The sequence below is a fragment of the Lucilia cuprina genome, chromosome 4, assembly GCF_022045245.1.
Source record: "Lucilia cuprina isolate Lc7/37 chromosome 4, ASM2204524v1, whole genome shotgun sequence".
Taxonomy (NCBI): Eukaryota; Metazoa; Arthropoda; class Insecta; order Diptera; family Calliphoridae; genus Lucilia; species Lucilia cuprina.
This window is the reverse complement of record NC_060952.1, coordinates 34,000,763-34,071,365: the sequence shown is the minus strand read 5'-3', so window position 1 is coordinate 34,071,365 and position 70,603 is coordinate 34,000,763. Positions and strand designations below refer to the sequence as shown.

General features: G+C 28.4%; 2 protein-coding genes and 1 long non-coding RNA gene across 3 annotated transcripts in view; 1 reads left to right on the top strand and 2 right to left on the bottom strand.

The window, feature by feature from the left end:
- Positions 1 to 11,804: 11,804 nt before the first annotated feature.
- Positions 11,805 to 44,647, bottom strand: LOC124419600. Its single transcript, XR_006940721.1, has 2 exons — positions 43,518 to 44,647; positions 11,805 to 12,158 (listed from the first exon to the last, which is right to left on the bottom strand). It is a non-coding gene; the product is annotated as an uncharacterized LOC124419600 (long non-coding RNA).
- Positions 29,796 to 35,254, top strand: LOC111677175 (mitochondrial pyruvate carrier 1). Its single transcript, XM_023438264.2, has 5 exons — positions 29,796 to 30,050; positions 30,134 to 30,267; positions 30,358 to 30,483; positions 30,557 to 30,657; positions 34,664 to 35,254. Exons 3-5 carry the CDS (start codon positions 30,401 to 30,403, stop codon positions 34,834 to 34,836), a joined length of 357 nt encoding a protein of 118 aa, XP_023294032.1. The 5' UTR covers positions 29,796 to 30,050; positions 30,134 to 30,267; positions 30,358 to 30,400; the 3' UTR covers positions 34,837 to 35,254.
- A 23,207-nt stretch (positions 44,648 to 67,854) lies between the features above and the next one.
- LOC111677161 (heterogeneous nuclear ribonucleoprotein Q) overlaps positions 67,855 to 70,603 on the bottom strand; it is a 43,028-nt gene continuing 40,279 nt past the window's right edge. Inside the window, exon 10 of the mRNA XM_046950564.1 lies at positions 67,855 to 68,255. Within this exon, the coding sequence (XP_046806520.1) occupies positions 68,077 to 68,255 (179 nt within the window). The 3' untranslated portion in view covers positions 67,855 to 68,076. The remainder of the gene's footprint in view (positions 68,256 to 70,603) is intronic.

The window sequence follows — 70,603 nt, the reverse complement described above, 5'->3', positions numbered from 1 at the left end:
ACTGAACTAGAACTGAACTAGAACTGAACTAGAACTGAACTAGAACTGAACTAGAACTGAACTAGAACTGAACTTGAACTGAACTGAACTAGAACTGAACTAGAACTGTACTGAAACTGAAATAGATCTAAGTATTTAATCTTAGTGAAAAGTTATGATTCGGATTTGGATCACTTTGAAAGCTTTAAGTTAAATTCTTTGACTAGAACCACTCCTAACACCATTTTAGCTCAATATTTTATTCGCCCAGTATGCCTAATCTTGTTTCAACTCTTTAAAAAAAAAAAACTCATTGTAGCCGTAGTTTGCTGTTGGCTTTTTTTTTTGCTTCAACACAGCTTTACTCTGCACTTGTAGGTAACCTCTTAAGTGGGTCCTTGTTATGAATACAAAAAACTAAAGATGAGAAAAAAAAACGAACGAAAAAACATATACACATTTTTAAAACACTACAATAAAATAAACAACAGTACTGTGTTTATTTGTGGAAACATTAAATGTTGCGTGCAAAACATTTTATTGCAGTTTTTTATTGAATTTTTTTTGTTCATCTTTAACTTTTTTTCTTACCTCAACTTTTTTGTGTTTGTTAATAATTCATATATTTCATGTGAGTTTGTGTGTTTAATGGCATTTATTTGCTGTTGTGTTGTTCTATTTATTGTTATTGTTGCATGCAACCGACATCAGCATATTTGAAATTAAGAAAAAAAAAAGAAATATTAAACATTGCTTAAAGACACTGACATTGCTTTTGTGTTTATTTTTGAAATATTTTTAATCATTCACAGTGCGTGGATGCACTCACTAGACCCTTATATCTATAAATATTTTTTATTGAAATGATTTGAGAAGGTGCTATGAAGTTTAGATTTGTTCGACCAATTTCTCAGATTTATGTTTTGAATTTTATTTATTTACCTAGCAAAATCTTTACTTACCCGGTAAGTAAGCAAGTGAAATTGTAAAAAAGTGTAAATAGTTACTTTTTGGGTGAATAACTACTTATTTTTGTTTGACGATGACCAAAAAATAACTGGTAACAAAATTTCATTACCCGACTTTTCCAGATTTAGAACTGGTTTTATTGGTATTTTTTATGTTTGCTAGTCTAATCACTTACTCATTGCCCCATTAAAAAGTAATTTTATCATTCTACCAGGAATGGTTTCTACACAAATACAAATATCAACATTTCTTGAAAAAAACTTCCAAAATCGACTACGGTTAAAAACACTATATAATTCCTTATTGGGTATACGCTATAGACAGTTGACTATAAATTCTATTCAAAAAGAAAAAAATATGTTATGGATAACGACAACTCATTACCAAGTAATGTATGAAATAACTACATTACCTACAATACTCGTTACCAAAATTTGAAAATATTTTACTGGGTGTTGACCGTTTCTTTAGATAAAGATTGTAAGCTCCTAGTCAGGACAAAGTTGAATTAAAATCAAATAGAGGATTTACAGATTCAGGGGGGTTATTCTGTAACTACATTAAAGTATACCAAGCGGCTCAGAATCACTTTCTGAGTCGATTTAGTTTTGTCCGTCCATCTGTCTCTCTGTCCGTTCATCTGGCTGTCCATCGTCTCTCTGTCCGTCCATCTGCCTGTCTGTCTGTCTGTCTGTCTGTCTGTCGGTCTGTCTCTCTATCTGTCGTCCGTCTGTGTGTCAATGTAAAGCGCACGCTTTAGATCGCAATTTTTAAAATAATTTGATGACTTTTCTTTTGACCCAAGAACAAAAGCTTTTGAAAATAGTTGAAATCGGTACATTAATTCGCCGAGCCCCTATACAACAGTAACCGCTGAATAGGGCTTTTTACTTCATAACTATTATACCCTACATGACTATAGTGAGGAGAGCTATTATGCATTTGTGCTGATGCTCAGAATCACTTTCTTAGCTATGTCCGTCTATTTGTGTGTCAATGTAAAGCTTGCGCGATAATTTGATGAAACTTGAATTTGGCTCAAGGATAAACGCTATTGAAACTGGTTAAAATCGGTCCATTATTTCACCTATTCCCCCCATACAACAGTAAACCCCGGATAGGACTCTTGGGCTCATAATTATGTTAAATGTTATATTTTGGCAAAAAAAAAATCGGTAAAATTTAGTTCTATGGAACTTTAAACGATATATGATCGTTCATGCTCGACTATACTTTCTTACTTGTTATTTAATAGTTTTTTTTTTTACAAGCACATAATCCAACACCAAAAGTTTTCCCTTTTAAAAAACCAATTCAAATCAGTACAATACACAACTTTTGAAATTTCTCATTTTAAAGTTTTTCTAGATTTTGTTTTTATTTTACCTAAATATCTGCTATATATTGATTTAATTTTTTTTCCTCTATCTCTTTCTATAAGTGTGTAAATATTTGTGTATTTCACACTTTTAAAATAAATTTCTTCTAACAAAATGTTCTTGGCCAAAAACAAAAAGAAGGCAAAAAAAAGCGAAAAAAACTTTATACTTTAAGAAAATTATTCAAAATTTTGTTTACAAAACAACTTTGGAATAATGAAAACTCAGGCATGACGAAGAATGTGTTACTAAGATTGTTGGCAACCAATTTAGGATGGCTGGTTGTAACCCAACTCTTTTCTTTGTTACTTAAGTCGTTTTTGTCATTGCTATTTTAACCCCTTTTTTCTAGTTTGATTTAATTTTTGGCGAATGTTGCAGAATTATTATATTTTCTTCTTTTACTATAAACTAAATGAAATAATAAACAATAGAAGAACGGAAGAATATTTTTTCCAGTTAGTCCTTGAATGTTAAAATGAATGTGTTCATTCTTGTAATGAAAAAAATTATTTACAATAAAAAACTAAAACAGTTTAGAAAATAAATTTTCTTTTTTTCTTTTTGGATTTGTGTTTATTATTGCACTGATATTTTGTTAAAAAAAAATCACAAAAAATTAAAAAATAAAGAAAATTATCAGTCACGTCAAATCTAACAAAAGTTACAAATTAATAAATTTTTACTCTTAAATATAAGCAATTTTATCAAATACTAATAACTTTTTAATTGCTGCTCAACATGTTATCTTTTTTTACAAGTTTTATCTTAATTGAGCAAATAACCAAGATTTATTTTCTCCGCTGCAATTGCTCCAAATGTCTTCTTGGTCTTCATTAAAAATTTTTTGCAAAAATTTGCAAAACAACAAAATATACAATAATAATTTATAATTTTCATTAAAATTTTAATAAAAAGTTTCAACAACTTTAAGTTTGTATTCGTAAAGAGTTTGTGCAGTATCTGTTTGTTTCTAACTAAATACTTTGGGTTTTAGTTTATACTTTTTATTTTATATAAATTAAAAAACAAATCAAAATTTTATGTAGAGAAAATGATGTCGAAAAGTTTTTAATTTGTGTCATTTTTTATTGTTTTTTCTGTTTTCTCGTTATTTTGCCAACCACTGATGACTGACAATGAAAAATTTTAAAGGATTCTTAGAAAATTCTAATTTCAAAATTTTCTCTTTTTTGGATTTTTGCATAAATACTTAATTTGCACAGAAGTGTTTTTTTGTTTTTTAGAATGTAATTATTTCTAAAAGATGACGATTGATGTTTTAAGATGAATTGCTTTTGTTGTTGAAGTGAAACAATTAAACAAAACTTTTTTTATTTTTTGTGGGGGAGTGTTGCTTAAATGTTCAATTGTAGTTAAGAAAACAAAATTACAAAATATGAAGGTGAAATAGAACTAAACTAGAACCGAATTAGAACTAGAACTGAACTAGAACTGAACTAGAACTGAACTAGAACTGAACTAGAACTGAACTAGAACTGAACTAGAACTGAACTAGAACTGAACTAGAACTGAACTAGAACTGAACTAGAACTGAACTAGAACTGAACTAGAACTGAACTAGAACTGAACTAGAACTGAACTAGAACTGAACTAGAACTGAACTAGAACTGAACTAGAACTGAACTAGAACTGAACTAGAACTGAACTAGAACTGAACTAGAACTGAACTAGAACTGAACTAGAACTGAACTAGAACTGAACTAGAACTGAACTAGAACTGAACTAGAACTGAACTAGAACTGAACTAGAACTGAACTAGAACTGAACTAGAACTAACTAGAACTGAACTAGAACTGAACTAGAACTGAACTAGAACTGAACTAGAACTGAACTAGAACTGAACTAGAACTGAACTAGAACTGAACTAGAATTGAATTAGAATGGAACTACAACTGAACTGGAACTGAATAACATAGATACTTAGATAATCCTGTAAGTTTTGTCTATGTCAGAGTTAAAGCTACCAGATCAGCAAATCATCTAGGTCTTCAAAGATCTCAGATATTTAGAAGCGCATACTCTTATGATACTTAAGCATTTATATTAGATTTAATTTTACAGTTTTACTATTCAGGGACGTATTTTTCATGAAACGTTTACTTTCATCTTCTTGACGTTTTTAACATACCTTTTCAATTCCCCTTCTTCATGTCAACTCTGTGTTCCGTAACTATCTTTCTTCATACAGACTTTTACCAAGTGAGTTATGTGTAACCTAAGTCGTTCTAGCTTTGTCAAACTGTCTGTATACCAAAGACATTTTCCAAAATATTTTTGTTAATCTAAAAATTCAGTACGAGATCTTTTATGCTCTTCTTGCTTTATCGCTGGAGACTAATTTTTTAGTGACAAAAAAAATAAAATATTTAACGAATTTTTTATGAATGACTTGGCTTATGGATAAATACATGGTTTTATTATTTCCATAAAAACAGCAACAATAACAAAACAAAACTGATTGCCAACCTAAACTCATTTTTATTTTTGTGATTTTCTTCAAACAGGCTTATTACAATTATTTTTTTATTTTATTTCTTGGCTTTTTTCTAGTTAAATATCTTTTATGTTTTTGCTAGTTTGTGTGTAGGCTTTTAGAACACACAGATAGGCACTCACATGCTCACAATTTGACTTCCTTTTAAAGCCCATTATGGAAACCAAAATGCTCTATAAATCCTTTTTGCATACAGTTTTTTTGTTATTCTTTTTTTCCTTATTATTATTGTTGTTGTCGTTGTTTTGGTTCTTGAGTTTGTTAAGTTGACAGTGTGTTTGTGTTTTTTCTCTTTTTTTTCTGTTTTTTAGTGCTGCATGTGTTTGTGTTAGGCTGATGGCACATTGGATTTTGTGTTGCTTTAGAGTGGTTTGGTTTGTGGTGGTAGTTATTATTGTTGTTGTTGTTTTGCCTTAGGAAATTTTAAATTTTAATCACGATAATGTGCGGTAGATAATACTACAATGAAACTATACTCTACAAATATACATTCAGACAAACATATAATAATATTTGTGCTTTCGACTTTTTAAGCTTATGCTTACAATCACAAATTTTAACCAACTAACTTGGTTTTCACACTTCGACAAGAGTAGCAACCAGCATTAGTTTGTAGTTGTGTGTTAGAAGATGAATTCTTTTGTCTTATGAACCGTTTATAATTTTTTCTAATAATAAGCAATATGCAACAAAAACAAAATCCACATTCATTTACCTAATAGGATTCCCCAGAAAAAAATTAACAATGTATTCGAATAAAATTATGTTGTTATTTCTTAAAATGAAAACAATAATTCTATATGTACAGGCAGATAAAAAACATGATTGTGGTAACCATGTTCTAAGAGCAACATATTATGGTTAAAATTATGATTGTAGTCTAAATACATTATGGTTATTGTAATAATTTTAAAATGTCATATTGTGATTAAATACAGTTCCAATATTTTATCATAAAATTTTTTTATTTAGGAAACTAACTAACTAACCAACTAACTAACTAACTAACTAACTATCTCTGTAAACAACTCCTACTAAGATGAAGATAGGCTCCTCGTAAGATACAATTTTTTGCTGATTTCAAGTAATCCCATGAAGTATGTTTTAGCAGAAGATAAGATACCTTAATTAATAAAAATCGTCAATATTTACATTAATCACTTGCGCAAATCATTTGCTGGAAATAGAATTACTGCCTTATTCGTAAACATTTATCAAAGGTTTATGGAACAAATTTTGTATGAAATTTACATATATAAACCTTTGATAAAAGTTTATGAATACGACTATTAGTCTTCTATTCCATCGCTCTGTTTATTCTTATTCAATTAATTAATTAAATACAACTCTCTTATATAGGCCAAAATACAAAAAAAATGTTGAAGGTGACTATTGATTTACTCTAGCTTCGTCGTAAAGTATTCCGTGTTTTTCTTTTTACTCAAAAGCTGACGAACACCACTAGATTTATCCCCTGTTCCACAAGTTATTTTTCTAGTTTCAACACAATCCACAGAATAGACGTCAACCCACGAAAAAAGGAAACTTTCAGAAAGAAATGGGATCTAGAGTCGGTCTACCATGCGCCCCTGAATTCCTCTATGAATAACTCAGGTATCAATTTTTGTACATGAATGTCCGGTCCATGTATAAGCACTTTGTTGAAATACTCGAGCTATCTAATCTCAGGCCGGATAGGATTAAAACTCCAATGCATGCCCCGACAAGGAAAAAACAATCACTGGTCTAAAGTCAATAGAAGGGGGTGACGAGTCCAAACATCAGGTGAAATCAATCTTCCGGCAATGCGGAAGTGACTATCCTTATGATGTCATAAAAGAATAGAAAATGCAATCTCCATCATCTAATGGTCCATTCCAGTGCATTCCTTAAACTCTTAAAGCCTGCGCAACCACACTAATGAGCTGGCTCTGTTGTTTTAGCAACAGCACCTAGAGACATATTTGGTAGTCCGAAACATCCAACCAAATTGATCAGGATCCCCCTTTTATGAACCGGTCAATGTAACAAAGGAAATAGGAATTTCCAAAGTCAAATAATTCAATAATTGCACCGACAAATAGTCGTGCAACATGTATAAATATATCCTGTTGAGATGGCAACAGCACCGAAAAACTTCCCCAAAGCGTTAAAAGGCATACTAAATCAGTACTAATCTCCAATATATGAAGACTTTCCCGATCTTTCACCAATTTTAGTTGATGCCTTTCACATGCTCATAAAGATCGATCTACGGGATGACAGGCAACCATTGAATACTGACCTGACAATTCCCCACTACACGAACGGTAAGAGATACCGATCGGGTTTAAGAATCCAGCATATGCTGTTCGAAGAGAGAATTATTCAACCCATTAGGTAAAGGATATATCAATCTTTAAACCAACATTCTCTCCACGCGATTTTGGGTATTAACCAAAGCCACTACGTGGATCCCGAAGGAACCTCAATCAACTGACCAACCAGGACGTAGTCCAGCGGGCAACTGGAAACCCGTAGGGCCAGACTATATGGTGCTCTTGTTAGACCTCATGCCAAATCATTCCGAGGCGAAGCCAAGGATACATTTGACATCACCAGTTTATAGTCCCGGCAGACTAGAGGTATTGGTAGCATCTCTTTACCCCGGGATTGCAATACATGAAGATGGAGATTTCATCATGGAAACATACCCCCGGGGGGACCAAACACTAATATGAAAACGTTAACGAGCAACATAAAAAATAGGAACCATGCTAACCGAAGGCTATAAAAAAAATTATTTTTTGCCCGACTATCTCGCCAGACATTCAAAGCTTAAAGTAATATGAAACAATTTGGAAAGAAATCGGTGGGAAATTGTATCTCTTAACATTATAGTCCAATCAGTCAGCTACAGTCGACAATAATCTAATTCAAAACAAGATCGAGCTTATTTTCTAATTTGTTTATAATAAATCATAATGAAGTAACTGGTTGTATGTTGAAGACACATAAGCTTAATCATGCTCGACATCTAAGTTGAGCTGTGTCTTTAAAGTCCCTTAAAAAATATATTTTATGAATGATATGGATTTTACATTAAAATACAAAGATATTTGAAAATATACCACAATTGTATATTATTGAAAACCAATATCTTTTTCATTGACATTAAAAAAGAGTCCTCGAAACATAAACAATTTTAAACAACACAACACATACTAATAGTTCTTCTCTAATGGCCCTAGAATTCAAAAATCCATCACATTGAAAAAAAAAAACAAAGAAAAGAAAATCAAGAAAAATATTATTGGAAATAGGAAAAATCAGGATAACATGTGCTTTTTGAGAGAGCCAAGGCAACGAGTCCTGACAGAAAAGGATGAATGAATGAATTAAAAACAAAAAAAAATCTCTTTTTTGTTCAACTACAAATGATGATTACAAAAGAAAAGCACAAAATTGAAGAGAAAATGCAAAAGAAAAATATACAAAGAAAAGAGTGTAGAAACACGAAAATAAATACAACAACAAAACAAAAATAAACAGGACAACGAACGAGCATAAACAACAAACATAACAACAAGCAGGATTTATAGGGAGACAATACACCAAGAGAGTTACATTTTTAATACAGTGACAATGTTTTGAAAAGAGAGTGTTGGTGATAATAATATTATGCTGAAATACATTGCTGTTGTTGTTATTGTTGCTGTAGTTGAGTTGATAATAAATCTAATGAGAATTCTAAGTGCTTAAACACTAAAAGCTGTAAATAAGACGCTGCTGATGTTAGCAGCAACATTGAGATGCTACTGCTGCTGCTGATGTTTTTGTAGAAAATGCTGTTTGGAACAGAGCCAAACATGAAAAGGTTATAAAAGGAAGAAGTTGGGTGTAGAAAAGAAAATTTAAATGTATATAGAAATAAACAACAAATTTATGTTTTGTTTGTATAGTGTTTTTATCATTTTTTTTCTTTCATCTTACATTTTCTTATACATCGAAAATCGACCATTATCTTTGAGTTACATTCTATTTTTTTGCAAAAAATATTGTAAAACAGCTGAATTTATTAGTTTTTTTTTTTTTTTTTGAAAAAAACAAAATAAATACGAAAAAAATAAAAAAAAAGCGTATTAAAAGGCGTTTGTTGTAAATAAGGTCCTTTCTAAAGTTTGAATGAAAACGAAAAAAAATCAAACAAAAAGAAAATAAACATAAAATAACAGAAAAGAAATTGAACAACACAAACATTAATTCATAAAAAACAACAACAACTCAAATTCATATTCTGGAATAACAAAAACAAAATAGAATAGAGAATAAAACAACACACGCCCTTTTTGTTTAAGATTATTTCGAATAATATTGTGATTATTTTGAAAGTACACAAATTGGCTGTGATATAATATTAAAATTATTGAGTGAAGGTATAAGTGATTTATTGAGAAAATTAAGTATATATTTGAATAAATTTCAAACATGTTTTTCGGTATTGTAGATTCGCAGTTAAATGTACAGTGTACACATAGGTTAAATGACGTTTTGAAAAAAAATGTACTTGTACGATATTGAATTGGCAATAATTATACCCTATAACACTTTAGTGGGGAGAGTATATTGGGTTTGTGCTGATGTTAGTAACATACACAAATATTGGTCCTATAACCCACCTTAAAGTGTACCAATCGACTTAGAATCATTTACTGAGTCGATTAAGCAATGTCCGTCCGCCCGTCCGCCCGTCTGTCTGGCTGGCTGTCCGTGTAAACCTTGTGTGCTAGGTATAGACCGCAATATTCAAGATAATTGGATGAAATTTGACAATTGAAAATTTGAAAATGGTTAAAATCGGTCTATTATTTCGACTAAGCCCCATACAACCGTACCCTTATAATTAATTTAAAAGATCTATTATGTCAACAAAGGTCGACAAAACTTAGTTTTATAGAACTTTTAATGACACTACCGTTTTGTGTAATGATCTGGCTTCATTTGACACAAATACAAACTCTTCTTCAGAAAATGACTTAAAGGTCAAAATTCACTTACAAACACTAATAACACTTTTAAATTCTACACAAATAACTTTGAAGTAGAATTAACTTCGCCTACCAACATTTATAAGGATAGGGCCATACTTTCCCCTACTCCCCTTTGAGCCCTCTTGTAAAAAATCTCTTTTTTTCCAAAAAAAAAAAAGAAAAATATTCCGAATAAAGTTATATAATTCCCATTTTTAACATACTGACTGTTGTAGGGTATCATATCGTCGGTTACGCCAGACTATACATTCATATTTGTTTTTTAATAACGTACGTTGGCAAAGTATGTAGAAGTAGTTGTTAAAACAAAAATGTAAAAAAATGAAGGACTTCCAAAAGAATAACACTTATCACAACTTCAAATGTAGCACTAAGTGATTTTTTTACCTTCTGTGGATGTGATGTTTATTGACTTCCAAAGAAGCGAAAAGAATCCATATTTTTTTCTTTTCAAAAAAAAACAACATAAAAATTACATCCTGAGATTGACTTTAGATGTAGTGAATTTGTAATCAAATAAAATGTACCTTCAGGCATTTTCCTGTACTTCCATGAAGTAAATTCTACTTCTTTCGAAGAGCTTTATTGCTAGGAATGTTGTCAATGTTGACAAACAGAAATAACAACGATGCATTGTCGAAATGAAAACGATGCGTTGTCAAAATTACAACAAATGTTGTTGGTAAGCTCACTGTATCGATATCGGTAATATAGTAACTAACTAACTAACTAACTAACTAACTAACTAACTAACTAACTAACTAACTAACTAACTAACTAACTAACTAACTAACTAACTAACTAACTAACTAACTAACTAACTAACTAACTAACTAACTATCTAACTAACTAACTAACTAACTAACTAACTACCTAAATAACTAACTAACTAACTAATTAACTAACTAACTAACTACATAACTAACTAACTAACTAATTAACTAACTAACTAACTAACTAACTAACTAACTAACTAACTAACTATCTAACTATCTAACTATCTAACTAACTAACTAACTAACTAACTAACTAACTAACTATCTAACTAACTAACTAACTAACTAACTAACTAACTAACTAACTAACTAACTAACTAACTAACTACCTAAATAACTAACTAACTAACTATCTAACTAACTAACTAACTAACTAACTAACTAACTACCTAAATAACTAACTAACTAATTAACTAACTAACTAAATAACTTACAAACTAACTAAATAAATAACTAACTAACTAACTAACTACCTAACTAACTAACTAACTAACTAACTAACTAACTAACTAACTAACTAACTAACTAACTAACTAACTAACTAACTAACTGCCTAACTAAATAATTAACAAATTTACTTACTTAATAACTAACTAACTATCGAACTAACATACTAACTGTCTGACTAACTTACAATGTATCTTTTCCACAAAAGGCAACTCCAATCAACCTAAACAACTTCAGTCATTTTTAGTCAACTCTACATCAGTCTTAGAGACTATAGTTTACTGTAGCTTAATTAAGAGCAATATGTCAATGTATTTTTTCAATCAAAATTTTACTATTTTGGCTTCTAATAATCTCCATATGTCTCTTTTAAACTCTATAGTCTATTTCATTATTACCGATTCAAATCTATCGTAAACGCTTACTAGTAAGCTATAGCCAATATTGTCGACTATAGTCCTCTCTATTATAGTAAACTTTAAACAACCATAGTTGATTCTAACTTAATTTCTTCTAACTACTGTAAAATTCAGTACATTTATTGTGAATATCATTAGAAATTGTTAATGGTACAGCGAAGATTAAAGCTTAAAATAAAATCGCTATTTTAAAAATGTATAAAAAATAAGCATTTAAAACTCACCTTAATTTGTAGATTTATTTAGTTAAATTGTTGCTGCAGTTGTTGTCATAATCAAAATGATGATTTTTTTTTTTGCTTTTTTTGTTTATTTTTGAGGAGAAGAAGAAAATTGAACACTTAATATTTCAGCTTTTTTTTTATTTTTTATACAAGGAATTATTTATTTTTATAATTTTTCTTGTGTTTAAAAATTTGATTATTTCTTAAATTTGTGAATTATTTTATTTAATAACTATTCATTAAAAAAATTATTTTTTTTAATTTTTTTATATTATTTAAAAGAACACAACACATTCATATTCAAACACTGGTTACTTTACACAAATTGTTTTCCTTTTTTTTTTTGCTTAATTTTGAAGTTTTATTTTTGTCGTTTAAAGGTGTTTTTTGTATTAGTTTTTTTATTTTTAACAAAAGCTGCAAAGATAATAAAAAAATATTTATTTTTTAAATTTTAATTTTTTTATGCAAATTATTTTCTTTTCTTATATTTATGAAGTCTTATGACATGTTAACACCTCGCTTGTAAATATTCAACTAAATTGAAATTTATTTCGAAATTAACATTCTAAATATTTGCATTCTTCATTTTGGTTTTATGTAAAAAAATCCAATAAAATTAATAAACAAATAAAAAATTAAATAAAATTTAATAGAATATGATGATTTTGTTCAATCTCGTAAGTAAGTGAGTGTTAGTGTGAGCATAAGTGACGACCTATCACACATCTTAACACCAACCGAGCCATCACAAACAGATACATACACACGCATACACTACGCTCCTGCATCCCACCAAACAGTATATTTTTATGTTATTTTTATTATGTCAAACTAGCAGTACAATTCATTCAGCCAGATACATAAACACACAGTTATAATTTACTCAGTAGTGGTTACTATTACGAGGGTAATCTGAAAAGTTGTTTTAACATTAAAAAAAAACGTAAATATAGTTCACGACCGCCTGTAATCATCAGATATGAGGTGATTACTTTAAAAGGGCTATACTCTTCAAGTTATAAATCAAATGGGTACCAGGTCACTCCGGAATTATCGACAAGGACTTGAAATAATGAACCTGACAATTCAAAACCAAACACATAAGAAAAATAGTAAAATTTTGGATAGGGCCCTTCTCAGAAGGAATAGGCCCAAGGGTAGTATGATAGTAAGTATTTTGAGAAGACACATAGATTTACGGACGCAACTATATATTAGAAATTTAAACAATCGATATGGCCATCCAACTCAAACGATACTTTGTGAAGTTGGGTGTGAATTTAAGTTGTCAAAAAATGTAGTTGATGTCTTAGTCCTTCAGTCTGTTGGAAGGTTATACACAATCATCGGATGTAGCTGATAGCATACAGAATATGAAACGCTGATCCCAGATAGAATGTCTTGGTTAAACGGAACATAAAAACTAATTCCAGTAGGAGCCCGTTATTATACGAATGGGGAACAAAGTAGGCCTGGGGTTTTATATAGAAGACCCAGTACCAGGTCACTCGAGAGTAGTCGACAACGAAAGGGCGATTGTGTGAAAGGGAAGAGAGTTCGAAGCAGTTAACCTGACAAACGCAAAACCATTCAACGCAACAAAATATCAATTATAAATATGGGTGAGAGAATCCTTTAGGGCTTCTTACAATAATAACAGAACTACAAAGATCCTATGGGTTGACTCCGATGAGAGCAATACGAGAAATCTCCTCACAATGAGCAAATCTAAAGTTAGTATTATGGTACGTATTCTGAGTGGATATACAGGATTACGAGCACATGTATGTAAAGAGGATGAGGGGAGAACAGTTAAACTCTGGAGCAATTTCTTTGCCAGAAGAAGACAAACCACAAAGATCGTATGAGGTGACATCGATGAGAGCAAGACGAAAAATCTTCTCAGATGGAACAAATCTAATGGTAGTATTATGGTACGTATTCTGACTGGATACACAGGATTACGAGCACATCTATGTAAAGAGGATGAGGAGAGGACAGTTAAACTCTTGAACAATTTCTTTCAGGCATTCGAAGCGATGTTATTCCAGAGTTTCGAGTAACCAAACCTAACCTAGTCTATCAGATCGAGCGTTCGAGAGTTCGCTTCCTGTCATAGAAATTTTTAAGGGAGCACATAACAAGTCCGCTAGAGGCTAGATTTAATCGGATTTGATAAAAAGGGTCAGGAGCGGATCCATGGAGGGAGAGGTTGGAAAGGTAAATTTAAGAAGTTTATCAGAATAATGAACATTTATATAATTGTCTAATATAAGTCTCGAAAGTTTATCACTTATAAATGGAATTCTAATTTTAAAAATCTTTTCAGGCTGCCCAGATATTATAGTAATAGTAGCACAGATTTTAAAGTAACAGCTATAGTAAGTAGTCGATCTCAATCAAAGTCATACAATACTGTCGTGCACAATAGAGTGAATGATTTAAATTGTTATTGTGGTGGTGGTGTTGTTTTGTTTTGTTATTGTATTTAAGTCAAAAACTTTCGCCACAAACAGACGTATAAAATGCCATAAAAATTCAAATATGGATTTTTTCTTCTTCTTATTTATTTATTGATTTAAATCTGTTGTTTTCAACTCTAGCGGATTTCTTTACTATTGATACAAATTCCGTTTATCATCAGTCAAAACCAGTACATATGAAATAGAATTTACTTCAGGGGAGTGCTGGAAAATCAAAATCAAAAGCAATAGAGTCGAGGTTTCGATTCCCATCAAAGATACCGCTAAAGAAGCATAGACCAGGCACCCAGAAGGCCCGAACTAACTAATCAAAACAACATCATCATCGTCATCATCATCCACAATTTTTTAAATACATTTTCATCTCAATTTCAGTTAATTTTTATTATTTCCTTTAGTTTTATGTCTGTCTGTCTGTCTGTCTGTCTGTCTGTCTGTCTGTCTGTCTTTTTCTGTGCTTGTAAATAAGTACGTGCAACTAAAGTTGATTGTATTTAGTTTAGTTTAAACTCAAATAAAAAAAATTTTAAAATTATTATTTTATTTATTTAACAATTCTTAAATTTCTTATGTTCTATTCTTCTTTTTGTATTTGCGTTTTTTTTTTTCATTTATTGTTTGTATGTATTAAATTCAATTGAATAAATTCGCTTAAATAAACAAATTGTCATCAAATTGTAAGAAGAATGAATAGAAATCATTGTTTAAACACTTGATTTCATTTATTTTATTATAAAAAAATACAACAAAAAAATAAAATAAATCACATAAATCAAATGAAAACTGTGTCGCAGTTAAAATGGGTTTAGTGAATAAAAATTGTGTATAAACAAATTAGAAGTGGAAATTTTTATATCTTTTTTTAAATCCGCTTAAAGACAATCGTCAAGTACTTATTTGTCTTTTTGATTAGAAAAACATATACATATGTGTGTGTTTATTTAAGTGTTAAACAAAAGAACAATTTGTAGTAATAAACTCACATAAAGAGGGCACTACTGCGGCAGGCTATGCTAGCAGACACTTGTCTAAATACAGCTAATTACCTAGTTCATATCTGTTTCAAAAATTCTAGAATTATTTCAAATTAAACTTAAAGTAGTCTAGTATACAGTCCTGTTTATAGTATAGTCTATAGTCTAGTCTATAGTCTAGTCTATAGTCTAGTCTATAGCCTAGTCTATAGTCTAGTCTATAGTCTAGTCTATAGTCTAGTCTATAGTCTAGTCTATAGTCTAGTCTATAGTCTAGTCTATAGTCTAGTCTATAGTCTAGTCTATAGTCTAGTCTATAGTCTAGTCTATAATCTAGTCTATAGTCTAGTCTATGGTCTAGTCTATAGTCTACTATATAGTTTAGTCCATAGTCTAGTTTATAGTCCAGTCTATAGTCCAATCTATAGTCAGATGAAATAAAATTCAGATTGAACCAGAACGAATTAAAAAAATTAATATTAAATTTCTAAGCATTTTTTGATATTAGTTCTGAAACTAAACAAAAAAAGTCAAATTTATTTCTGCCAGTTTTTTTACTTAAATAATGAAATCCTGACAAAAGATAATTTTCTTTAAGGAGACCAATTAACAAGTTGTTGTAAGAACCACTTAAAAAAGTTTTAAATAAAAGCACCAGCAAAATTTTTATGTTTGTTGTAGTAAAAAAAAGAGAAGAACCGAAAAAAAAACGGAAAATATAAAATTTGTATTTTAGACCCCTTAAGTAATGATCCCTGCAAAACAATGACAATAAGAAGAACAACAAAAAAAAACAAATGTGAGGAAAAGTTATAAAGGAAAGAAAAAACAACAACACATAGCAAGCAACAGAATAGAATAAATAGAAATACAGAGAGACTGAATGAATGTCCTTCATTTTATTAACTGAAACTAAACGAAGCGTAACGTTGAACAAAAATTTAAAATTAACCAGTAAAGACAGACAGACAGACATACAGCATAGACAAGAACAAAATTTAGAACTAAACTTTGACAACAGAAGCAGTAAAAACATTAACAAAGGAATTTCTACTCAATATAATGTCACTGTTTTTTTTTAAGAACGAATAGGGAATAAATTAGAGTTTTATGTTTAGCCATGGCGAATCGTATGTACCCCATAATAAAATAATATTTCGGAAAAAAATAATACGTTTTTTATTATACTTATATTTTACATATTCTTGTAAAATACAACCGATTTGGGGCTTTTTTCACAATAAGTGTTTTTGATCAGGAGAGAATATTTTGATAAAGTATAACAATCGATTCTCTAATCGTTTTTAATAGGTTATTTATGGACCAGAATAATATTTCTATGTTGCAAACAAAATTACAAATCAATATGATATGATAATGGAAATGTAGATAATTTGAATCATCTGTAAAATGAAAGACTTTGTAAACTAGATTTAATATGTAATGAAAATAAATTTACAATATATGAATACACTGAAGAAAATAATTATAAAGGCAGTGAAGTATTGTATATATTTACATTTTATAAATTTTGAAAGCTTAAATATATAAAACAAATAATCGACCTATCCGAAGAAAGTGTCTTAGAATGCTTTGTCAAATTTTCCTGCAAGATTTGTATATATACAACCACAATCGAGTTCAATTTTATTCCGATATCATTATTAATTCTAGATATATTTCCGTTTAAGTAATTTTTGAAAGTGATCTTTATATAGAAGCTATTATTTATTATGGACTCATCCGAAAAAAACCGAATGCGATTTTTGATTTTCACCAGAGGTACTTGTTAGAGGGTAATAATTACACAAATTAATTCATTACATAGTCAATTACAATTTCTTGTAATGTGTCATTAAGCAGTAATCAATTACAAATTGCTAGTTATTTTAATTGAAGTTTTTATAATTTTTTCAATTACAATTACTTGCTTTGCAAATAACAATTATTTGTAATTGTAATTGATCACTAATTCCAAATTACATGTAATTATAAGAAACAAAACTTTGAATTACAAGTAATTATCATTGTAATTTCAATTATAATGACAAGTAATTGTAATTAACAAAACTTAGACATTAGAAAAAGAGCCATACGAATAGACACCTTAGAGACTACAAAAGTAGAACTTAAATCCTATGGACCGACATCAACGAAAGCAGAGGTTATTGTTATGGTAAACATTCTGTCTGGACTCACAGAATTATACAAAATTTGACGTACCGATTACGACAAGAGGACAGTGAAACTCTGGAACATTTTCTCATTTATTGCTCGTGGGAAAACCTCTACAGTGGTTACACGGATAAAGATCTACATTAACAACTCGGAAACCAAAATATAATTCAGGATTGGGATGATAACAGTTGATTAGACCATATTGAACTGAAAGAAAGCAGTATCTTTCCCTTTATATGGAATGTATTAGCTTAAATAAGAAGAAAGCGTAATGAAGTTAGGTTTAACTAAAATGCTATGAACTGACTTCAACGAGAGTAGTACGAGGGATTTACTTAGAATAGGAAAGTGCGGGGTTATTAAGATCGTTCATATTCTCAATTAACTCACGATTCTACGGACACGTATCTAAGCAAATATAAATCATATGGAGAAGGGAGTTAATCTCTAGAATGGGGGATTTCCTTATAATAAATCAGAGCGGAGTTATTACGATCGTACATATTCTGAATGGACCCACGGGTCTACGGACACGTATCTAAGCAAATATATATCATATGGTGAAGTGAGTGAATCTCTAGAATGGGGGATTTCCTTAGAATAAATCAGAGCGGAGTTATTACGATCGTACATATTCTGTATGGACACACGGGTCTACGAAACGCATCTTAGCAAATATAAAGCATATAGAGAAGGCAGTGAACAGTCTGGAACAGTCAAGCTTTTGTCGCAATTAGAGACTTACAAGTTGGACAAAGTACAAAGTGTATATGTGTAGGGAATAGTGCAAAGCTGAAAATATTTCCATGTTACTGCCAGACTTTCAAAATTATATTCAAATATAACAAGAGAAATGTAATTCAAGATATTAAGTCCCTCAGGATCTCTGACGGGAAATTTTCAAGGAACAATTTATTTTCATCTATAAGATTTTCACAAGACTTTTCCTTGAAATGCTGCGCACAACAATCTCAATAAAAGTTAGTTTTCCTTTCAAACCAATCTATACTCTGTACTACTTAGTCTTTTAAAGACAACTATAAAATGACAAAAGGTAAATAATTCCCATTTGGAAGCAGTGACAAGTAACTAATGAATTTATAGTTACCAGATTTTTTTATGACAATACAGCACAAAAGCAAAAACACTTAAATTTAATAGTTAACTATGTAATTATTTCTTTAAAATTACTTATTTAAACTAAGAAATTACACCTACACTAAAAAGAAAACTTAACTCTTATTCTCTAATGCGCCTTTAATTACCTCCCGTACTTTAAAACTCGTATTTGTCATTACATACATAGCTTATCTACTAAAAAATTCTAAAATGATAACAAAAAAAAATAAGAAAAGACATCAGTAGAGAAACAATCTACTATATACAATAATAAGTTTTTCGTACTTGTCGTACCAACCAACTAAATACTTAAATACTACTTTCAACGTAACTTTTATCTGCACCATGAAATTGTCTCTACTTTTATATGTGTATTTCTTCTTTTCTATTTTTGATACTACATAAAAAGGAAAAAGACACTCATGGAAAATAAGCAGCAACTGAGAAAAAAAGATGAAATTTACTAAAATGCTTAATTGAAATTTAAATTTGCATAAAGTTATTGGGTTTCATTGGGATTTAGGTTACTTTATGAATTTTCATTGTAACGAAGGAATAAAAAAGAAGCAATAATATATTACATACAGTGAATGTAAAAACATATTGACAATGGCAACTCTAATTGTTATATGGAGAAGAAGGAACTTTACACAATTAGTCGCATGACTAGATTAATAGGTTTAGGTATTGATTTAAGTTGCAACTCCTAGTTGTTCTAGATAGAAAACACCTTTTCTCTATCTAAAAAGAAAGTTTCCTTTCCGACTCTTATACACTAATCGCCAAAACGTGTGTTCCAAATTTAAAGCCAATTACGGAAAGCGGCCCATTTATGGACTCAGTTTAAAAAGAAGTGACATATTTCATAATGGAATAATTTTGTCGAATCTTATATGAAATGAAATCATAATTTTTAAAAGAATTATTGGAATTAAACTGATTTTTTGAAGGCCAAGAGGACCTTGAGTTTTTTAAAACTATGGTCCATTAAGGACCGAATCCTATAAAACTTAGTAGTGAGATTTTGGATCTCATAAAACCAGTTTCTATGCCAGTTATGAACGTTTAATTCATACGAGATTAAAAATTTATATGTTAAAAGTAGGCCAAGGGAAATTTCTTCCCACAACCGGGTCTAAGTGTCAACCTTGATAAAACCCGGTTCTATTCACCAGGAGGTATAAAATCCCAGAATTCCTCGTTTAGGCGGTACCATTGTGAATACCATAAGTGAAGACAATATATTGGCATAATTTTAGACTCCAAGCCTAAGTGGAAACGTAATGCCGAGAGAACTGACCTTCTATATATAACTAAGAAAAAGATCGGGAAATTATACATTGTACACTGGATGTACAACGCGGTCATAAGATCAATATTGACCTACGGGGCTCTTGTTTGGTGGAGAGCGTTAAATGTCAAGACTCAACCTATCTATTCTTAACAAAGTACAAAGATTAGCATGTCTTGCAATCAGAAGCTTTATTGTATTAGATCACAAATAACACAACATCAAGATGAGTTGCTATAGGTCTCAGGACATGACGGAATCCGCGGAAATGAAATGTGATGAATGAGCCACAAAAAGAATATTTGCACTTTCCTGGGTACCCTATCAAAATTAATAGATGGCGGGGCTTTAAGTGAAACGGAAATCAGGTGGTCAGGTGTATTATTCTGATCTACTCTGACAAAGGATAATACTAGGATTCTCTTGTCTTTTAGTATGAACTCGATTATAATTCTCAAGGATTTAGTTACTGGACACAGTATGATTTGACATATGTCGGAACGTATGGGCTACCCGTGTTATAGTTACTGTAGAAGCTGTTTGGATAAGGAATATGAAGAGGAATCGGGACAATACCTTCTACACTGTTCTGCCCAACAGACTACTAAAAGGGAGTAAAACAATCTTCTATGTACAAATTCTCAACATATGGGAATGGCTAATCTAAAGGCCCAAATAGACTACACAAGCGGCATAACAGACATACTTTATTCCTTCCAACACACACTACACAAACATTGCTTGTACAATCACCGATTTTTTCACGTTTTTGCAGACTTACAAAGATACTGATATAAATTTCTCTTCAAAATATTAATTTTGTAAAAAAAAATTGTTTAAAAATATAAACAACACAAACGGATTGAAAACAATTCAATATGTTTGTGTAAAAATCAAAATTTTTTGTTTTTTTTTATCAAACAAAACGCAAGCGTTTGTACAAACACGAAACACCCTCATACATTACACAACAGGCTTGCACAAACGTAAAATACTGGTAAGTTTGTTAAGCCGCTTATTCAGTCTATTTAGCTCTTAAGCGTATCACAATTCCTCCGAGTAACCTAACCTAAGATAGCCCACTTTGAGAGCCTATTATATCATGAGGATAAACAGTGGAATTTCTCAATTTGAACATTTCCAATAGAGACAGTCTGAATCACAGTGTATGATATCAATATTCTTTGCAACATAGGAATTTGGCCGGTAGCCAGTTGGCACTTCTTTCATTAGACTCTTACAGACCATGTTAGAATGATTTTTCAAGTATGGGTCAATTATTTGGCAACCTTAGGTTAGGTTGATAGGAGGATGTATACTACATCAAATCCGAAGAAATACACCTAGGCCACTATCGTGAAACTGTATCTTGGAAAAAAAGTACTAAATGGATAATTTTTCAGTATTCAAAAACTCAGTTTCCTGAACGTAAATCTAAGAATCTTCCAATCAGTTTTAGTCAGGTATTTCCGGAATAACATCACTACCAAGATACTTGGATCTAACTTCGATGAATACCTGGCAGTGGCAAAGAAAGTGCTCCAAAGTTCCACTGTCCTCTCCACATGCTCTACATTCGTCTGAATCCTCACGATCAATTTTGCATAGATTACGAGTACATCAACATCCTGTGGGTCCTGTGGGTACGTACCTTTGGTATCCTTAGTTTCAACGCTGTTTCTGACAGAACTCCATTGGGGTTCTGTTACTAAAATACTAAAAATTAATGGACTAACATTAATATATGTATAGGGGACCAAATACCCCAAAATATGAGGGACATATTGAGCATGAGACATTGGGTAGATATGAAAATCTGCTTGCTGGGAATTCTTAAGAAAGGTTTCTGCAAGTTTGTTAGTAAGCAATACAAAGCCAACACACAGTACGTCAAACATTAGATCCTTAGATTATAGTTTTTATCCAAGTTAATAGGCCGCATTGGAGCAGCAATTTGTCGGAAACCATCAGCAAAGTCTTCGGAAATTGGACCATCGCCATACTCTACTGTGATATCAAGGGAAAGGAAGATTTTAACTGGGAATCGAAAAAACTTATTGAAAATCAAGTTGTATTTGAGCATCAAGGATTTAAAGAGCGTAAGCGACCATAGCAGAGAATACCTCGAGTGTTATTTCAGAAATTGGGACTATGATGAAAACAACTTTAGTTATCGTAATCGCTCTTGAATGAATTTACTAATAGGTACAATCTAGTTTATGACATAAATAAATGCACTTATGAAGAAAAGCTTCTAATTGCAATATCGCCCTGTCGCAATCCGCATTCTTTTGTTAGCCACTGTTAATATGTCTCCATGTTTAGAATTCTAAATGAAAATAACAAAACGTTATAAAGATGAATATCAACTAAACCGTCATGTGGAAATAAAATTCATCAACACAATGAATAGTTACAAGTTATAAGAGAAAGAAAGAAAAATGCTGCATTTTTGTTTTATTTAAATTTTTTCTTCTGCTTCTACTACAACTAACAATAATTTCTGTTGTGGTTTATTTTATGATATAAATCCAATAACAAATCTAATATGAGTAAAAGTAAAATCTTTATGGCAAAATAAAAATAGTCTAGAAATTTTTTTCTATATGTAATGTATAAAATAGTAGTTAAATATCGATAGATTTACCAACATATTTAAAGAGTATTTATTGATTTTAAATCTTAGTTTTATAGACACATATTCAATAACTTTCGAATATATGTACAACAGGAAATAACTATTTCCTCTAGCCAATAAATATGTCAGTTAATACACATATTTATATTTAAACAGACATACCAATCCAATTGAAAAGAAATACACATCTCAAGTGTTGCTTTATGTGCCAAAGAGTATGGATTTATGCAGGGATTAAAAATGGTCAATATTTTTTTTGCAAAGAAAATTTATATTTAAATCTTTTACTAAAACCAGATTTTAATTAAAAGATTTGAAAAAAACTAATCTCTGACATGTAATAAAATTACTAATATTTTACTAGAACATACATATGTACTAGAAATATTAAAAGATTGTACGATTTTTCATAGAAGTTTTAGTTTGGAAATTTTGTATATTAAAAACCTATAGTTTAGTCTATAATCCAATCTTTAGTCTAGTTTAAAGTCTGATCTAAAGTCTAGCCTATAGTCTAATTTACAGTTTAGTCTTTAGTCTAGTCTATAATCTAGTCTATAGTCTAGTCTATAATCTAGTGTATAGTCTAGTCTATAATCTAGTCTATAGTCTAATCTATAGCCTAGTTTATAGCCTAGTCTATAGTCCAGTCTAAAGAGTACCCGAAAGTCATCTCATGAAAGGCGCGAACATGCGGGGGGGAGGTATTGAAGTCGAAGTGCGTTACGTGAGTAACTTTTACAAACACTGGGTAAGTATAATAAACAACTCACCACTGCCCCCTTGTGTATCTTACACGCAGGTCGTAATTTTTGTACATGGATGGTCCGGTCCATGTTCAAGCAATTTGCTCAAGTACTTTAGCTATCTAATCACTGACCATTGCTGCCCCTTTGGTTAACTTCCGAGATGTAAAACATCACTTCCGTTTACAACACCTAGAGACGTATCCGGTGACTGAAGTACGAATCTGTCAAATAAGCCGAGACTTAATTCTTACTTACAGGGACATACTGTGGTAATTCTGGTATGGGATGAGGCCAACATACCCCTACATTCATCCCGTATCATATAAAAATAATACCAACTTATTTCCAACGCTTAGTCCTACAGTAATTTCTCTGTATGGTATCTATTGTCATTCGGCAACAGCGTCGAACTTATCATTGACTTTACCTTACATCAGCCCTTTAACCGACACTTATGCTTTCCGCGAATTTGCGTTTAAACCACAGCCACTACGTGGATCCCGAAGGAACCTCAATCAACCGACCAGCCAAGACATAGTCCTGCGGGCAACTGGCCACCAGAAGTACCAGATTGTGGGGTTTTCTGGTTAGACCCAATGTCAAATCATGTGTATCTGACACACTCATAAGAGTAAACGGGTGGGATGAGGCCCACATACCTATACGTTCATTCCGTATCATATAAAAATAATACCAACTCATTTCCAACGCTTAGTTCTATAGTCATTCTACTGTATGGTATCTGTTGTCATTCGACAACAGCACATCACATCAGTCCTTTAACCGACACTTATGCTTCCCTCGAATTTGCGTTTAAATCACAGCCACTACGTCCCGAAGGAACCTCAACCAACTGACGTCCTGCGGACAACTTACCACCCGTAATATCAGATTGTGTGGTTCTCCGGTTAGATCTCATATCAAATCATACCAAGGACAAGCCGAGGGGTGAAGTGACATAACCAGTCATCCCGGCAGACTAGAGGTACTTTTAGCACCTCTATATGTACACCCGGATTGCAATACACCAAGACGGGATCTGTCATCAAGGAAACATGCCCGGGGGAGACGGCTAGATTATAGACTAGCTCGAATCTAGTTTTAAGTGTACTCTAAAGTTTACTCTACAGTGTACTCTATATAAAGCGTAGATCCACTATAGTCTGGTCTTTAGTCTTGTCTATAGTTTAGTCTACAAACAAGTCTATGTACTAGCATTAACTAGTTTATTGTCTAGTCTATAGCCTAGTTTACGTCTAGACTATACTATATTCGGTAGTCGAATCTATAGTCTTATCTATAGTCTAGTATATAGTCTAGTCTAGTCTTCAGTAAACTTTTGTTACATATTTGGTACATTAAAAAATATCTAGCTTATTGAAACCCAAATATGACAGTGGTTTTTGTAATATGACTTGAAGGGAAATGGTGAACAAAAATTATCGATAAGATTTCACAGAATAACAAATTGTTAAGCCTAGATATCGAATGATTCGCATTGTACTGATTCCGAATCAAAATTTTTGCATTTTGTTAAATTTATAATGCTTTAAACCGTATTATAGCGTGAAGATGTCTTTATTGTCTAATTTGCAGTAGGAAGTATGATCTGAGTTTTCAATCCGAAAATTCACCCGCTCTTGTACGACAATAATATCTCCACGGTAATTAACAAATCCATGAAGGTAATCTAAATAGGTTCTAGTCCAATTAATTGTCTTCGACAATTTAATTATTACCAGATTACTATAATTATCTGGTGCTGAAAGCCTGAACAGAAATTCCAGTATTGGTCGACATTGACCCAATAGTGCACTCATCTCTAATATTGTGCTTTAGCATTACTTGGCTATCCAACATTACAAATTAAATTAGTACAGCTTATTCTTCAAAAATATAGAATATTTAAGGACTTGGCCAAAGGTATGACCTGTTAAAAAATTTTACCTCAGATTGCAACACATTTCACATCTATTGCATCCAATAATGTCTAAAAGTTCAACATTTCAAGAAATTCCAGGGAAGTTTGAGTAAAAAGTAAAAGCCTAAACACAAATATGATACATACTCGATCACATACCATATGTCGGGAACCTTGATATATTGATCCCACATAGAATGGGAATATTAGAGGTACGCACTGCTACACGGATGAATCTAAACGAGGGGACAAAACGGTCTTGGTGTGTTCTTTAATGAAAGCCCAGAAACGGAAATATACTCAGAATCACAAAACTAGTTTCCATAGATGTGTTCTTTATTGAAGACTCAGAAACAGAAATAAACTGAGAATCACAAAGAAGGCCGAATAAAATGTATTGCTGAGAGAAACCTCAAAGAACTCTTAGAATAATTAAATGGATATTAGCACTACAAATATCCGATGAAGGTGACCCTGACGAGAGCAGAATATTGCCATGAAATGATCCAGTCTGAGGTTAATATGATGTTATATAACTTTCCTCACGAAAACTGATTGGGAAAATTATTTTACTAACTGGAAAACCTGAAAAAATTCGCAAATTATTGAATAACATTAGATTTTCAAGAATTATTTAAAATCGCTGAATTTGGAATTGAAGCTACTTGAACAAGTTGGTGTAGAAATTGTTCATTCCTCGAGTTCTTATTGAGTTTTAGGAACTTTGGAATTTCACTCAATTATCAATACTTTAAAAATAATTACAGTTCTAAGAGGTTGTATAAAGACGTCTTACAAATCGGATCATTCATGAACATTAGGTTATGAGGAAAGTGTCATTTTGTACTTTACTTGTACTGAATTATTTGCTATATATTATTGCAAAAAAAATTTCCACTGAAAATATGCACTGAACTGACATTTTAGGAAATTATTATTATTCGTTCTATGAATGATTGTAATCATCCCCACGATGAAAAAAAAAAATAATTTCTAAAGAAGCAATCAAATGGAAAAAATTATTTCTAGGAAGTGCTAAAAAGCAGAATCGTCAGCAAAAAGTTAAACAGACAAAGGCTTCTGATAAAAAGAGTGTTCTTCTTATTAATCCTTTTGAAAGATTCGAAATGACTTCAATATAAGTTGGACATTTTTTTATGTATGTTTAAGGAAGAGAATTAAATTGTTTTTTTTTAACTTTTTAAATATCACGAAATTAAGTTGTAAGATAAACTTTGTGACAGAATTCATGAGGCCTGAGGCAGAAGTAAATTCCGTTAGGACTGGAAATCTGTAACCGACCTCACGTCTATGATTTTTAGAATTATTCCATTGAACTCCAAGTAAAAATTGTATGAGATTACAATGATATCCTTATCAATCCTTAATCAATCCTGAACACTAAAAGTATGTCAATTAATGTCATATTACTTTCGTTAAGCTCATGCGAAAAATCGTCGATATCTTCTAAATTAAAGAGTTTTATTTTCCGTAAAATTTATAATTTTGTGTATTAATTTTTCTTATCACTCTTGATTTTTAACCATAAACAATGGGTGTTTTTTTAACTTCGATATAATTGGTTTTTCTCTTTATTTTTAGTCCTTTTTATATCCGAAAGCCAAACTGTTATTTTAATGGGGCTGTCAAAGTTGTTACTGAAATTGTCTGAGAGAGTGTATGAGTTATTGGCCACTCGTATGTAGTAGAGAAATTCAGCAGCAGCTGTTGCGGTTGCTACGTCGTCGACGACGAAAACAACATCGTCTACTGATGATGCTGATACTGAGATGGTGATTCTTGGAACTGGATGGCAGGCTGGCTGGCTGGATGGATGGATACTTGGCTGTTTGGGATTTTATTGAGAGTATGTATGGCAGTTTGTTGGTGTTTTTGTTTTTGTCGTTGTTGCTTTTTGATAGTTTCGCAATTTGGGAGCGGCACCCAATTCGGTTGTAAATGAATAACAAAAGGAAGAAGCAGCATTTAAAGACACACACAAAATTAAAGAAAAAGTTGTTGTTTTTGTGCAGATCCTTTTTTTCAACCAATTTTCTATTTAATTAAATTTCTTGTAATTAAATAAATTTTTAAAAATTTTCTTTTCCACTTCTTTTATAAAATTTTTTTTTGTAATTTTTCTTTTATATTTTTTCACAATTTTCTTTTGGAGAAGAGGGTTGGAATGGTGTATTTAGGGAAAAAACTGTAAACGACACACATTCACTTCGCACACACATACAAAGAAAGGTTCGATTTCGTTATAATCACACCAACAAACACTGTTAAAGGAAATTTTCAAACACTCACAAACATACATACATACACACACACACACTCACGTACACTCACTCGATAATACACGGTTTTTCTTTTAGTTTTACGGTGATGAAGGGGAGTTTTTTTTGTTTGATACTAGAAAATTACAACGTTTAACGGGGCGTTGGTGGTTGGTGGATGCTAAACTTTTTTTCTGAATTTTTTTCTTCTTGTATTTTGTAAACTTTTAGAATTTTTATTTTTTTCATTAAATTTTCACACAATTTTGTTTAATTTATTTGTTTTATTTATGAATATTAGAAAAAACAACAGTTTCTTTATTATTAATTTCTTTTTCCATAAAAACCACTTCTTTTACCACACATTTTCTTTATTTTGTTGGTAGAAATAAAATTTAAAAGAAATAAATTAAAGCAAATTATTACACCCAAAAATTCCTTAACAATTTGTTTTTCTTGATTTAAGACAATTTTTGATACACAACCTTCACTTTAGCTCACGAGTTTCAAACTAAATCATATGGAAGCTGCAGCAAAATGTAATACTACTGTCAAATGGACCAAGGACTTTGTGTGGTAAAAAAGCAGACAGAGAGCTTTTTTAACGTTTGTTGTTGGTTTCTGTTGCAAAGCAATAAAGAGAGAAGTTAAGAGAACATTCTTAGAGAGGTTTCAGTAACAAAAAGATGAAAACGGAAATTTTACATATTTATACCCTACAACAGGCATAGAAAATTACGTAGATTTTTATATTCCAAATTAAAGAAGTAACTTGACAATAATCGGTACTTTTTCTAACTTATGTACATTTGATAAATAGTCCCCATAGTAGTCAATAGACAAGTCTATATATAGTGAAGTCTATAGTCTAGTCTATACTGCAGTATGTAGTCTAGTCTTCAATCTAGTCTGTAGTTCGGTCTATAGTACAGTCTATAGTCTAATAAATGGTCTAGTCTACAATACAATCAACAGTCTAGTCTATAGTCTAGTCTATAGTCTAGTCTATAGCCTAGTCTATAGTCTAGTCAATAGTCTAGTCTATAGTCTAGTCTATAGCCTAGTCTATAGCCTAGTCTATAGCCTAGTCTATAGCCTAGTCTATAGTCTAGTCTATAGTCTAGTCTATAGTCTAGTCTATAGTCTAGTCTATAGTCTAGTCTATAGTATAGTCTATATTCTAGTCTATAGTCTAGTCTATAGTCTAGTCTATGGTCTAATCTATAGTCTAATCTGTAGTCTAGGCTATAGTCTTGTCAATAGTCTAGTCTAGGCTATAGTCTAGTCTATAATCTAGTCTATAGTCTAGTTTATAATCTAGTCTATAGTCTAATGTATTATCTAGTCTATAGTCTAGTCTATAATCTAGTCTAAAGTCTAGTCTATATTGTAGTATATAGTCTAGTATATAGTCTAGTATATAGTCTAGTATATAGTCTAGTATATAGTCTAGTCTATAGTCAAGCCTATAGTCAAGTCTATAGTCTAGTCTATAGTCTAGTCTATAGTCTATTCTATAGTCAAGTCTATAGTCAAGTCTATAGTCTAGTCTGTAGTCTAGTCTATGGTCTGGTCTATAGTCTAGTCCGTGACTAGTCTGTAGTCTGGTCTATAGTATAGTCTCTGTTTCAGTCTATAGCCTAGACTAGACTATAGTCTAGTTTAGTGTATAGTTTACTCTAATCTATAGCATAATTTATTCTATAGTTAAGTCTTGTATATTCTTCAGTCTAGCCTGTGTTCCAATCTAGTCTAAAATCTAATCCAAAATCAAGACTATAGTCTTATCTATTGTTCATTATTTTATATAGTATGGCAGGTTATATCCGTTTATAATTTTCTACTATTCTACAATAGTTTTATTTAAGTTTAATATTTGCTCCTAAAAGTATACTACTGTTTGATACATCCCTTATCAGCAAAGTTATAAACCTTTTTTTATTCACTTATCCAAAGAGTTGCCAGATATTAATAAATCAGCATGGTAATGCAGTGCTTTAACTGCTTAACTGGAAATTTATTAATTAAATAAATTTAAATAAATTAAACATATAGAAAGTTGATTAACATATTATATAGCACTACAAGATAGTAATTTTTACTAAATGTTAACTTCTGTTAACTTCTTCCTCTTAAAGGTAATTTTTTCAATTATTTTAAAGTCGATTTATAGAACTCTATGCTTATTTATAAAATCCTACAAAATAGTAACTTTATCCATTTTTTAGGGTAAATAGTTGATTTCTTCGTAATTCGAGCAATATTATTATACGAATATGGCAACATTCTAACTAAATGACAATTATTATGTACATTTTGCTCTCATTCTTCAAAATACCAAATAGAATAGAAAACGAAAACGTAATAAAAACAAAAACAACAAAGTTTTTTTTCCCCCATTCATTTGACAGAAACAGTAGTCGTCAGAGAATTCAATTCAAGGTGGTTGTGTGTGAGTTTTTTGTTGTCACTCTTTGTGCGAATTGTTCGGAATATTTTGCTTTCAAATTTTATTAAGTGCAGCGCAGTGATTTGCTACTTTTTTTATTGTTGTTTTACATTAAGTTTGCAACGGCTAGTGACAGTAGAGGAGCATTGAGATAAATTTGATTTTAGAAACGCACACAATTAGAATATTTACATAACTTTTGTTAAAATAATTGCAAGAAAGCAGGTAAAATATTATTAATTCTTTAGAATTTAGGAAAGTTTTTTAAATGTTGTTGTTTTTTTTTTATTGTCCCCTCTATCGTTAAGAACGTGTTAAGTTTTGCTTGGAAATAAATACTTTATTAGCGAAGGGGTCAATAATTCATTGGCAGCTAGTATTTGTTGTTTTGACTGTAACAGCAACAATAACAACAGGCAAGAAACTAAATACATAGATAATTGTAAGTAAGAAAACGTGTTGCTTTTTTTTAATTCAAGCTTTTATGTTGAATTTTAATAGTAATTTAATTAATTGATTTATTAATTTAAAGATATTTTTATTAATCGAGACTTGATTTGAAAACAAATTGCAAAATGTCTAAAAAAGGTGCTGCTGGTATGGCTGGAAGATTTTTTGAAAATCTTAAAAGCAAAGAATTCCGTGAATATTTAATGAGGTTTGTATTAGTGTGTGTGTGTGTATGTTTTGTAACAGTTTTCTATATTTAAATTATATATTCCATTCTTTAGTACACATTTCTGGGGTCCAGTGGCTAATTGGGGTATTCCTATTGCTGCTTTAGCGGACATTAAGAAAGATCCTAAAATTATTTCTGGACGCATGACATTGGGTAAGTTCTATTAAAGTTTGTCTGGTCTGTCTTTAATCCGATAAAGGTTCTAAAGGTTGTCTACATAGTTTCATCTTAAATTTAAATAAAGATTAGCGACCGCAGTAAGCATTTTATTTTGCTTATTAATAAATGCTCAGCAATTATGTTAGGGTTGCCAAGTAGTAGCAAATTATTAACAAATGTCTAGGCAAAAATAAAACAAAGTACTTCCAAAAGAATAGCAATTATCACCACTTCGAAATAAGCACCAAGTGAATGTTTTTAACTTCTGTGGAAGTGATGTTTTTAGACTTCTAAAGAAGCGAAAAGAATCCAAATTTTGTTTTTAAATTGAAGTTGCATTTTTTTGTATTAAACCAATTTTATTTTGGAGTTAATAAATTAATTTATTTATGTTAATATTAGAGTTCTATAGTTGAAACGAAAAGTCGACTTTTTGCATTTAGTTAAAAGTTGACTTTTACACTTTTTGCATTTTATGCAAAGTCGACTTTCGATTTTTTTCATTTAGTTAAAAGTCGACTATTAGTATTTTATAAATAGTCGATTTTTCGACTTTCGTTTTTTTTCGACTTTTGAACTTTTTTGCTTTTTGACTATTTTCAACTTCTTTCGTCTTTTTTCGACTATATTTTTACTTTTTTCCGACTATTATAGAGATTTTTGACGTTTTTTTTTATTTTTTAAAATTTTCGACTATTTTTAATTTTTTCTACTAGTTTTGAGTTTTCGACGTTTTACGATTTTTCGACTTTTTTCATAGACGATAGTCGAGTTATCGACTTTTTTGGAACAAAATAGTTGACTTCGACTTTTCGACTAAAAGTCGATTGTTCGATTATTCAAAAGTCAATTTTAAAACCAATGTTAATAGGGTTTTATAGTTGAAACGAAAAGTCGACTTTTTGCATTTTATGAAAAGTCGACTTTTTGCATTTTATGTAAAGTCGACATTTCGACTTTTTACATTTTATGAAAAGTCGACTTTTCGACTTTTTGCATTTAGTTAAAAGTCGATTTTTCGACTTTTTCATTTAATTAAAAGTCAATTTTTCTACTTTTCGACTTATAATATTTTATAAATAGTCGACTTTTCGACTTTTTTGACTTTTTTCATAGACGATAGTCGAGTAATTTTTTAATTGTAAATATTAAAAAATCATATCATTAAAATTTAAAAAAATAAGTTGAAATTTTAAAACAAGTTTAAATTTTTTGTCGAAAGTCGACTTTACGGCAAATAAAACTTTTTCTTTTTATAAACTTACTTATAGTATTTTCAGTAAAAATGTTTCAAACTTTTTGACTAAAAACTGTGCTGTTACCTATTTCCCTTATATTTAAAAAAAAATAATAGAAATAAATTTTTCAATATTAGATATTAATGAATAATTACCAAAAAGTTCATTGTCTTTTGCTGAAATATGTCGCATATTTTTTAGAAAAACAACTTAATTATTCTTTAAATTCAAATCTTTTTATACTAAATACAAATTGTTTAGCAAAATGTTATTTTTAACAAATATGTATATTTCCACAAATTAATAAAAAAAAACTGTCTAACAAATATATATAATTAAATTAAAACGCATTTAGTTAAAAAAAATCTGAAAAAAGCATATGCCATAAAATTGTTTAACTAAAAACTATTTGGTAATACCATTTTTTTCTAACTCACTATCTCTTGAAATAGTTTATTTTAATATACACGCAGTGATAACGGTATTAATATATATAAAAAAATATTCCAAACATGTCATTTAGTTTTTTTTATTCTCTCACCATAAAAACCTTATCGTGATTTAGGTAAATTTATAAAAAAAAAAAATTAATTATAGCGCGATTATGATAGATGTCTGTTTTTTAAACAAATGTTTCTGTTTAATAAACAATAAAGTTTTTCTATTTGATTATTAGTTTATTAATTGATTTTGATTTAAAAACCTAAATAGATAGTGTTTTAGAACCAACGATTTTTTGTAGAAAAGTAGACTTTTAAAGGATCTAAAAGTTGGGGTATAATTTAATTCTACTTTGTGTAGAAAAAGTCGAAAGTTAGCAATTTTGTCATAAGAAAAATCAAAATCGTTTACTTTTCGACTTTTAGTATTTTGTAAATTTTCTACTTTTTCCGACTTTTCGATTATTTTTAACTTTTTCTGACATTCCGATTTTTTTTTTGATTATTTTCGACTTTTTTTTACTTTTGTTTGACTCTTTCCGACTTTTCGATCTTTATTTACAAAGTCGACTTTTCGACTTATTTCATAGACGATGGTCGAGTGGTCGACTTTTTTGGAACAAAATACTCAAACTCGACTTTTTTCGACAAAAAGTCGATTATTCGAAAGTCGATTTATAGAATCTTAAGTCAAATTAGGGTTCTAAAGAAAAGTCGAATTTTCGATTTTTGCTTTTAGTTAAAAGTCGACTTTTCCACTTTTTGCATGTTATGAAATGTAGATTTTTCAACTTCTTTCATTTCATTAACAATCGACTTTTATACTTTTCGACTTTTAGTATTTTATAAGTTTACGACTTTTTCCAACTTTTCGTCTTTTTTTACTTTTTCTCACTTTTCGATTTTTTTCGACTATTTTCGAGTTTCTACTTTTCGACTTTTGTTTGATTCTTTCCGACTTTTCGACTCTCTCCGACTTTTTGACTTTTATTTACAAAGTCGACTTTTCGACTTATTTCAAAAAGTCGATTGTTCGACTATTCGATAGTCGATTTATAGTCTATTTTGTTCCAAAAAAGTCGATAACTCGACTATTGTCTATGAAAAAAGTCGAAAAGTCGACTTTGTAAATAAAAGTAAAAAAAAGTCGAAAAAAGTAGAGAAGTCAAAAAATGTAGAAATAAGTCGAAAAATCATAAAATGCCAAAAACTCGAAAATAGTAGAAAAATGTCAAAAATAGTCGAAAATTTTATAAAAGTGGAAAAAAGTAAAAAAATAGTCGAAAAACCTCGAAAATAGTCAAAAAGTCGAAAAATGTTCTAAAAAGTCAAAAAAAAGTCAAAAATAGTCGAAAATTTTAAGTGGAAAATTCTAAATCTCTAAAATAGTCGGAAAACCTCGAAAAAAAAGTAAAAGAAATAATAGAAATAAGCCAAAAGGTCGAAAATGGTAGAAAAAAGTCAAAAATAGTCGTAAATTTTTAAAAAAAAGTGGAAAAAGTCATAAACTCTTAAATAGTAGGGAAACTCGAAAAAAGTATAAAAATAGTCGAAAACTCAAAAATAGTAGAAAAGGCCAAAATCTCTAAAATAGTCAGAAACCCTCGAAAAGAGTCGAAAAAAGTAAAAAACAGTCGAAAATAGTCAAAAAGTCGAAAACTCGAAAATAGTAGAAAAGGTCAAAATCCCTAATATAGTCAGAAAACCTCGAAAAAAGTAAAAAAAAAGTCGAAAATAGTAGAAAAAAGTCAAAAATAGTCGAAAATTTAAAAAAAGTGGAAAAAAGTCGGAAAACTCGAAAAAGTAAAAAAATAGTCGAAAAGTCGTCTATTTAAAAAATACTAAATGTCGAAAAGTCGACTTTTAACTAAATGAAAAAAAAATTGAAAAATCGAATTTCATAAAAAGCAAAAGGTCGAAAAGTCGATTTTTAACTAAATGCAAAAAGTCGAAAAGTCGACTTTTCGTTTCAACTATAGAGCCCTAATCGACATTTTGTCGAAGCGTTATATTTGTCGAAAAAAGTCGGAAAAGAAAAAAATTAATTTCTCGTAAGTTACTATATCTCCAACACATGAACAAACGACTTTTTGACAAAAAAAAAATCGTCAATGAAAATGTTCGAAATGACAATTTTTTTATAGATTGACAAAACATTTACAATTTAATTAAAAAACTACTTAATGAAGCCATATTTTAGATGTAAATCATTTCATCCAAAAACTCAAAAAATAGTCATAGTAATTAACATTCATTATTAGTTGTAATAAAAGAAAAATCAATAGAAATTTCTTAAAACTAATATATACTTCTCTCTTTCAGCTCTTACCCTATACTCCTTTGTATTTATGCGTTTCGCCTGGAAGGTACAACCTAGAAATATGCTGCTATTCGCCTGCCATTTAACTAATTCAACTGCACAATCTATACAGGGTGTGCGTTTTATCAACTACAATTATTTATCCGATAACAAGGATAAGAAACAAGCTGCCTAAAAAAGACACAAATTCAAATAATCTTAACAATATACAACAAAAAACATAGCATAAATTTAGCAAAAAAAAGAACAGGAACACAAAAAGTATGTTTTTTTAAAAAACATCCTTATAAAAATCTAGTTTAATTTTGTTAAACAAATTTAAAATCTATTGAAATCTCTCTTGAAACAAAGCACGATGTTTAGATTAAATGTTGTTCGTTTGTTTTATTATAATTATTTTTTAACAAACAACAAAACACCTGTTAATAATATTTACAAAAACATAAACAAATGTACAATAACTCTAGTTAAATATGAATATAAAATAAATATTAGCGCAAAAATAAAAATAACAAAACTATTAATTGGCCTAATTGTAGTTAAATTTCAAATATTATTAACTGAACGCAATGGATTGGCAATCACGCATAAATTGTTACAAAATAAAAACAATGAATTTGTTGTATAACTTTTGCCTGATTGTTGGCGATAAAAATGCCAAACTAGTCTAATGGGTGCAACAATTTTAAGTTAAAAAATTACATTTTAAATCGTAGAGAAAAACTTGTACAATATGTATAAAGAAAATATATGTATGTACGCCAGTACTACTTTAAGAAGTGCCATTTTTCAAATAAGTTCGAAATAATTGAAAAAAAAACAACAAGAAAATGTATAAATAAAAGAATATCATTAAAAAAAACTAGTTGGTTTTAATTAGCATATTAGTATAAACAAGTAGGAGTGCTATATTCGGCTGTGCCAAATCTTATATACCCTTCACCATAGTGTATTTTAAACATACATATTAGTTTTTTAAATTTTTTTCCCGACTAATAATATTAAAATAATATTACGCCAAGAGCAAAACAAAATGAACAACAACAACGCTAAACGAAATAAAAAACAAAATACACAAGGCATCTAAAGCAACAAACAATGTTTAGATCGAAAAACACAGAAAAACAAAATAAACAACGCAATAAAACCAACCTACATCCAAATATACGAACAGAATTCACAAAAACAAAATACACAACTCAATGACGCCAACAGCATCCAAACATACAAAACGAAATACACAGCTGAAAAACCAAATACATCTACACACACGTGTACATCTTTTTCTAATATACAGTGTTGTTGTTGCTTTTTTTAACAAAGCATGAAAAAATATGACATTTTTTGTTGAAATTTTCAGAGGTTGTCTCGAATTTTTGCTCATATCTCCGTTATTTACCGACTGATTTTGCTGATTTTAAATAGCGATTTTCTTGAAAGCATGTCTAACAGAATTATAGAAGATTCAGATCTCGCCGATATCTGGGGTCCTCTAGAAAATGATTTCAACAAACACACAGACAGACAGACGGACATAGCTTAATCAACTCAGCTACCTATAAGGATCCAGAATATATATACTTTATGAGGTCGGAAAATTATATTATAGAAATTACAAACGGAATGACAAACTTATATATACCCTTCTCACGAAGGTGAAGGGTATAAAAACTAGAAAGATAAACCAATCGTATGTTAACAACACTTGTAAATAGATATAAAGTATTTTTTTGAAAAGATGACGTAATATAGTTTGTATAATGATGTTGTAACAGTTAAAAACATGACATTATTTCATATTGAAAGGTTAAAGGTTATTCCCGTGATAGAGAACTTAGTCTTTATAGTATTTTATGATAGTAAATGTCTATTGAATGGCTAAGAGCTATGTGCCTATAGCTCTCGCTGCAATCTATTGATGAGAAAGGGGGACACTCATATCCGGTTACTGTTACAGGTTGCAGGTTACTGTCGGTAAGGCATAATCAGTAAGAAGTATGTAAGTAAATAAGTAATTAAGTAATGAAGTAAGTAGGTAGGTAAGTAAGTAAGTAATAAAGTAAGTAAGTTAGTAATTAAGTAAGTAAGTAAGTAAGTAAGTAAGTAAGTAAGTAAGTAAGTAAGTAATAAAGTAATTAAATAAGTAAGTAAGTTAGTAAGTAAGTAATTAAGTAAGTAAGTAAGAAGTAAGTAAGTAAGAAGTAAGTAAGTAATTAAGTAAGCAAGTAAGTAAGTAATTAAGTAAGTACGTAAGTAAGTGAGTAAGTAAGTAAGTAAGTAAGTAAGTAAGTAAGAAAGTAATAAAGTAATTAAATAAGTAAGTAACTTAGTAAGTAAGTAATTAAGTAAGTAAGTATGTAAGTAAGTAAGTAAGTAAGTAAGTAAGTAAGTAAGTAAGTAAGTAAGTAAGTAAGTAAGTAAGTAAGTAATTAAGTAAGTAAGTAAGTAAGTAAGTAAGTAAGTAAGTAAGTAAGAAGTAAGTAAGAAGTAAGTATGTAAGTAAGTAAGTAAGTATGTAAGTAAGTAAGTAAGTAAGTAAGTAAGTAAGTAAGTAAGTAAGTAAGTAAGTAAGTAAGTAAGTAAGTAAGTAAGTAAGTAAGTAAGTAAGTAAGTAAGTAAGTAAGTAAGTAAGTAAGTAAGTAAGTAAGTAAGTAAGTAAGTAAGTAAGTAAGTAAGTAAGTAAGTAAGTAAGTAAGTAAGTAAGTAAGTAAGTAAGTAAGTAAGTAAGTAAGTAAGTAAGTAAGTAAGTAAGTAAGTAAGTAAGTAAGTAAGTAAGTAAGTAAGTAAGTAAGTAAGTAAGTAAGTAAGTAAGTAAGTAAGTAAGTAAGTAAGTAAGTAAGTAAGTAAGTAAGTAAGTAAGTAAGTAAGTAAGTAAGTAAGTAAGTAAGTAAGTAAGTAAGTAAGTAAGTAAGTAAGTAAGTAAGTAAGTAAGTAAGTAAGTAAGTAAGTAAGTAAGTAAGTAATAAGTAAGTAAGTAAGTAAGTAAGTAAGTAAGTAAGTAAGTAAGTAAGTAAGTAAGTAAGTAAGTAAGTAAGTAAGTAAGTAAGTAAGTAAGTAAGTAAGTAAGTAAGTAAGTAAGTAAGTAAGTAAGTAAGTAAGTAAGTAAGTAAGTAAGTAAGTAAGTAAGTAAGTAAGTAAGTAAGTAAGTAAGTAAGTAAGTAAGTAAGTAATGTTCAATAGGCTTCGTCCCTGTGCCAAAAAACATGCTTGGTCCAAATTTCATCAAATTATCTTGAAAATTGCGACATGTACCTTTCGCACAAGGTTTAAATGGACAGCCAGCCGGACAGACGGACGGACATATCTTAATCGACTCAAAAAATTATTCTGAATCGATATACTTTTGTGTGTTACAAACATCAGCACAAACGTATAATACCCTCACCACTACAGTGGTGTAGGGTATAAATAGACATTAAAACTTACCTTAAGTAAAACATCGAAAATAAAGTAATTTCTGCTTCACCATCTCCCTGCCATTTATTTAGTATTTCGTTTCCACAACAATTTAGATTAATTTTGATTTTTAAGCTTTTTATTTTATACACCACATTTTACACGACTAAATCAAATTATTATTATTGTTCTATATAGTAGAAACATAAAGTCAACTTTTCGGTTGTTCCTATATTTGAAAGTAATTTTTGATTGATTTTTTTGATTTTTTTTAAAGTTATCTTTTCGAAATTTTCGTAATATCGGTATGTTTCAATAAGAATTTTTCTTTCAATATAATTGCCCTTGTTTATATCAAATAATCGACTTTGTTTTATTTAACTTTATTATTTTCGTTTAATACAAATTTTCTTAATTTTATAATTTAACACTCCCTGACATATGCAATTACAAAAGTAGCATTTTATTACTGCTTAGGAAATATAACAACACCACACTTCTTTTTGTTAAACTAACAACCAATTCCACTGTTAAACGGAAATGTTTATTGGTAAAAGTTTGTCAACACTATTCTGTTAGAAAAGGAACTTATTAAACTTATAAGCTAAAGCAGTTCAAAAGCTTTTACTATGAAGTATAAAATTTTAAAGCTTTTTATTAACGCATTCCTAAGCTTTGTTTTTCAAAAGTTTTCAACACTTGAAAGTTTTTTGTAAGACACTTGTTGTTATTATTATTATTATTCATGGAACCAATAAACTCAAAAACACGACTGGAAAGCAAACACAAATTTATTAACGAAGTCAATGCAGTTGATGTTCTTATTGTTGTTGTTTATTAAAGAAAAGAACGATACATAAGATATTATTAACTTTATTTGTTTAATTTTTGTAATATTATTATTTTTTTAGTGCCCGAATTAGTTTCTTATGTATTAAATAAATAAATTAATACATATTCACATAATTTGCTATTTGTTGTTAGATTATTTTACGGCACTACATACATACATAAAATAGATACACACAAAATGTAGTTTGGTTTAATGGCGTTATAGCTATGTATGAATTTAACAAAATAAATTTAAAAAGAACTTCTGCTTTCTAATATTAACTTTTTATGTCTGTAACACTTTAAGAATATGATATTTTAATTAAAATATGTTATGTTTTATGTTAAAATATTCTATATGTTTCAATTAAAATATTCTATTTGTTATTGCACTTATTATGTATATAATAATCACTTTTATTCATTTCATTTTTTATTCACTTACTAAGCAACCGACACCAAACGAATTCAAGGAAAGACGAAACTGAACTAAAGTCTAAGGAGTTGATGAAATGAATAAAGAGCAATTTTAGCTAAAAGGGAATGACAAGTATTCACTAGTGAGAGCATGCGTTTTACATAAGGCAACAACAAGTTATTATTGGAAGCTGCAAGTTATTGTTATTATTTTTTTTTTTTTTTTTTGGTAATATATGAGTGAATAATATAACAGGGAGTTCATTTTATTCGATAATGTTGTTATTGTAATAAGGGAATGCAACGGTACTTTTAGAACATAAAAAACGGTTGTTTTTTGTTTGTTTGTTTTTTAAGTTACTTATGACGGCTGTTTTTATGCACATAAAAGTGGAGAAAATAATATAGACTTTAACTAGCAAGCTAATTAGTAGCTAATTAATTAACTAACTAACTAACTAACTAACTAACTAACTAACTAACTAACTAACTAACTAACTAACTAACTAACTAACTGACTAGCTAACTAACTAACTAACTAACTAACTAACTAACTAACTAACTAACTAACTAACTAACTAACTAACTAACTAACTAACTAACTAACTAACTAACTAATTAATTAACTAACTAATTAACTAACTAACTAACTAACTAACTAACTAACTAACTAACTAACTGACTAACTAACTAACTAACTAACTAACTAACTAACTAACTAACTAACTAACTAACTAACTAACTAACTAACTAACTAACTAACTGACTAACTAACTAACTAACTAACTAACTAACTAACTAACTAACTATCTGACTAACTAACTAACTATCTGACTATCTGACTAACTAACTAACTAACTAACTAACTAACTAACTAACTGACTAACTGACTAACTGACTAACTGACTAACTGACTAACTGACTTACTGACTTACTGACTAACTAACTAACTAACTAACTAACTAACTAACTAACTAACTAACTAACTAACTAACTAACTAACTAACTAACTAACTAACTAACTAACTAACTAACTATCTAACTATCTGTCTAACTAACTAACTGACTAACTAAACTAACTTTTACATTCACCTAATAAAATAATCACGTACATAGCTAACTCATCTTTTAATTGCGCATCGATTAATACAAAATAACAACAACCTGTAACTTCCAATAACACTTCATATTTGTTGTTGCTTTATACTATTTTTATGTTCTCAGTAATAAACACTTGTCCTTCCATTGTGCTTTCATTGCTCATTAAGTACTTCATCAACGCCTTCGACTTTAGTTCTATCACAGGGTATACAGAGACGTCACGAGCAAAAAGCTTTTTTCCTCTCTTTCGCACAAAACGAATTCAATGATTTTTTTTAGCTGTATTTTATATACCTCTTCTCACCAATCAATTTCAAAATCAAACAAAAGCTGATTTTAGACTTTTTCAAATGTCAAAAGTGACATATCTGTATACTTTGTGGTTCTATTTCGATTTTCCTTCAGTTCGTGTCGTGTTTTTTGTATGTCGTAAGTGAAAAAATAATTAAAATAATGAAGTGTTTTTATATAATCGAATATATAAACAGATGTAATACAGTACTTAGTGCAAAATATAAATAAGGTTTTTAATAAATTAAAATGCCAAAATATTTTTTTCATTTATTTTTTCAAATACATTGTACATTAGAATAATATCGTTAATATCAATTTAATAAGTGTATTTATATTATGTACATGTATGTACTATGTATTGAATAAATATGAATTTAAATTCCTTATTTCTATTTAAAAAGATCATAATAAATACAGATAAAGTTCATATGAAAGTATTCAACAAATAACAACAACTTTCATCTAGCATTTCGTTATAATTGTTATTATTGCTTTAATTACGATGTTATTTTGTTATTACAACTACAACAATAATAATAATATCAACTCCAATGAGTTTGTTGCGATTTTGGGTTTTCTTTCTAATCGTCTGTTATTGAGATTATATGTTCAATAAATAAATGTCCAGTGTTGAAAAAAGGTTTAAAAATGACATTAAATCAGCGTTAACTAATTTAGTTTAAATGTTTAATAATTTCCTTTTCCTGAAGATGATCGTTCATCTGCTGAAACACTAAAAATAAACACTTTCGTTTCCATAGGATCGATCGATAACTTCCTGATTTAAATAAAATTTCTGCTTTAATAGTAGCATATGTAAAGAAGTGTTTAATAAAAAATATTTTAATAAATAAAGAAAATAAACAAATTAACAAAATCATTGAAATCGTGATTTTTCGTATTAATGTTGGTTTAATTACATAAACATAAATCAATTAATCAATATAGGTACTTAATGGATGGCAAAAGAGATGAAATTCCTTTTTTTCTGATGTTTGTCGAAGGGTAAGTGAATTTTTTTTTTTTTATTTAAAATGCTAGTGCTAAAAATCTACGATGATCTAAAAATGTATGTAGATGATCCAAAAATGTATAAGTGACAAACCACCAAAATGTTGCAACTATTTTAAATCCAAACGATTATTAATATCACATTCCAGCAAAAATAAAATGAAGTATTTCCAAAAGAATAACATTAATCGACACGTTTAAAGTAACTCTTAGTAATTTTTTACCTTCTGTGGCTCCAAAGAAGATACTTATTCTTTTTTAAATTTAAGGTATATTTTTGTACTGAAATTTTTTGAATTACACCAATTTTATTTGTTTATTTTTGTAAATATTATTTGAGTTAAATTAGCAGTATTCTGTATTACTACAATTGCACTTCCTAAAAATTTCGAAAATAAATAATATAAAAACTACTTCCTGAAAATGATTTCAGATATAGTGAATTTGAAATCAAATAAAAAGGTCATTCCTCCTCTGACAAACCTGTGTTGAAACCATAACTACTTCAGATCTTTTTCAGTACTTCCATATAGTAAATTCTATTTCTTGTTGAGAGATAGGTTTGCTCATGGATAAAAGTTTACTTTTTTTCCTAAATATAATATCGTCCTAGACATTTAAGAAAGAGAATAAGAAACCATTAACAAACTGTAGGAAAATTAGACTGAAGATATAAGTTGTTATAAAGTTAGTTGCATCAACTATATGCACTAAAATAGGGTTACATGCAAAATAAGAATATTTGCTAATATGTTATTGAATCAGTAAGGCCGCGAAATTACAAAATTGGGCTTTCGGCTAGGCTAAAAGCAAGGTTACTCATTTCAACCCAACTAAAACAGAAAATTGTCTTTTTACAATAAATCATGATATACATATGTATGTATTCTTGTTTGGTTATTGGGGAGGCACTTTCGAGGTACATGTGGTGGCTGTGGCAGAATAAAATTGCGGAAAGATGTTTGTTTAACAACCATTTCAGCTATGTGATTTAAACGGAAGTAGTGGTTTTGAGCAACGGGACAGTGATGGTCAGAGATTAAATAGTTGAGTTATCCTTGGAGATCACAGAAGGCCGCAGGTGGATAGGACAGCTAATATGATTGTTTTATAGTGAGGAGAGCTTGAGGAATTCAATCAAATAAAATAATTCCATAACACCACTTGAAATTTTTCAAACAATATTTACCGATCAGGTCCGCATGAAATTTTATAAGAAGATTGTAATTCCTATGTCGAGCTTCATAACTTTACACGTGTTTTAAAATCTTTTTCTCAAGGGGATGTGGGAGGGTCAACTATGTACCGATTCTTATAACTTTTTGCCAAAAAAAGTTTTTGGTAAAAATATTTTGGCTTATATAAAACTTATTTTTGCAGAATTTCAACAGTTATGATTGTTAAAGATGCTTTTCGGGTATAGCCACCTGTATGTGTGCTATGCGAAAACGTGGACCAAAAAGCTTTCCGTTCGGACTTTCAACAGACGGACAAATACGGCTAGATCGATCTGTAATATAAGAAGGACCCAGAATATGTACATACATGTACTTTTCAATATGGCCAATATTTTAATGTGTCAAATGGGTATAAAAATATCGGTCGCAATGTTCATTAGTTAACTTGTTTCATTGTTTTTTGATTAATAATTTACATACATACATACATACATACATACATACATACATACATACATACATACATACATACATACATACATACATACATACATACATACATAGGTAGATCGGCAACAAATATTCTAAATTTTTATCTCGTAAAATTTAAACACATGTAATAACTTACCTTTGGAAAAATATTGGAAATAAAGTAATTTCTGCTACATCAACTCTCCTGAGTTCCATAAGGTACTTCGTTTTCACTATAATTTCGATTAATTATGTGGTTTAAGCTTTTTATTACTTACACACTACGTCTCACTTATCCGACCGATATTCAGACGAATAAATCAAGTTATTATTAATTGTTGAAACAGAATGTCAACTTTTCAGTTGTTGATATTAATGAAAGATAAAAATTGACTATTCGAAATTTACTTAATATCGACATTTTTTTTTTCAATATAATTGGCTTTGTTGTATATTTATTTAAATCTCGAAATATAACAACACATTTATTTGATTTTAACGACCGAATTAAATGTTACGCAAAAAGTACTTTTCAAAAATTTGGCAACATCCTTCTGTTAGAAAAGGAACTTATTAAACTTTTAAGATAATATAGCTTAAAAACATTTACTAAGAAGTATGTATATAATTATAGAGCTTTTTTATTTACGCTGTCTTAAGCTTTCTTTTTCAAAAGTTTTCAACACTGAAAAGTTTTTTTTAATGACTCTTGTTGTTATTGTTATAACACATTGAACGACTGATAGTTTCTCATTAACACGAACAATACGACTGGAAAGAAAATGCAAAATTTGTAACAAAGTTAACGGAGTTGATGTTGGTATTGTTGTTGTATTTTAAAAAGAAAAACAATACAGAAGATAATGTGGATGCAACAATAAAAATTATAACGAGACACTTTATTTGTTATTAGTTTTTCTTTTATGCCCGAATTACGGTAGTTTCTTATATATTAAATAAATTAACACATATTCACACAATTCCCTAGTTTTTGTTAGATTATTTAACGGCACTACATACATACAATAGATACACACCAAATTATGTTTTGTTTAATGGCGTTATACTTATTTATTTAACAAAACAACTTTAAAAAGAACTGCTTCTAATATAAACATTTTATTACTGTAATACTTTAAGAATACGATATTTGACGCGACCGATACGTTTTAATTAAAAAATATTGTATGAATTATTGCACTTATTATGTACATATGTATATAAAAATCACTTTTATTCATTTACTTATTTGTTCACATAGTACGCGACCGACACGACACATATTCAAGGAAAGACGAAACTAAACTAAAGTCAAAGGAGTTGATGAAATAAATAAAGAGAAGTTTTAGCAAAATGGAATGACAAATATTCACTAGTGAGAGCATGCGTTTTACATAAGGCAACAACAAGTTATTATTGGAAGCTGCAAGTTATTGTTGTTGTTTATTTTGGTAATTGATGAGTGAGTAATATAAAAGGGAGTTCATTATAATCGATAATGTTGTTGTTATTGTAATAAGAGAATGTAACGGTACTTTTAGAACAATAAATAAAAAACGATAGTTTTAATGCACATGATATTTGTCACAAAACGATACAGACTTTAATAAATTAATAAATATTTATAAATTATTTGCATAAAGTAGCTGTACCGAGAGTACTTCACGATGCTATAAATGAACAAGTCAAATAACAAACAAACAAAACAAACAAAACTAACTAACTAACTAACTAACTAACTAACTAACTAACTAACTAACTAATAACTAATTAACTAACTAACTCACTAACTCACTAACTCACTAACTAACTAACTAACTAACTAACTAACTAACTAACTAATTAACTAACTAACTAACTAACTAACTAACTAACTAACTAACTAACTAACTAACTAACTAACTAACTAACTAACTAACTAACTAACTAACTAACTTACTAACTAACTAACTAACTAACTAACTAACTACCTACCTAACTAACTAACTAACTAACTAACTAACTAACTAACTAACTAACTAACTAACTAACTAACTAACTAACTAACTAACTAACCAACTAACTAACTTACTAACTAACTAACTAACTAACTAGCAAACTAACTAACTACCTAACTAACTAACTAACTAACTAACTAACTAACTAACTAACTAACTAACTAACTAACTAACTAACTAACTAACTAACTAACTTACTAAATAACTAACTAACTAACTAACTAACTAACTAACTAACTAACTAACTAACTAACTAACTAACTAACTAACTAACTTACTAAATAACTAACTAACTAACTAACTAACTAACTATCTAACTAACTAACTAACTAACTAACTAACTTACTAACTAACTAACTAACTAACTAACTAACTAACTAACTAACTAAGTATCTAACAAACTAATAACTAACTAACTAACTAACTAACTAACTAACTAACTAACTAACTAACTAACTAACTAACTAACTTACTAAATAACTAACTAACTAACTAACTTACTAACTAACTAACTAACTAACTAACTAACTACCTAACTAACTAACTAACTAACTAACTAACTAACTAACTAACTAACTAACTAACTAACTAACTAACTAACTAACTAACTGACTAAGTATCTAACAAACTAAGTAACTAACTAATTAACTAACTAACTAACGAACTAGCAAACTAACTAACTAACTAGCAAACTAACTAACATCCACTATCACAATGTCTGGTTATTTTTAATCTTAAGGTTAAATTGACAGTTTTCATAAAAAACTATTTTAATCGGCAGAATAACTTTCGGTTAAGCGATAACCGGAGGTGGAGTTAACGGGACTAAGTAACTTATTAAGTAACCAATTTACTAACTAAATAAGTATCTAACAAACTAAGAAACTAACTAACTAATGACTAATTAACTAACTAACTAACTACCTAACTAACTAATTAACTAACTATCTAACATAATTCTCTTTACGTTCACCTAATAAATTAATCGTTAATTCATCTTTCAATTGCTCATTCATTATTTAATACAAAATAACAACAACCTGCAACTTCCAATAACACTTCATATTTGTTGTTGCTTTATGCAAATTTTATGCTCTCACTAATGAACACTTGTCCTTCTATTGTTCTATCATTGCTCGTTAAGTACTTCATCAACGCCTTTGACTTTAGTTTCATTTCGGTTTTCCTTCAGTACGTGTCGTGTTCGTTTGTTGTGAGTGAAAAAAAAAATAAATGAGTAAAAGTGATTTTTATATAATCTTATACATACATACATATGTATGTAATACAATAATTAGTGCAATAATATAAATAAGGTATTTAACAAGTCGGTCACTTAAAAAAACGGTGTAATAATAGAATAATTGTTATTAAAAAGCCGAAGTTCTTTTAAAAATATTTTGTCAAATAGTACATACGAATAACGCCATTAGTATTAAAAAAAGGAACATACATACGTACGTGTATGTTTGTATAAACATATTGCCGTTAAACAACAATTACATTATGTAAATATGTGTAAAAGTTCCTTAATTATATTATAAAACATCTAAATAAATGACTTTGTTAAAAGAAAAATTTCACATGAAAGTATTAAACAAATAACAACAACTATTTTTAACTAGCGTCCCGTTATAATTGTTATTGTTGCTTTTACTAATATCTCTACGTTGTTTATTTAGTTATTACAACCACAACAATAAAAATATCAACTCCATTGACTTTGTTGCGAATTTTTGGTGTTTTCTTTTCAGTCGTGTGTCATGTATCGTGTGTTATTGAGATTATACGTTTAATAAAAGAATTTAACAGTGTTGAAAAAGGGTTTTAAAATTGAAATATAATAAATCAACTTTAACTAGTTTATCTTAAGTGTTTAATAATTTCCTTTTTTCGAAGATAATCGGTCGTGTTTGCAAGCGCTAATAATAAAAATTTTCGGTTCCAATGTGATCGTTCGGTAACTTACTAAACAAATTGATTTAAATAAAAGTTGCAAACTTTTACAGTAGCATATGTAAAGGAGTGTTAAATAAAGAAATAGGGTTCTATAAATCGACTTTCGAAAAATCGAACAATCCACTTTTTGTAGAAAAAAGTCGAAGTCTACTATTTTGTTCCAAAAAGTCGATAACTCGTCTATCTTCTGTGAAAAAAGTAGAAAAATTGACTTTGGAAATAAAACGCGAAAAGTCGATAAGTCGGAAAATGTAGAAAAAAGTCAAAAATAGTCAAAAATTTTAAATAAGTGTCAATAAGTCAAAAACTTTAAAATAGTTGGAAAAACACGAAAAAAAGTCGAAAATAGTCAAAAATTTTAAATAACTGGAAAAAAGTCAAAAATAGTCGAAAATTTTAAATAACTGGAAAAAAAGTTTAAAAAAGCCGGAAAAAGTCGAAAATTTTAAATTAGTGGAAAAAAATCAAAAACTCTAAAAAAAAGTCAAAAACTCTAACAAAATTCGGAAAAACCAAAACAAAGTGGAAAAAAGTTAAAAAAAGTCGGAAAAAGTTGAAAACTTGAAAATAGTAGAAAAAAGTCAAAAATAGTCGAAAATTTTGAATAAGTGGAAAAAAATTCAAAAACTCTTAAAAAGTCGGAAAAACTCGAAAAAAGTTAAAAAAAAGTCGAAAACTTGAAAATAGTCGAAAATTTTAAATAAGTGGAAAAAAGACACTCTAAAAAAGTCAAAAACTCTAAAAATGTCGGAAAAACTCAAAAAATAGTCGAAAAAAATTGAAAAAAGTCAAAAATAATCGAAAATTTTTAATAAGTGGATAAAAAGTCAAAAGATCTAATATATTTGGAAAACTCGAAAAAAGTCAAAAAAATAGTGCAAAAAGTCCAAAAGTCGACTTTTCGTTTCAACCATAGAACCCTTTAAAGAAATGTTTATAAACAATGAAATTTTTAAATGGACATAAATCATCAAAATCGTGTTTTTTTTTATAAAAATTGGTCGATTGTATTTAAAATTGTGTGAACGAATTAAAATTAATCAAAGTAGCTGTATTATCAATAAATCAAATTAAGTACTTAATGAATGGCGGAACAGATGAAATTCCTTTATTTCAGATATTTGTCAAAAGGTAAGTGATACAATTTTTTATTTAAAATTTTAGTTTCAATGATCCAAAAATCGTTATACATAAAGGATAAATCTTCGAAATGTTGTCTGGTTATAATATTCATTACAATATTAAAATTTTATTCAAAGTCGGTAGTTTTTTAAACTTTGTGTTAAAAAATATAATTTTTATACACCAGTTTAGTGGGGAGGGTATATTGGGTTTGCCCTGATGTTTGTAACGCACAAAATTATTGGTCCTATTCCCTTAAAGTATACCAATCGGATCAGAATCATTTTCTGAGTCGATCGCAATTTTGAAGATAATTCAATGAAATTCTCTCAAGGACGAAGCCTATTGAAAATAGTTAAGATCGTTCCATTATTTTACCTAGCCCCCATACAACTGAACAACCGAATAGGGCTTGTAAACCTAGAATCAAACTACAGGTCGCTATTTTGGGGATAATTTAATGAAATTTGGCACATGATATTCTATAGTACCGTAGATAAAGCCTATTGAAAATGATTAACATCGGTGTATTATTTCACCTAGCCCCCATAGAACTAGAGCCACCGAATAGGGCTTTTAAGCTCATAATTATGTTTAATATACTCGTATGTAGACAAAATACTGCAAAACCAGGTACTATACTACTCTTTAATTAAAAATAAAATTACAGTTGAAATATTTTATCATTTGACATTAGCCACTTTAAAGAGCCCCCTTCAAAATTTGACTTAAATGTCCACAGTTTTATTCAACAATAAATGGCTTTAGGTGTAGAGTATTATATGTTCAACTCCGCCCTACTATAATTTCTTTCTTGTTTACTAATAATTTTATATTTTAAAATTGTACAAAATGGGTCATTGGTGTACCATTGTACTTTTGAAGACCGAGTTGTACTAAAAAAAAGTACAATTGTACCAATTTTGCCAACCCTGATACACGTAGAGAAAAAACATGATTGTGATAACCATGTTCTAAAAATAACATATTATGGTTAAAATTATGATTATAGTCTAAATATATTATGGTTATTGCAGCAATATTAAAATATCATATTATGATTAAATACAGTTGAAATATTTTATCATAATATTTTTTATTTACCATAATATTGTTTGTTATACATGACTATATTATAAGTCAATGTAATCAAAATATCGGTAAAAAATTTATATAGAAACCAAATTTATTTTGACTACTGTATCAGTAAAATCACATACCTACATTATTCTATACAAAGTGAAATACTTATACATATAATGTTATAAAGTAAATGAGAATTATTTGAACTCATTTTATTGTCGCGCAAAACAACACACACAAACAACAATAATAATTGTGTGAGGTTTGTGAATATCATATAATGGTTATTTGTAAGTTTAAATGGTTGTTAGTAACATAATATGATTATTAAGTTATTGAAAAAATAATTATTTTATAGTTGTCATGAACATGAAAATGATTACAGTAACAACAATATTGTTTAAATGAAATTAAAAAACAATTTTATGTTTTTGATAACAATATATTATTACAGTAAAAATAGTTTAGTTATGTCGAACTATGTTTTTTTTTCTGCGTGTATATTCCATTATTTTTATAGGTTCAATTAATTTAATTTTTGGTCATAGTATAAAATATTGCTGTCTAAAGTCAGCTTTTTAAATTTCCTTATTTAAATGATATCAAAATGTTTTTTGACGATATATACTAGCGGATATTTTGTTCTTAAACAATTGTCTGGTTCATAGATTTGAGTCGTATGTTTTTATAACCTTCTCCACTATAGTTTGAAGATATTATTTCTTAACAAATTTTTTAATTTTGGTCGATTTTATTTGTTGAGAGAGATATGTTTGCTCATCAAAAATAAAAGTTGCAATTTGACTCCAAAGTATAATATCATCTTAGCCATTCAGAAAATCGAGTCGAAAATAAAGTCTTGGAAAATAAGATAAAGGTATAAGTTGCTTCGAATTTCGTTGCTTCAAATGGTTCCATGGTAGATACGAATATTTGATAATATATTATTAAAGCAGTAGGGCCGCGGAGACACTAAATGTAACTTTCGGATAGACTTAATCAAGGTTGCTCATGTCAGCCCAACTAAATCGGTTGTCAACCCAACTAAATCGGGAATTTGTCTTTTAACAACAAATCATAATGATTGTTTTGAGCTTTATAGAATGAAATGAGGTCTTGGCAATTCCTTAAACGTTTTATAATATGCTGCTATCAAACCAAAGAACCTATCTTATCTGGTGCTAGCTGAATTAGCTCTTATTCAGAGTTTCGGACTTGTTGTTTTGTGGTTATTGGGCAGCTGCATGTGGTGACTGGCTGTGTTTGAATAATACAGAGGGAAGATAATCAAAGGCTACTCCAGCTCCTTGATAGTAAACGGAAGGCTTTTGCGCAAAGGGACAGCGATGGTCAGAGTTTACTTAGTAGTCATAGGGGGCACAGCTTGATAGGGTATCAGCGAATATGATTGCTACAAAGAAAAGGGAACATTAGGAAGTTAATTAGATGAAAGCAAAACCGTTCAATGCAATGAGGACTGAAAAGTGTAATATCAAACTACTGCAGGGAGTTCAGCGTACATATTGCTTGGATAATGGCGGTGCAATGTCTACTACTTCATCCAACACCAGAGCACTTACAGCCGATCGGCCCTTTACCTTAAACGAACTGACCAAAAGCGGTTATAGGACACGTCATCAATGTATGCTGCTTATTCACAATTATCAAACCTGCCTGATCGCATACCAGACACAGAATATGTCGGAATCTTTGAAACACTAATCGCAGATAGAATGTGTTGGTTAATGTGTATTAGAATTGCGAATGGCTTTAAATTGGGCGACAAAGTTGAACTGGGGTTCTATATTGAAGACCCAGAAACATAAATATACCGCCGTTTACCTAATCATAACACAATCTTCCAGACAGAAGCAAGGTTCTATATTGAAGACGAGCAATATATATTTACCGACAACCAGAAGGCAATTAGGGCGATACACCGTATTGGATTATAAGAAATCTTTAACTGAACAACGAAAATCCTATGGGTTGACCCTGATGAGAGCAAGGCGAAAATTTTCTCACGTACGTATTCTGCAAAATTGGACATGCGGATTTACACGTATGTACAGCATGTGGAGAGGACAGTGAAACTTTGGAGCCCTTTCTTTGCCACTGCCAAGGATTCGTCGAAGTTAGATCCAAGTATCTTGGAAGTGATGTAATTCCGAAAATAACATTCTTGTCTAATACTGATTGGAAGATGTTCAGGAAACTCATTCAGTTTCTTTTGTTTCTCATGATAAGGAGCGCACAACAGGCCCGATTGTGGCCTAGGTGTATTTCTTCGGATTTGATGTAGTATACATCCTCCTATCAACCTTACCTAAAACCGTATTGGATTTTAAGAAAGCTTTAACTGAATTTTCTCCCAGGGGTAAGGTTTACATTATATGAGTACCAGGCCACTCGGGAGTAGTCGGCAACGAAAAGGCGAATGTAGTAGTTTTAAAAGGGAGGCAGTTAACCTGACAAACGTAAAACCATTCGACACAACAAATGCAGACTTAAAAATTTGAGTGAGAGAATCAATCCCATTACGTCTCAGTGGCCCATAGGATTCCGAGCACATCTATGTAAATTTGGACGTGGTGATTCAGACGAATGTAGAGCATTTGGAGAGGACAGTGAAACTTTGGTGCACTTTCTTTACCATTGTCAGCCATTTGTCGAAGTTTGATCCAAGTATTCCGGGAATAAAATTCCAGAATAATTACGTACAGGAAACTGACGTGAAACATTGAAAATAATTCACTAAGTGAACAATTTATTGTCATGAAAGAGAGTGCACAACAGACCCTATAGTGGTCTAGGTGTAGTTCTTCGCATTTTCATGTAGTATTTATTTTTTATGTAGTATTCATCCTTCTATCAACCTTATCTAATGAGGACCGAAATAAAAACATGGGCCAGAGAATCTAAGTAGAAACAAACCAAACGACCCAGAAAGATTTAAGTTCCTATAAAAGTGTAATCGTGCTTTTAAGTATATAGTGATCGTTAAAGTAATTTTCTAAAGAGGATCTTATACGGAGGGTAGGGTTAATTATGAACCGAAACCAGTAATGAGTGTTAAACTAATTTTCTGATGGGGACCTTAAAGGGGGTATAGGGTCTTCTTCGCGGATTTTCAAAATTTATGTATCGCTATCTGGAAAACACGATGTAAGGTAGAAATTTCACGATCAGAGTTTAGCGCAGTATAATTCTTCAGAAAAGTATATTAGTTCAGGCGCAGATTCTCGGGGGTCTCCCAAAACTGAAAATTTTTCATAAAAAATATAAAAATAGGAAAATGAAAAAAAAATATGAAAGCAATAGTTACCCCCTACCAATCGAGCTGGATCCGCGGCTGCATTAGTTTCTGGGTTAAACATTTGTTGCCCATTTAAGAGCCTCTTTCTAACTTATCGATATTGATCATATTTTTGGATAAAATTTTAGAAAAATCTCAAGTTCTAAAGTGAAAAATTAGCTTAATCTTATGTAATAGGGATATATTTAGAATCGGGAGATACTTACCTACTATAATTTAATTCCATAAAAAAATAACACAATTATGTTTTTTTTTTCATCATATAAAAACTTTTTTTTATTTTTTTATAATAATTTTTCAAAGATTTTTAACAATAAAAAAAATGTAGGGGCTTTTTGTTTTTGTTGTTTTTTGTTTGTTTTTGCAATTATTATATAAAAAATGTGTATGTGAGTGTGTTCGAATTTCAAAATTAAATACAAAATTAAAGATTTTTTTCTATTTTTTTTTTTGTTTTTTTCTCTTTTATAACATTTCATTCTTTTAAGATGCTGTTGTTGTTGTTGATGATGTTAAAATAGTAGTTGGTTGGTTGTTTGATGTTGTTGATTGATTGGTGTTGTTGCTGGTTGGTTGTTGTTCTTGTTGTTGTTATTTTTTCTTTAAATTTGATGTTGTTGTAGTAAGATTTTTAGGCGACGTTACTTTAAAGCGGTTTATTGAACAGTTTTTTTTGTTTTTTTTTATTTTATCGGTTCGTAACACATTTTCTTTTAAGATTTTGTTAAAATCATTTTATTGTTTTCTTCTATACTATTGCAAAAGTTTAAACATTTTTTGTTAAATAAACTGTGAAAAACTAAATAAAACAGTTGAATAATAATTGCTTAATAAAAATTGTTTATAAAAATAAAATAAAAAAAAATTGTTTTTAAAGTAATAAAAATTATTTGTAAATAAAAAATATTATATATAAAAAATTATATATAATTTTTTGTTTAAGCTTAAAAAAGGCTTGTAGAAAAACAATAATAAAAAAACAAGGAATTATAAAAAAAACACATTTAAGTCATTAAAAAATTATTTATAATATGTATATAAAAAATAATAAAAATTTACTATTTTTTTCATTATTATTTTAAGGTTAATGTTAAAAAAAATTATTTTAAACAAATTAAAATGTTAAATTTGTTGTAGTTAAGGAAAAATATTTTTGAAAAAAAGAAACTAAGGATTTTTGTTTCAAAAAATTTGGGAACTTCTTTCACAGGTCTAACTATAGCTAAGAATGGAAAGGAATTTCGATATAATTTAAATAAGTCGACTCGTTCTGAGAGACACCCAAGAAAGGATAGGCACACCCATTTGTACAGAGTTAGAACCTTATTGGCTTTAAAGATATTTTTAATCGATTACTCTCCCTGGAGTAAGCTTGATTTACGAAGTATCTGGGGTACCAGGGTTCTCTGAAGTAGTCGGCAAAGAAAGAGCGAAAGCATTTGCTTAAAAGGATGGGAGCACATGGTACAGAAACCTGACGAACGCAAAAACATTTGACACAACGAGGGCTGAGTGAAAAATGTGGGAATTTCAAGTCTCCTAGAATAATAAAACGGTGGATAGAACCACAACGTGCTTCTGAGGTGACTCTTATGTATTGTACAAATATTATTGGAGGTATAAGTAAAATCCCACCAAAAACTCATGTTTTTTAATCTTATTTTCGTTCCCTAAAAATAGAGATGGTCTTTTAAATAACTTTTTGCTATTCATATCCCCGACTTTGAAACCCATTTATTTGCTTTTAAACTGATGTAATTATTCAAAATTTAGATATCTAAGGGTCCCCACCTTTGACCCCGTTAGAATTTTTCTCATATACCCCTGACTTGGCACCTATTTAGCTGAAGTATCTAACTTCTCGAATGACTGATATAAATATTTATAATTTAGATATCTAAATTATTTTAATACGGGAGGAAATAGATTTGAGTCACGTTGAAAGTTCCGAAAAAAAGATAAACTATTCTTAGAGCAGAATTCCGGACTGTATATCGGTATATGTTTTCGTTTTGAAAAGCTAACTTTTTGGAGGCATAACTCATTTAACAGTTCATGATTTAGATCCGAAATATATCTGGTAATTTCAGACATATGATTTTAATATACATACATATTTTGGTGTTATAATAATTCGGGGGATACAGTATCTCCAGCCAACCAGAACTTTGACCTTTGTCTAACATATTTGATCAGAGAACTCAATCTATTTGATCAGAGAACTCAATCTATTAGGTGACACAGAAATTGGTAGTTCCCGAGTTTCGGATTTCATCTGAGGCATCAATTTTAATTTAAAGACTGATTAAGGTTCAAATCAATATTTGAATAATAGTTTGGTACTGTTGTAAAGACAACAAAGACCTCTCGAAGGAAGAGTTATTATAATCTGGGGTCTGATCAGAGAACCTAATCTATTAGCTACATAGAAAGCGGTGGTTTCCGGTTTTCGGACTTTAACTTGTGGTTTAAGAAAGAAAATGTTTAAGGACTGATGAACATTGAAGGAGTATCTAGCAGTACCTATAGTTTGCTAGGATTTTACATTTTGACTCAAAATCTAATCAGAGAACCTAACCCATCAGAAGCTAAGCATCAGAAACCGATGGTTGCTGAGTTTTAGACTTCATCTTGTAGTTCATACAAGAAAATGTTTATTCGAAGAACGATGATTGTTGGGGAAAAGGAGGAGGTATCAGAACATATAGTTTGCCAGGATTTTAAATTTTGACTCAAAATCTAATCAGAGAACCTAATCTATCAGAACCTAACCATCAGAATCTATTGGTTATTGAGTTACAGACTGTATCTTGAGGTTTAACTAAAAAATTTTTATTTGAAGAATGATAACCGATTTTCAGACTTTATCTTGTGGTTCAACCAAGAAAATGTTTATTCGAAAAATAATGAACGTTAAAAACAATTGTCCAATTTACAATAGATGTCGTACGATTGTATCGTAGTATGTCGTAATTATATTATTGATTTGTTTTCATTTCAAAAAAAGTTAATGACATACAACGCTACAACGATACGACAGCGATTGTGAATTGACCAAATATTTCAAAATAAGTTTAGTAATCCGGAATCCGGTCGAAGATGTGACCATTTGGCGGTTAAACTTCTCTTGATTGTGTTGGTTGAATCGTATTGAATGAATGAATTTGTCGTTGAATTTATCTTCTTTGTCAGGCCAAGTTTAGATTTTACACAAAATTTTGGTTGCTTTGTTAATAAATTTGTGTTTTTTCCCAAATTTTAAGATTTGTTTCCTTAGTTTCTTTCTTTTATTTATAACTAAACAAATTTACAAATAAAAATTTTCATTAAATTATACGATTAATAGAAAGTTTTTAAACAAATAAAACCAAAATTAATGCGTATTAGTGTAAGTGTGTTTATGTTGTATGTAGATGTTGTAAGGAAAAATTGAAATAAATTTATAATTGTTAACAGGGAAAAGAAATTATTATAAATATAAGAAAAATATTTAAAAAATTTAACTTTTACTTAAAATTATAGCAAAACCGAAAAAAAAATTATGAACAAAATTTTTATTTTATTACTTTAAAAAATAAGAAAATTGTCAGTGTTGTTGTTGTTTAATTTACTTTTATAAGGGTTTTGGTTAATGCAAAAATATTGTCCTTTTTCTCTTTTTCTTAAAAGTTTTGTTTTTGTTTTTGTTTAACAGCAAAATTTGTTACTTGAAATATACGCTTTTGTTTTTTTTTTTTTTTTTTGAAGTTGTTAGAAGAATTTTGTGTTTTAGATTTTGTGCCAAACGATTTGTGTGAGCCAAATTATTATAAAAAACCTGGAAAATATTAAAATTTTGTTAAAAAATATATATAAAATTTGGAAAAAATTTTTAAAAATAAGTAAAAAATTTTGAAAAAAACGTTTTTTTGTTTTAGTTTTATTTTTTATTTTTATTTTTCTTATTCATGGTGTATATTTCAATTGTTTTTTTTGTTTTCGTTTTAAATTTATTTTATTTAATTTTAGGCCAATTATTATAATTAATAATATTAATTAATTAATATAGTTTTATGTATATATAATCATAATTATAATATAGTACATTTACAATAAAAATTGTTTTTCTTTAATTAGTTTTATAATTTTAAATTTAATTAATAATTATACAATTGTTTTGTTTGTTTGTTTAAATATTATACTTTTACATATGTACGCAGTCTAAGAGATGAGTTTTGTTTTTTTAATTAATAATTTTTTTAATTATATTTTGTTATTTAATTTAGTTAAAAATGAAAAATAATATTTATAGAAAATTTATTTAAATTAAAAAACTTAAAAAATAATTACACTTTTTCTTGTTTTTAATAATAATTCAATATTCAAAATTTACATTTTTTTTGTTTACTTTTATTAATTTAATTTATTTTGTTTTTTTTTTTTTAATTTTAATTTAAAATATAAAAAAATATTAAGTTAAAATATTTTGCTAAATTTAAACTTAAACAAAAACAAAAAATATATTTATAAAAAAATTATTATTTAACATTAAAATATATAAAAAAAAATTAAAACTTAATTTATAAAATTTGCCAAACGTTTTCTTTTCCCAAAAAAAATATTATATAAAATATAGTATATTTTATAATTATAAAAAATGTAGTTTTATGTTTAAACTTAATAAAAAATATTATTTTACAAAAATTTATGAAAAAAATTTAAACAAAAATAAAGAATTTTAACAAATTTTTTTAAAAGACTGCGTTTTTAAAAAATTCCTTTGTTTTGTAATCTTAAGGGTTTTGTTAATAAATTTAAAAGAAAATAAACTTAAAATAAAAACAATTACAATTAAACATTTTAAATCAATTTAACAAATAATGAAAAATCTTATAATAGCAAGCCAATTATTTAATTAATTAATTACTCAATAAAACATCAGTACAATTTGTTATTAAAATTATTAAAAAAATAAACTTAGAAAACTCTATTAGCAATTACTAAAGTTTTATTAAAACAAAAGTCACCAAAAGTCATTTTTGAAAAAAAAAATTAATTAAAAAAAAACAAAACATACGATTTTATATAAAAAAAGTTTTTTTGCATTAATTTTTTCCATTACAATTACTTTTAATTGTTATTTGGCAATTGCTTTAATTAAATTATTCACTTCAAAGTGATTACAATAGCTAATAGATTGATAATAATGAGAAAAACTTGTAATTGGTTATTGCTTAATAACACATTACAAGTAATTGTAATTGACTATTATATGAATTACTTAAATTAATTGTTAGCTTTACAAGTTATTAAAGTTAACAATTATTTGTAATTAAACGTTTCAACAATTACATTTGGAATTTACTTAAAAGTAATCTTTAAATAGTAATTTTTGCATTCATTTTCTGAATTATGTTATTTTGTAATTGTTATCATTACAAGTAATCATTACAAGTAATTGTTATTGATATTTCCATTATTAATACATGTAATTGTTAATGGCAATTATTTCACTTACAATTGATTCCATTAGCTTACACATTGATAATAACATTAACTTGTAATTGGTTATTGCTTAATTACACATTACAAGTAATCGAAAATAATCATTATATAAATTACTTAAAGTAATCGTAAGCTTCACAAGTCTGTTATTGCTCAAAACACATTTGTTCAATTCACAATCGGCGTTGTAAGTTTGTAGTAAGTTGTATTTTTTTATTACAATGCTACGACATCGACATTATAAATTGGACAATTCTAAAGTCTTTACAAAACGTGTTGTACACACGTTATATATCATACTCTCGTTGACATGTTTGAGAGAATTATTGAACATTTGGATCTCAAAGATAACTGGGATCTTAAGAAAAGTACTGTCGAAAAACACGCGGACAGAAATGGAAACTTTTAATTCTAAAAGAGGTGTCATATGATGAAATTTGGTTAATATGAATTCTACATTAAAGTTATTTATGCAGAATATCATCGTCATATCAGTGTATTTATAAGTGAATTTTCACCTCAAAGTAATTTTTTGAACGTGAGCGGAGCAAGAATCCCGGTCATTACGAAAATTGGCACTCATCAAGAAAATACAACCTTACAACGCTATGATGTTGATTGTGAATGGAGCAAATAGTTTTCCATTAGTTGTATATGAAGATCGCAAAAGCTTTAGAATTTCGAACAAAAAATTAAAGTTTTCATTTTAAAACTACTTGCTGCACGAAATAATGCACTGATTGTAAGTATTTTTAATAAGCTTCGTCCTAAGATCAATCAAAGAGCACGTGCCAAACTGAAAATTACGTTTTGTAGCTTGCGCACAAGGTTAACATGGACACATAGACGGACAGAGAAACATCGACTCCTGAGCCGATTTGTAATTTTAACAATAGCTAAATATCCTTCCCCATATATTGGTGTAGGATTAAATAATGCTAGAAATTATAAGACATTACAAACGTTACAACACTACGACACCGATTGTGAAGGGAGCAAATAGTTCCCAATTAGTTGTAAAAGATGATCTCAGAAGATTAAAGTTCTCATTTTAAAACTTCTAGTTGGGGAAATAAAAAATACTTTTACAATTTTTTTTAAACTAATTTTTCGTTAAACGTTCAGAAAATGTCTAAAGCTATGTATGTCCGGTTGTTAGATCGGTTAACAATAGATAAATTACACGGTTGTTAGATCTTACAACGTTGTCAGAAAATTGCTCAGAAAATGTCTAAAGCTAGGTCTATTATTAATGTTAGATCTGTCAATGTGCTGGCAATGAATTGCACGAAAATTTTACAGCATCATTGTCAGACAATTGTGAGAACATGACAGTTGTCAGTTTACACTATTGGCTATTGGTTGTTGTATGACATAAGTTGCCAGATCTTATAAAAAATAACATTTTCCTGATAATGACAAATGCATAATTACAATGATATGATAATGACAACGTAAGGTGTTTACATGGTTATTAGATATCTGACAATAATATTGTTTTACATTGCCAGACAATTGTGAGACCATCAATTTATCTGACAACAAAAATTTTCACTTGACACTATTGGCAATTGGTTGTTTTATGGCAAACGTTACCAGATCTTATAAAAAACATTTATCCATTGTCAGATGCATAATTACAGTTATATGATAATGACACCGTAAGGTGTTTACATGACATATTAGATGTCTGACAATATATTCTGACAATACTTTATCTAACAACGTTGTAAGACATATATTGTATGTTATGAGATTTGTTTTGAAAAGTTTTCTGACAATGTTGAAAGATCTGACAATCGTGTTCATGATAACAATCATGCAAATTTACAATTCTTGTTTTGCAACTTTGTCAGAATTGTTTTTTTTTTTTTTTTTTTTTTTTTTGATAATGTTGTTATTTATACTGTTATTTCATACGATTGTTGGAAAGTTTTTGTACATTTACTGCCAACATTGTAAGAACTGACAATTGTGGTGTATTACAGCTTTTATAATAACAATTTTAAAAAATTTTTTATAAACAAATTATTTTAAATTTTTTTCTTTTACAAATAATTCACATTAATATTTGTTTTAATGTTTGTTTATGTGGTACGTGAATACCCTTATTGTTTTTTTAATAACTTGTATATAAAATCGTATGTTTGGTTATTTTTTTCTTAAGAATTTACAACAATTTTATATTAAAATTTTAAAATTTTTTTTTTAACAATTTCTTTTAGAAAAGAAATAAAATCATTAATAAATTTCACAAAAGAATTACAACAAATAAAAACATTTAACAAAAGAGAAAAAGAACAAAATTTTGTTTTTATTACAAAAAAAATAAAAGAATTTTTAAAAAATTTTATATTTTAACAATTTTAAATAAAAGTATTAATTATAACTAAATTATTAAATAATATAAAAAAATAGTTAAAAATAACGGTTTAAAAGAAAATGACTTAATTGGCATTTTAAAAAAAGGGGCGTGGCCAAATTTTTTTTTGAGAGTAAGAAAGTTGTTAAAGAGTAATAGCTATAGAAGAGAAAGAGAGTATAGTTGGTGTGTGTGTGTTGTTTGTTGTTGTTGTTGTGGGTTACTTTTAAGAGTAAGTAGTTAAAGACAGTTTACTAGGAAATACAAAATTAATATTTTTCTTTTCTTTTTTTTGTTTTGTTTTAAAGTTTAAGGGATTAAATTTGCTTAAATTGTTTGGATTACATTCATTATGTTTTGTTTTCTGTTTTACTTTTCAATTCTATGTTTTTCTTATTTTGTTAATTATTATTATTTTAATTTAATTTTTAAGGGTATTTTGTATGTATAAATGTGTGTAAAGGGGAGGGGAGGAGAAGGGAAAGTTTATAATAAGATTTCTTATTTATATATATAAAAATTATTATGTATGTATATAATATATATATTTTTTGAATTTTATATTTTATTTTTTTTTTTTGGGGGAGTTATTAACTTTTTTTCTTGTTTTTTTTATATAAAAAAACAGTTTAATTTTTGTGTTTTTGAAAAGAAAAATAATTTTAAAAATGGAAAAATAATAAAGCAGTTGTGTTTTTTGTTGTTGTTGTTGTTATTTTATTTTAATTTTTTTTTTAAATCGCTTTTGTTTTTTGTGGTTTTTGTAGGCATTTAATTCTCACTGTTAAGTTTCCATATTTTTTTCTTTAAATATTTCCATAGAATTGTAGTTATTTTTCTTTTTTCAATTTATATTTTAATAAATTTTTATTTTCTTGTTAAAATGTGTAATTTTTATTGTTTTTTTTTTTATTTAAAAACTTATAATGTTTATTGTTTTTTGTTTTAAGTTAAAATTATTTATTTATATTTTCAATTTTTTGTTTCTTTTTTGTTTTTATTGTTAATATTTGTTAAATTTTGTTAAATGGCTTTAAACAATGGTATTACGTTTGTTTTCTTTTGTTTAAATAGGATACGTTTTTTTTTTGTTTAAGGAGTTAAAAATTGTCTTATTTTTTTAAATAAGTTTTTCTTGTTTTGTTTTTAATTGCTGTTTTTAAATATATATATTTTTTTAATTTCCTTATTGTTTTAATAATAATAATTAATAATATTATCAAATTGAGCTTAATAGATTTTGCATAGTTATTTTTTTATATGATTTTTGTGTGTGTATGTTTTTTTTTTTAAGGGGGGGAGGGGGGTCTTGGTAAAATCTTAAAATTATATATCTGTTTTTTTTTAAATCATTATTATTATTTTTTTCTTTTACTTAGTTAAGGCTATAGATTAATTGGAAATTTCTTCTTTTTTTTGTAAAATTTTTTTCATATTAATTTTTTTTTCACTTATAAAAAGATTTTTTCTTAAAAAAAATTTTTTTGTTTGTTAAAAAAGAAAAAAAAATATTTTTATTAGTATTAGTTAAATATTTGTTTTTTTTCTTATTGTGATGTGTATTTTAATTCGTTGCAAATGAGTACGGTTTTGTTTTGTTATTTTTAGTTTTTTAAATTATAAAAAGTATTTAAATTAATTTTTTTACAAATTATTTAGCATAATAATAAAACAAACAATTTTTTTTTATAAATTTTGCAAAATTTCATTAAATAATAAAGTTTTTCAGCTGCTTTTTTGTAAAAAACTTTTAAATTTATTTAAAAATTTAAAAAAAAATATTTTCAAAAATTTCTTAAAAAAATGTTTCATTAAAATTTCTTTAAAAAACTTTAAATTTACAATTAAAAAAAGAAAACTAAACTTCTTCAAGCTCGAGTTCAAATCTCCATTTTTTCAGCTGTTTTTTTGTAAAAAACTTTTAAATTTATTTTAAAATTCTTAAAAACAAATATTTTCAGAAATTTCTTAAAACTGCTTTCAAAAATAAATGTTTCATTAAAATTTCTTAAAAAAAAACTTTAAATTTACAATTAAAAAAGAAATTTTCTTTAAAAAACTAATGCAAAAAGGAAAACTAAACTTTTTCAAGATCGAGTTTAAATCTCCCCTTTCAAGCTAGAGTTCAAATCTCTCTTTTTCGCAAACATTTTTTTTCATAAATTTCTTTTAAACTCCCATTTCATAAAGATATATTCGTGTCCAATTCACAATTGATGCTGTAACGCTATAGCATCATAAATATCATAAAATTTTTTTTTAAATTAAAACTTTTGAAATAAAAACATAACAATAATAAACAAAAAATTACAACATACTACAATACAACCGTACAACACCGATTGTGAATTGAAAAATTAACAGTTTCTCATACCAAAAATTAAATTAAGACCGAAATAATAACTAAACGATAACTGAAAAGGGTAAAAAGGTGATCTAAGAAAAGAAATATCATAAAAATTTTTCAAATTAAAGTTTTTGAAACAAAAACAAAACAATAATAAAAAAATACGACATACTACGATACAATCGTACAACACCGATTGTGAATTGGACAATTAAAAGTTGCTTAAACAAAAAATTAACTTAAAACTGAATAACAACCAGTTAAACGATAACTGGAGAAATTGAAATCCAGAAAAAAAATTTTAGAACTTGTTCTAGAACGGGTGCAAACAGAATCACTTTAGATTCTGAAACAATAAAAACTTTAAAACTAGTCATGTCGCCATTACTTCTGGAACTCGTATCTCGGATGGGTAATTTTCAAACAAGTAGTTCTTGGATACGTGTTATACACTGTTACTATTGCACTAGTTCAATGGAACCTAGTATGCGTTTGGCAACACCTTCTTGGAATTAATTAAAGAGAAAATGCAATAAAATTAATAAATTAATTTTTTATTGAAATTTCGTACAAAAATTATTGGTCTCAACGCCTAAAACGAACTAGTACAGGTTATTATCATGCGTTCTAGAATTAGTTGTCTAACTAATAGAATTTCTGGAAATTCTATATAATTTTATAAGAAAATCCCAAAATGTTACTTCTTTTTAAGTTAAAATTCAATTCAACAAGAAAGTTTTGTTTAAAATAGAAACAAGTTTGATTTTTGAAATTCGGAAAAAACTACAATTTTGGAAAAAGGTTCTAAAGGTCTAATAAAAATATTTGTAAAGATCATTATTGAAAAGTTTCTACAAAAGGAAATTTCAAAAAAAAAATATATATATAAATTTTTGAAATTTTTTCTTGGGAATCGGCCTTAAAAGGAAATCAATTACATTTTCAATTATTTTACTTTAACAATTACTTGTTATTTTACTTTTAAACGAATGCAATAACTTTCTATTAAAGTTTTAATGAAAGCAATAATTTGTTTTTAAAGTTTTAACGAATACAATTACTTGTAATTAAAATCAATTACAATTACTTGTTATAAAAATTTAAACAATTACTTGTTTTTAAAATTTGAATAATTACTCGTAGTACTTCATTTTTCCTAATTACAACCTTACACCTTTTAGTACTTGTGAATGAAATTACTTGTTATTTAAGTTTGAACGAATACAATTACTTGTAATTAAAATCAATTACATGCTTTAAACAATTACTTGCTGTTATTTGCGTTTGTCAAATACTTACAATTGTAACCTTTTAACATTTATAATTATGTACTGGCTATTAAAGTTTTATCTATTACAATACAATTAAAGTTTTAACAATTACTTTTCAATTACTTCTTATCAATAATTATCTGTAATTGTATTTTGAAATCGACTACATGCTATTTGTGATTCTAACGATTACAATTACTTGTAATTACATTTTCTCCAATTACAATTAAAGTACTTTGTGTCCATTCTAAAGTATATTCAGTGGTGTTACTATGTAATTCAAAAACGAAAATGTGGGAATTTGTTACTTATAAACATTGTATTTCGAAAGGGTTTTTTTTTCGAATCAAAAGCTTCGTATCACAACAATAAGAGCCACAATCTCATTCTCCGGTTATCGTTTAACTGCTAGATATTCTGCATGTTAAAATACTTTTTTTGTTGTAAAACTGTCAATATATCGTTTCGATAAAAAATAACAAGAAATTTAGAAAATAAGGGTAAGACTTGAGACAAGAGGTTGAGAAAATGAATTTTGAAACTAACGTTGGCAGATCTGGCAATGTGTCATGACAATGTAATATTGTTAGCAAACAGGTAGATAGTCAGTTCAGGCAAAAACCTTACAATTTCTTAGCCATGGAATACAATTATCTACCAAGCAAACATTGTCAGTTTTCACTGTTGTCAGATTGATGTATGAAAAAAGTTGACTGATCTTATTTTAGGTGCATGTTGCCAATAAAAATTATCACGACAAATGTATGACAATGCCAAACGTAATGTGTTTGCACGATTGTTAGACCTGGTTCACACTAGGAAACTTATTTTTGGGAAACTTTTGATTTTTGTGTGTAAGAGATAGCGAAAGAAATATCAACGATCTCTTTCTCTCACGCACAAAATCAAAAGTTTCTCAGTGTGAACCAGGACTTAGATATCTAACAATATTATTGTTTTGTCAAATACTGACGGTTGTTAGACTTTTTTGAAAATGTGTCTGCAAACGTTGAAAGATCTGAGAGAATACAATTATCCCGCTAAACAAAAATTGTCATTTTAAGTTGTTGTCAGTTTGTTGTATATGAAAAGATGTTAGATCCTATTTAAGGTGCATATGTTCCAGGTTGCCAATCTGACAATGGTTCAATTATCAGATGCATTAAATTCACACATCTGACAATAAAAATGTTTGCGAAAATTATATGACAATGGTAAACGATATGCGTTTACGCGAATGTTTGATATCAGATAATGTTAATATTTTAAGAAATTTTGACAATGTTTTAAGACAAAAATTTTAAGTTTAGTTACACTTTTGCAGGACAATAAGGGTAAAGCTATATAAACACTGTTGTTAGATCTTACAGCATCGGGAGTAAAATATGCAAAAAATGTCTAACAACAGTGTGATCTTACAAATTTTGTCTTACAAAATTGTCCGTTAGGCTTTTTCTGTTAACGTTGCAAAACAAAAAATTGTAAGTTCACACGATTTTAAAACATTTTCTACACATATCACTGACAACATCGCAAGATCTGACAACCGTTTGTTACAGTTTTAAGTTCTCACGGTTGTTAGACTTTTTCTGAAGATCTGACATGTTGTCTGTATTTTCTTTTTTTTTCTCTAAATTTTGTTTAAGAAAGAGTTTTTTTTTTATAATTTCCATACAAATCCGACAATCTTAACGCTGTCACATTTGTTAAAACGGTTGTCAAATCTTACATTGATATCAATAAAATGTCTAACAATCGTATGAACTTTTAATTTTTGCTTTGAAACATTGCAAAACAAAAATTGTAAATTGTTACGGTTGTTAGACATTATCTGAAGGGTTTTCTGCTAACATTGCATGATCTGATAACCTTAGACATTTTCTGAACGTTTTTCTGACAACATTGTAAGATCTGACAACCTGTGTGTATATGTAGCTTATGAAGAGTTCTCTTTTTTTTGTAAATTTAATTTAAGAAAGAGTTTTTTTCATATTATTACCAAACAAATCTGATAATCTAAAAGCTGTGAAAAACGCTGGTCAGATCTTACAAGGTTGGCAGAAATATATACCAAAAATGTCTAACAGCAGTGTGACCTTAAAATTTTTAATTTGAAATTATAAAGAACAAAAATTGTAAGTTTTTAAGATTGTTAGACAGTTTGTTAAGGGTTTTTGCCAATAGTGTAAGATCTAACAAAGGCGTATGTATACATAGAGAGAGAAGAGAATTTTATAAAATTGTTTTAAAATTTTGAAAAAAACAAACTTTTTTTTAATAATAAATATAATAAAAATCATTAAAGCAAGACAAATATTTTCCAGCAGTTAAGAATATTTTTTCATAAATTTATTGATTTTCAAGAAAAAAAAAAAGATGTCTAAACAATTTCAAATTATAATAACAATTACAGCAGTTTTGGGTATAAAACAAACATAAATTTTCAATTTTCAAAAGAAGAAAATAAAAAGAGTTAAAAAAAAATAGACAATTAACATTACAAGATTATTTTCAATAAAAATTTCAATATAAGTTTTAAAATAATTTTCAATACAATAATACAAAACTTTGAGAATTTTTTTGTTTGACATGAAATTATTAAAAGTTAAATAACAGCAAAAAAAAATTTTAAAGCAAATTTTAAGTTTTCTTTTAAACAAAACAAAATTGAAAAATTCAAAACTTTAGCTTAAACAATTTTTTATAAAAATTTCACTCTTTTTTGTGGTAAAAAAATTGTTTTTTTTTTTTGTTTAATTTTGTTATAAAAAGCATGTGTAATTATATAATAATTAGACATGCTTGTTGTTGATTTAATTTAAATATTTTGTTTTTTTTTTTTAATTAATTTTTAGTTGTTGCTTAAGTTTTAGTTTTTTTCAATCATACAAAAAGTCTACTAATATTTTTTTTTATTTTATAAAATTTACTTTATAATCAAATTGTTTTTATATATTTTAATTCAATTACAATTGAATTCAGTCATTATTTTTTTTTGTATTTTCAAAATTTCTTTTAATTTTTTTTTTTATAAAAATTTAAACATAATTTTGTTTTTGTTTAAGCTTTGCTTACAAATCATTTTTTTATTTAATTATTTTATTTAAAAAAAAACAAAAATTTTTTTAATGGATTTATAAATAATTTTTTTCTGAACTTTTTTTTGCAACTTAAAAAAAAAGAAATTATAATTTTTATTTTTTTTTTAATTTTTTCAATTTTCTGTTAATTTTTTTTAATAACTACATATTTTTTATAAAAATTAAGTGCTTTGTTTTTTTTTTAAATAATTTTGTTTTTTTGTAATAATTTTGTTAAGATAAAAATTAAGCGATTTTTTTCTTTTACTATTTTTTTGTTTTTAATAAGAGTTTAATTAACAACTAGACTTTTTGTTTTTGTTAATTAAGAATAAAAATTGTTAATTTGTTTTGTTAAGGGACGCCTGTTAAATATTGTTTTCTACTATATTTTTGTTTGTTTTATTATATTAATTATTATTATTTTCTTTTTGTTTTTGTTTAAATAATTTTGTCCATAAGTATTGCTTGTTTTATTATTATTATTATTTTTAATTTTAATTAAATTTTGTTTTTCTTTTCTTCTATAAAATGTAATTATTGTAGATGTGTATGTCTGTGTGTTTTTAGCTTTAATTATTATATAATATTATTTTTTCTTTCTTTTTTTCAAATTTAAATTTTGTTATAAAATTAAAAAAAAAAACATGTATAATTATTTTTTTATTTGAATTGAAATTGAAAATTTAGTTTTTTTAACTCCAAGTTGAAAACGTATCCGTATACCATTGTTCACCATTAGTGCCTAATGGTTGTTGTGGTAGTGGTAAACTGCCCCAACTGCCGCCATTTCCTATTAAACCGCCTGGGTAACGTCGCTTAATATCTGCTGGATTTTGGTGACCTCCATCAAATTTACGTTTACCGACTACTACTTCAGTTATGTCATCATCATCATCATCATTGAGCACATAGTGTTGTTAATAGTAGTTGTAGTTGTAGGGTTCGTTCGTTTGTTTGTTTGTTTGTGTATTTTCGGTTTTGGGGAAAGAATTTTTAAACCAAAAAAAAGAGAGCATTTTTTTTGTTTAAATTTTTTTTACAAAGAGAAAAAAAGGAGAGAAAGAAAGAGATAAAATATAATTTTATTGTTATTTATAATTTTAATTTAGTTAATTATGTTTTATAGAAACAATATTTTTTTTTGTTATTTTTTAGTTTTTAATATATATATATTTTTTCTTTAATAATTAATATTTTATTTTAAAAAAAAAGATTATAATGAAAAATATATAAAAAGAAAAATTAATAAAACCAAACAAAATTTTTTTCAAATCTAAAAGTTTTAAATTTTTCTATAACGAAATTTTTTTTTTGAAATCTTAATTGGAATTCATTAAATATTGACTAGAAGCTTTGATTATTCCGAATTATATTTCCTAAACGTAATACATTTCAAACAAAAGATCGTTCTAATAGCAACCAAAATATATCCCTCGAAGAGAAAATTGCTATCGTGAACTTGTTGTGAACATTTCATTCACAATAGTTGATTTTGTATGTAACAGCTGTTCAATCAACAAATTTGACGCAGGGGAATTTTTTCACGACAAAAAAGTTAGTGAACGAAAAAACGATAGGGTGATAGCGAAAATTTTGTTGCCTTTCTAAATGTTGTCTATGTCTTCGTTATTCGTGAACCCATCCAGCTAAATTTCAATATAAAACTTCTTAAAAGATAGAATAGTTGTTGATTTGTATACTGGGGCCTTTCGAAAGTTCTCATACTGTTATCTATCAAAATTTTGCTTATATCTTTGTTATTTGTGAATTCCAATATCAAACTTCTTAAAAGGTATCTGGGATCTTTAGAAAATTATTTTCTAAACACACATCGACAAACGAATGCTTTGGACCCAGCTGATATTTGGGCTCTTCGAATAGCATACGAAATTCCTGTCAAAATCTAGGTTATTTCATGAACTGATTTTTGGATACGATGATTAAGTTACCGAAGATATCTGGAGACTTTAGAAAATTGTTTTCAACTTACATACAGACAAGAAGAGGGACGAACAATGATAAATCACGATATTGATAATTTGGGGTCTTTAAAAAATGTATTTTCAACAAACACACGGACAGTAAGAAGAACGGACTACGATAAAACGGCTTCACTATCTTTAAGAATTCAGAATATGCTTTATAAAGTCGGATATTGATAATGTAGAAATTACAAAACAAATGACAATAATATATACATAATTGCCCAGGCAATTGTGGATCGGTGAGGTATCGTCTCCAAAACTGGTTAAAAGAATGACAATAATAATCTACTTGAGCAAAATGTGTCAATTTATATTGAGTTCCTTTCCTCGGATTTGGTTATCTAAAACAAGTTCAAATGAAATTCTAATCATCAGTAGAAATTCTAGAATTCCCTTTATACAAGTTCAATGAAATGGTCTACAATCTTATCAAAGGGTTTTGAAAATTTTAAATTTTAAACTGAGATCTTCTTTGATCTATTGAAGAATATATCACATCGAATTATTACATATTTCGGAAAGTATTTGCAGGCATGTTATGTATAATAAATTCCCGAGGCAATGGGAAATAAACCCCCCGGGAATTATTATTCATAATTGGCCAGATAGAGACGGGACAATCAGACATTGATTGATATCTGAGTTGATTAACTGAAACACGTTCAGCTAAAATATTTGATCATCTTATTTAATGTATTTCTTGATCTCCCTTTGAACCAGTCTCAGAATTAATCTTTGAGCTAGTCTTAGTAGTAGTTAATGAAATAGTCTACGAACTAATCATAGGGTTTTGAATTTTAAACAAAGATCTCTTCTAAGTTGATCACCTGAAAAACGTGCTGATGTCATAGCCGATTATATAAACCAATGACGATCAGACCATGTTTGTATTGAACTTGTCTCCGTATTAGTCTATAGACTAGTATATCAACTAATTCATGGACTAGTACGTAAATTAGTTGATTGACTTAGTTATTTATTGTATTTCGATTCGTCAATGAACTAGTAGAATATAATCGCGCATTGTCTAGTCTATGAATCAATTTACTGTGTAGTCCACTCCCTCCCCGAATTCATGTTACCTAGATGAAAGACTTCATCTTGGTGTGATTGCAATCCCAAGAAAAGAAGTGCTACTTAGATCTCTAGTCTGCTAAGACTATAAAATGCTGATGATTAAATCAAATCGAACCAGACAACCACATATTTCGGTACCATAGGAACTGGTTGCCCG

Excerpts from the sequence above, each read along its gene's own strand:
- LOC111677175 (XM_023438264.2), top strand. The coding sequence starts at position 30,401 with ATGTCTAAAAAAGGTGCTGCTGGTATGGCTGGAAGATTTTTTGAAAAT. Across the intron at positions 30,484-30,556 it reads TTCCGTGAATATTTAATGAG|TACACATTTCTGGGGTCCAG; the intron begins GTTTGTATTAGT and ends TCCATTCTTTAG. Across the intron at positions 30,658-34,663 it reads TTCTGGACGCATGACATTGG|CTCTTACCCTATACTCCTTT; the intron begins GTAAGTTCTATT and ends TCTCTCTTTCAG.